Here is a 72,089-nt window from a genome sequence, read left to right as displayed (position 1 = left end):
GATGAAGATATTCCCGTTTCCAATGAAATCGTTAGAGCTATCCAAATATCCACTTGCAGATTCTACAGAAAGTGTGTTTCCAAACTGCTGTAACAAAGGAAAGGTTGAAATCTGTTTGTTGAGGACACACAAGACAACAAAGTTTCTGAGAATGCTTCTGTCTAGATTTTAGATGACGATATTCCCGTTTCCAAGGAAATCTTCACAGTTATTCAAATATCCACTTGCAGATTCTACAAAAAGAGTGTTTCCAAACTGCTCTATCAAAAGAAAGGTTCAACTCCGTTAGTTGAGGACACACATCACAAAGAGGTTTCTGAGAATGCTTCTGTCTCGTTTTTATGGGAAGATATTTCAGTTTTCACCGTAGGCCGGAATGCGCTCGAAATGTCCACTTGCAGATACTACAGAAAGAGTGTTCCAAACCTTCTCTAAGAAAGGGAATCTTCAGCTTTGTGAGTTGAATGCAGATATCACAAAGTAGTTTCTGAGAGTGCTTCTGTCTAGATTTTAGATGAAGATACTCCCGTTTCCAACGAAATCGTTAGAGCTATCCAAATATCTACTTGCAGATTCTACAAAAAGACTGGTTCCAAACTACTCTATGAAAAGAAAGGTTGAACTCTGTTAGATGAGGACCCACATCACAAAGAAGTTTCTGAGAATGCTTCTGTCTAGATTTTATATGAAGATGTTCCCGTTTCCAACGAAATCTTCACATTAAACAAAATGTCCACTTGCAGGTTCTACAAAAAGAGTGTTTCCAAACTGCTGTATCAAAGGAAAGGTTGAACTCTGTTAGTTGAGGACACACATCACAAAGAAGTTTCTGAGAATGCTTCTTTCTAGATTTTATATGAAGATATTCCCGTTTCCAACGAAATCTTCACAGTTATTCAAATATCCACTTGCAGATTCTACAAAAAGAGTGTTTCCAAACTGCTGTATCAATAGAAAGGATCAGCTCTGGTAGTTGAGGACACACATCCTAAATAAGTTTCTGAAAATCCTTCTGTCTGTTTTTTATGGGAAGATATTTCAGTTTTCACCGTAGGCCTTAATGCGCTCGAAATGTCCACTTCCAGATACTACAGAAAGAGTGTTTCAAACCTGCTCTATGAAAGGGAAAGTTCCGCTCTGTGACTTGAATGCAGATATCAGAAAGTAGTTTCTGACAGTGCTTCTGTCTAGAATTTAGATGTAGATATTCCCGTTTCCAACGAAATCTTCACAGTTATCCAAATATCCACTTGCAGATTCTACAAAAAGAGTGTTTGCAAACTGCTGTATCAAAAGAAAGGATGAACTGTGTTAGCTGAGGACACTCATCAAGAAGTTGTTTCTGAGACTGCTTCGGTCTAGATTTCATATGAAGATATTCCCGTTTCCAACGAAATCATTAGCTCTATCAAAATATCCACTTACAGATTCTACAAAAAGAGTGTTTCCAAACTCCTCTATCAAAAGAAAGGTTCAACTCCTTTATTTGAGGACACACATCACAAAGAAGTTTCTGAGAATGCTTCTGTCTAGATTTTATATGAAGATATTCCCTTTTCCAATGAAATCTTCAGAGTCATCCAAATATCCACTTGCAGCTTCTACAAAAAGAGTTTTTCTAAACTGCTGTATCCAAAGAAAGTTTCATCTCTGTTAGTTGAGGACACACATCCCAAATAAGTTTCTGAGAATGCTTCTGTCTCGTTTTTATGGGAAGATATTTCCCTTTTCACCTTAGGCCTGAAAGCGCTCGAAATCTCCACTTGCAGATACTACAGAAAGAGTGTTCCAAACCTGCTCTAAGAAAGGGAAAGTTCAGCTCTGTGAGTTCAATGCAGATATCACAAAGTAGTTTCTGAGAGAGCTTCTGTCTAGATTTTAGATGAAGATATTCCCGTTTCCAATGAAATCGTTAGAGCTATCCAAATATCCACTTGCAGATTCTACAAAAAGTGTGTTTCCAAACTGCTGTAACAAAGGAAAGGTTGAAATCTGTTAGTTGAGGACACACACCACAAAAAAGTTTCTGAGAATGCTTCTGTCTAGATTTTATATGACGATATTCCCGTTTCCAATGAAATCTTCACAGTTATTCAAATATCCACTTGCAGATTATACAAAAAGAGTGTTTCCAAACTGCTCTATCAAAAGAAAGGTTCAACTCCGTTAGTTGAGGACACACATCACAAAGAAGTTTCTGAGAATGCTTCTGTCTCGTTTTTATGGGAAGATATTTCAGTTTTCACCGTAGGCCCGAATGCGCTCGTTATGTCCACTTGCAGATACTACAGAAAGAGTGTTCCAAACCTTCTCTAAGAAAGGGAATCTTCAGCTTTGTGAGTTGAATGCAGATATCACAAAGTAGTTTCTGAGAGTGCTTCTGCCTAGATTTTAGATGAAGATATTCCCGTTTCCAACGAAATCGTTAGAGCTATCCAAATATCTACTTGCAGATTCTACAAAAAGAGTGGTTCCAAACTACTCTATGAAAAGAAAGGTTGAACTCTGTTAGATGAGGACACACATAACAAAGAAGTTTCTGAGAATGCTTCTGTCTAGATTTTATATGAAGATGTTCCCGTTTCCAACGAAATCTTCACATTAAACAAAATATCCACTTGCAGGTTCTACAAAAAGAGTGGTTCCAAACTGCTGTATCAAAGGAAAGGTTGAACTCTGTTAGTTGAGGACACACATCACAAAAAAGTTTCTGAGAATGCTTCTGTCTAGATTTTATATGAAGATATTCCCGTTTCCAACGAAATCTTCACAGTTATTCAAGTATCCACTTGCAGATTCCACAATAAGAGTGTTTCCAAACTGCTGTATCAATAGAAAGGATCAGCTCTGGTAGTTGAGGACACACATCCTAAAGAAGTTTCTGAAAATCCTTCTGTCTCTTTTTTATGGGAAGATATTTCAGTTTTCACCGTAGGCCTTAATGCGCTCGAAATGTCCACTTCCAGATACTACAGAAAGAGTGTTTCAAACCTGCTCTATGAAAGGGAATGTTCCGCTCTGTGACTTGAATGCAGATATCAGAAAGTAGTTTCTGACAGTGCTTCTGTCTAGAATTTAGATGAAGATATTCCCGTTTCCAACGAAATCGATAGAGCTATCCAAATATCCACTTACAGATTCTACAAAAGAAGTGATTCCAAACTGCTCTATCAACAGAAAGGTTTAAGTCTGTTAGTTGAGGACACACATCACAAAGAAGTTTGTGAGAATGCTTCTGTCTAGATTTTATATGAAGATATTCCCGTTTCTAACGATATCTTCACAGTTATCCAAATATCCACTTGCAGATTCTTCAAAAAGTGTGTTTCCAAACTGCTCTATCAAAAGATAGGTTCAACTCTGTCAGTTGAGGACACTCATCGCAAAGAAGTTTCTGAGAATGCTTCTGTCTAGATTTCATATGAAGATACTCCCCTTTCCAACGAAATTATTACAGCTATCCAAATATCCACGGACAGATTCTACAGAAAGGGTGTTTCCAAACTGCTGTATCAAAAGAAAGGTTGAACTCCGTTAGTTGAGGACACACATCACGAAGAAGTTGCTGAGAATGCTTCTGTCTGGAATTTAGATGAAGATATTCCCGTTTCCAACGAAATCTTCACAGTTATCCAAATATCTACCAGCAGATTCTACAAAAAGTGTGTTTCCAAACTACTGTAACAAAAGAAAGGTTGAACTCTGTTAGTTGAGGACACACATCACAAAGAAGTTTCTGAGAATGCTTCTGTCTAGATTTTATATGAAGATATTCACTTTTCCATCGAAATCTTCACAGTTATCCAAATATCCACTTGCGGATTCTACAAAAAGAGTGTTTCTAAACTGCTGTATCAAAAGAAAGGTCCAACTCTGTTAGTTGAGGACACACATCCAGTATAAGTTTCAGAGAATGCTTCTGTCTCGTTTTTATGGGAAGATATTTCCCTTTTCACCGTAGGCCTGAAAGCGCTCGAAATGTCCACTTGCAGATACTACAGAAAGCGTGTTCCAAACCTGCTCTAAGAAAGAGAATCTTCAGCTTTCTGAGTTGAATGCAGATATCACAAAGTAGTTTCTGAGAGTGCTTCTGTCTAGATTTTAGATGAAGATATTCCCGTTTCCAACGAAATCGTATGAGCTATCCAAATATCCACTTGCAGATTGTACAAAAAGGTGGTTCCAAACTACTCTATCAAAAGAAATGTTGAACTCTGTTCGATGAGGACTCACATCACAAAGAAGTTTCTGATAATGCTTCTGCCTAGATTTTATATGATGATGTTCCCGTTTCCAACGAAATCTTCACATTAAACAAAATATCCACTTGCAGGTTCTACAAAAAGAGTGTTTCCAAACTGCTGTATCAACGTAAAGTTTGAACTCTGTTAGTTGAGGACACACATCACAAAAAAGTTTCTGAGAATGCTTCTGTCTAGATTTTATAAGAAGATACTCCCGTTTCCAACGAAATCTTCACAGTTATTCAAGTATCCACTTGCAGATTCCACAAAAAGAGTGTTTCCTAACTGCTGTATCAAGAGAAAGGATCAACTCTGCTAGTTGAGGACCCATATCCTAAATAAGTTTCTGAGAATGCTTCTGTCTCTTTCTTATAGGAAGATATTTCAGTTTTCACCGAAGGGCTGAATGCGTTCGAAATGTCCACTTCCAGATACTACAGAAAGAGTGTTTCAAACCTGCTCTTTGAAAGGGAATGTTCAGCTCTGTGACTTGAATGCAGATGTCACAAAGTAGTTTCTGACAGTGCTTCTGTCTTGAATTTAGATGAAGATATTCCCTTTTCCAACGAAATCGTTAGAGCTATAAAAATATCCACTTGCAGATTCTACAAAAAGGGTGTTTCCAAACTGCCCTATCAAAAGAAACGTTGAACCCTGTTAGTTGAGGATACACATCACAAAGTAGTTTCTGAGAATGCTTGTGTCTAGATTTTATATGAAGATATTCCTATTTCCAACTAAATCTTCACAGTTATCCAAATATCCACTTGCAGATTTTACAAAAAGACTGTTTCCAAACTGCTGTTTCAAAGAAAAGTCGAACTGTGTTAGTTGAGGACACTCATCACAAAGAAGTTTCTGAGAATGCTTCTGTCTAGATTTCATATGAAGATATTCCCGTTTCCACCGAAATCATTAGAGCTATCCAAATACCCACTTACAGATTCTACAAAAAGAGTGTTACCAATCTGCTCTATCAAATGAAAGGTTCAACTTCGTTAGTTGAGGACACACATCATAAAGAAGTTTCTGAGAATGCTTCTGTCTGGATTTTATATGAAGATATTCCGTTTCCAACGAAATCTTCACAGTTATCCAAATATCAACTTGCAGATTCTACAAAAAGTGTGTTTCCAAACTACTGTATCAAAAGAAAGGATCAACTCTGTTAGTTGAGGACACACATCACAAAGAAGTTTCTGAGAATGCTTCTGTCTAGATTTTATATGAAGATATTCCCGTTTCCAACGAAATCTTCACAGTTATCCAAATATCCACTTGCAGATTCTACAAAAAGAGTGTTTGCAAACTGCTGTATCAAAAGAAAGGATGAACTGTGTTAGCTGAGGACACTCATCAAGAAGAAGTTTCTGAGCATGCTTCGGTCTAGATTTCATATGAAGATATCCCCGTTTCCAACGAAATCATTAGCTCTATCAAAATATCCACTTACAGATTCTACAAAAAGAGTGTTTCCAAACTCCTCTATCAAAAGAAAAGTTCAACTCCTTTAGTTGAGGACACACATCACAAAGAAGTTTCTGAGAATGCTTCTGTCTAGATTTTATATGAAGATATTCCCTTTTCCAATGAAATCTTCAGAGTCATCCAAATATCCACTTGCAGCTTCTACAAAAAGAGTTTTTCTAAACTGCTGTATCCAAAGAAAGTTTCATCTCTGTTAGTTGAGGACACACATCCCAAATAAGTTTCTGAGAATGCTTCTGTCTCGTTTTTATGGGAAGATATTTCCCTTTTCACCTTAGGCCTGAGAGCGCTCGAAATCTCCACTTGCAGATACTACAGAAAGAGTGTTCCAAACCTGCTCTAAGAAAGGGAATGTTCAGCTCAGTGAGTTCAATGCAGATATCACAAAGTAGTTTCTGAGAGAGCTTCTGTCTAGATTTTAGATGAAGATATTCCCGTTTCCAATGAAATCGTTAGAGCTATCCAAATATCCACTTGCAGATTCTACAAAAAGTGTGTTTCCAAACTGCTGTAACAAAGGAAAGGTTGAAATCTGTTAGTTGAGGACACACACCACAAAAAAGTTTCTGAGAACGCTTCTGTCTAGATTCTATATGACGATATTCCCGTTTCCAATGAAATCTTCACAGTTATTCAAATATCCACTTGCAGATTCTACAAAAAGAGTGTTTCCAAACTGCTCTATCAAAAGAAAGGTTCAACTCCGTTAGTTGAGGACACACGTCACAAAGAAGTTTCTGAGAATGCTTCTGTCTCGTTTTTATGGGAAGATATTTCAGTTTTCACCGTAGGCCGGAATGCGCTCGAAATGTCCACTTGCAGATACTACAGAAAGAGTGTTCCAAACCTTCTCTAAGAAAGGGAATCTTCAGCTTTGTGAGTTGAATGCAGATATCACAAAGTAGTTTCTGAGAGTGCTTCTGTCTAGATTTTAGATGAAGATATTCCCGTTTCCAACGAAATCGTTAGAGCTATCCAAATATCTACTTGCAGATTCTACAAAAAGAGTGGTTCCAAACTACTCTATGAAAAGAAAGGTTGAACTCTGTTAGATGAGGACACACATCACAAAGAAGTTTCTGAGAATGCTTCTGTCTAGATTTTATATGAAGATGTTCCCGTTTCCAACGAAATCTTCACATTAAACAAAATATCCACTTGCAGGTTCTACAAAAAGAGTGTTTCCAAACTGCTGTATCAAAGGAAAGGTTGTACTCTGTTAGTTGAGGACACACATCACAAAAAAGTTTCTGAGAATGCTTCTGTCTAGATTTTATATGAAGATATTCCCGTTTCCAACGAAATCTTCACAGTTATTCAAGTATCCACTTGCAGATTCCACAATAAGAGTGTTTCCAAACTGCTGTATCAATAGAAAGGATCAGCTCTGGTAGTTGAGGACACACATCCTAAAGAAGTTTCTGAAAATCCTTCTGTCTCTTTTTTATGGGAAGATATTTCAGTTTTCACCGTAGGCCTTAATGCGCTCGAAATGTCCACTTCCAGATACTACAGAAAGAGTGTTTCAAACCTGCTCTATGAAAGGGAATGTTCCGCTCTGTGACTTGAATGCAGATATCAGAAAGTAGTTTCTGACAGTGCTTCTGTCTAGAATTTACATGAAGATATTCCCGTTTCCAACGAAATCGATAGAGCTATCCAAATATCCACTTACAGATTCTACAAAAGAAGTGATTCCAAACTGCTCTATCAACAGAAAGGTTTAAGTCTGTTAGTTGAGGACACACATCACAAAGAAGTTTGTGAGAATGCTTCTGTCTAGATTTTATATGAAGATATTCCCGTTTCTAACGATATCTTCACAGTTATCCAAATATCCACTTGCAGATTCTTCAAAAAGTGTGTTTCCAAACTGCTGTATCAAAAGATAGGTTCAACTCTGTCAGTTGAGGACACTCATCGCAAAGAAGTTTCTGAGAATGCTTCTGTCTAGATTTCATATGAAGATACTCCCCTTTCCAACGAAATTATTACAGCTATCCAAATATCCACGGACAGATTCTACAGAAAGGGTGTTTCCAAACTGCTGTATCAAAAGAAAGGTTGAACTCCGTTAGTTGAGGACACACATCACGAAGAAGTTGCTGAGAATGCTTCTGTCTGGAATTTAGATGAAGATATTCCCGTTTCCAACGAAATCTTCACAGTTATCCAAATATCTACCAGCAGATTCTACAAAAAGTGTGTTTCCAAACTACTGTAACAAAAGAAAGGTTGAACTCTGTTAGTTGAGGACACACATCACAAAGAAGTTTCTGAGAATGCTTCTGTCTAGATTTTATATGAAGATATTCACTTTTCCATCGAAATCTTCACAGTTATCCAAATATCCACTTGCGGATTCTACAAAAAGAGTGTTTCTAAACTGCTGTATCAAAAGAAAGGTCCAACTCTGTTAGTTGAGGACACACATCCAGTATAAGTTTCAGAGAATGCTTCTGTCTCGTTTTTATGGGAAGATATTTCCCTTTTCACCGTAGGCCTGAAAGCGCTCGAAATGTCCACTTGCAGATACTACAGAAAGCGTGTTCCAAACCTGCTCTAAGAAAGAGAATCTTCAGCTTTCTGAGTTGAATGCAGATATCACAAAGTAGTTTCTGAGAGTGCTTCTGTCTAGATTTTAGATGAAGATATTCCCGTTTCCAACGAAATCGTATGAGCTATCCAAATATCCACTTGCAGATTGTACAAAAAGGTGGTTCCAAACTACTCTATCAAAAGAAATGTTGAACTCTGTTCGATGAGGACTCACATCACAAAGAAGTTTCTGATAATGCTTCTGCCTAGATTTTATATGATGATGTTCCCGTTTCCAACGAAATCTTCACATTAAACAAAATATCCACTTGCAGGTTCTACAAAAAGAGTGTTTCCAAACTGCTGTATCAACGTAAAGTTTGAACTCTGTTAGTTGAGGACACACATCACAAAAAAGTTTCTGAGAATGCTTCTGTCTAGATTTTATAAGAAGATACTCCCGTTTCCAACGAAATCTTCACAGTTATTCAAGTATCCACTTGCAGATTCCACGAAAAGAGTGTTTCCTAACTGCTGTATCAAGAGAAAGGATCAACTCTGCTAGTTGAGGACCCATATCTTAAATAAGTTTCTGAGAATGCTTCTGTCTCTTTCTTATAGGAAGATATTTCAGTTTTCACCGAAGGGCTGAATGCGTTCGAAATGTCCACTTCCAGATACTACAGAAAGAGTGTTTCAAACCTGCTCTTTGAAAGGGAATGTTCAGCTCTGTGACTTGAATGCAGATGTCACAAAGTAGTTTCTGACAGTGCTTCTGTCTTGAATTTAGATGAAGATATTCCCTTTTCCAACGAAATCGTTAGAGCTATAAAAATATCCACTTGCAGATTCTACAAAAAGGGTGTTTCCAAACTGCCCTATCAAAAGAAACGTTGAACCCTGTTAGTTGAGGATACACATCACAAAGTAGTTTCTGAGAATGCTTGTGTCTAGATTTTATATGAAGATATTCCTATTTCCAACTAAATCTTCACAGTTATCCAAATATCCACTTGCAGATTTTACAAAAAGACTGTTTCCAAACTGCTGTTTCAAAGAAAAGTCGAACTGTGTTAGTTGAGGACACTCATCACAAAGAAGTTTCTGAGAATGCTTCTGTCTAGATTTCATATGAAGATATTCCCGTTTCCACCGAAATCATTAGAGCTATCCAAATACCCACTTACAGATTCTACAAAAAGAGTGTTACCAATCTGCTCTATCAAATGAAAGGTTCAACTTCGTTAGTTGAGGACACACATCATAAAGAAGTTTCTGAGAATGCTTCTGTCTGGATTTTATATGAAGATATTCCGTTTCCAACGAAATCTTCACAGTTATCCAAATATCAACTTGCAGATTCTACAAAAAGTGTGTTTCCAAACTACTGTATCAAAAGAAAGGATCAACTCTGTTAGTTGAGGACACACATCACAAAGAAGTTTCTGAGAATGCTTCTGTCTAGATTTTATATGAAGATATTCCCGTTTCCAACGAAATCTTCACAGTTATCCAAATATCCACTTGCAGATTCTACAAAAAGAGTGTTTGCAAACTGCTGTATCAAAAGAAAGGATGAACTGTGTTAGCTGAGGACACTCATCAAGAAGAAGTTTCTGAGCATGCTTCGGTCTAGATTTCATATGAAGATATCCCCGTTTCCAACGAAATCATTAGCTCTATCAAAATATCCACTTACAGATTCTACAAAAAGAGTGTTTCCAAACTCCTCTATCAAAAGAAAAGTTCAACTCCTTTAGTTGAGGACACACATCACAAAGAAGTTTCTGAGAATGCTTCTGTCTAGATTTTATATGAAGATATTCCCTTTTCCAATGAAATCTTCAGAGTCATCCAAATATCCACTTGCAGCTTCTACAAAAAGAGTTTTTCTAAACTGCTGTATCCAAAGAAAGTTTCATCTCTGTTAGTTGAGGACACACATCCCAAATAAGTTTCTGAGAATGCTTCTGTCTCGTTTTTATGGGAAGATATTTCCCTTTTCACCTTAGGCCTGAGAGCGCTCGAAATCTCCACTTGCAGATACTACAGAAAGAGTGTTCCAAACCTGCTCTAAGAAAGGGAATGTTCAGCTCAGTGAGTTCAATGCAGATATCACAAAGTAGTTTCTGAGAGAGCTTCTGTCTAGATTTTAGATGAAGATATTCCCGTTTCCAATGAAATCGTTAGAGCTATCCAAATATCCACTTGCAGATTCTACAAAAAGTGTGTTTCCAAACTGCTGTAACAAAGGAAAGGTTGAAATCTGTTAGTTGAGGACACACACCACAAAAAAGTTTCTGAGAACGCTTCTGTCTAGATTCTATATGACGATATTCCCGTTTCCAATGAAATCTTCACAGTTATTCAAATATCCACTTGCAGATTATACAAAAAGAGTGTTTCCAAACTGCTCTATCAAAAGAAAGGTTCAACTCCGTTAGCTGAGGACACACGTCACAAAGAAGTTTCTGAGAATGCTTCTGTCTCGTTTTTATGGGAAGATATTTCAGTTTTCACCGTAGGCCGGAATGCGCTCGAAATGTCCACTTGCAGATACTACAGAAAGAGTGTTCCAAACCTTCTCTAAGAAAGGGAATCTTCAGCTTTGTGAGTTGAATGCAGATATCACAAAGTAGTTTCTGAGAGTGCTTCTGTCTAGATTTTAGATGAAGATATTCCCGTTTCCAACGAAATCGTTAGAGCTATCCAAATATCAACTTGCAGATTCTACAAAAAGAGTGGTTCCAAACTACTCTATGAAAAGAAAGGTTGAACTCTGTTAGATGAGGACACACATCACAAAGAAGTTTCTGAGAATGCTTCTGTCTAGATTTTATATGAAGATGTTCCCGTTTCCAACGAAATCTTCACATTAAACAAAATATCCACTTGCAGGTTCTACAAAAAGAGTGTTTCCAAACTGCTGTATCAAAGGAAAGGTTGTACTCTGTTAGTTGAGGACACACATCACAAAAAAGTTTCTGAGAATGCTTCTGTCTAGATTTTATATGAAGATATTCCCGTTTCCAACGAAATCTTCACAGTTATTCAAGTATCCACTTGCAGATTCCACAATAAGAGTGTTTCCAAACTGCTGTATCAATAGAAAGGATCAGCTCTGGTAGTTGAGGACACACATCCTAAAGAAGTTTCTGAAAATCCTTCTGTCTCTTTTTTATGGGAAGATATTTCAGTTTTCACCGTAGGCCTTAATGCGCTCGAAATGTCCACTTCCAGATACTACAGAAAGAGTGTTTCAAACCTGCTCTATGAAAGGGAATGTTCCGCTCTGTGACTTGAATGCAGATATCAGAAAGTAGTTTCTGACAGTGCTTCTGTCTAGAATTTAGATGAAGATATTCCCGTTTCCAACGAAATCGATAGAGCTATCCAAATATCCACTTACAGATTCTACAAAAGAAGTGATTCCAAACTGCTCTATCAACAGAAAGGTTTAAGTCTGTTAGTTGAGGACACACATCACAAAGAAGTTTGTGAGAATGCTTCTGTCTAGATTTTATATGAAGATATTCCCGTTTCTAACGATATCTTCACAGTTATCCAAATATCCACTTGCAGATTCTTCAAAAAGTGTGTTTCCAAACTGCTGTATCAAAAGATAGGTTCAACTCTGTCAGTTGAGGACACTCATCGCAAAGAAGTTTCTGAGAATGCTTCTGTCTAGATTTCATATGAAGATACTCCCCTTTCCAACGAAATTATTACAGCTATCCAAATATCCACGGACAGATTCTACAGAAAGGGTGTTTCCAAACTGCTGTATCAAAAGAAAGGTTGAACTCCGTTAGTTGAGGACACACATCACGAAGAAGTTGCTGAGAATGCTTCTGTCTGGAATTTAGATGAAGATATTCCCGTTTCCAACGAAATCTTCACAGTTATCCAAATATCTACCAGCAGATTCTACAAAAAGTGTGTTTCCAAACTACTGTAACAAAAGAAAGGTTGAACTCTGTTAGTTGAGGACACACATCACAAAGAAGTTTCTGAGAATGCTTCTGTCTAGATTTTATATGAAGATATTCACTTTTCCATCGAAATCTTCACAGTTATCCAAATATCCACTTGCGGATTCTACAAAAAGAGTGTTTCTAAACTGCTGTATCAAAAGAAAGGTCCAACTCTGTTAGTTGAGGACACACATCCAGTATAAGTTTCAGAGAATGCTTCTGTCTCGTTTTTATGGGAAGATATTTCCCTTTTCACCGTAGGCCTGAAAGCGCTCGAAATGTCCACTTGCAGATACTACAGAAAGCGTGTTCCAAACCTGCTCTAAGAAAGAGAATCTTCAGCTTTCTGAGTTGAATGCAGATATCACAAAGTAGTTTCTGAGAGTGCTTCTGTCTAGATTTTAGATGAAGATATTCCCGTTTCCAACGAAATCGTATGAGCTATCCAAATATCCACTTGCAGATTGTACAAAAAGGTGGTTCCAAACTACTCTATCAAAAGAAATGTTGAACTCTGTTCGATGAGGACTCACATCACAAAGAAGTTTCTGATAATGCTTCTGCCTAGATTTTATATGATGATGTTCCCGTTTCCAACGAAATCTTCACATTAAACAAAATATCCACTTGCAGGTTCTACAAAAAGAGTGTTTCCAAACTGCTGTATCAACGTAAAGTTTGAACTCTGTTAGTTGAGGACACACATCACAAAAAAGTTTCTGAGAATGCTTCTGTCTAGATTTTATAAGAAGATACTCCCGTTTCCAACGAAATCTTCACAGTTATTCAAGTATCCACTTGCAGATTCCACAAAAAGAGTGTTTCCTAACTGCTGTATCAAGAGAAAGGATCAACTCTGCTAGTTGAGGACCCATATCCTAAATAAGTTTCTGAGAATGCTTCTGTCTCTTTCTTATAGGAAGATATTTCAGTTTTCACCGAAGGGCTGAATGCGTTCGAAATGTCCACTTCCAGATACTACAGAAAGAGTGTTTCAAACCTGCTCTTTGAAAGGGAATGTTCAGCTCTGTGACTTGAATGCAGATGTCACAAAGTAGTTTCTGACAGTGCTTCTGTCTTGAATTTAGATGAAGATATTCCCTTTTCCAACGAAATCGTTAGAGCTATAAAAATATCCACTTGCAGATTCTACAAAAAGGGTGTTTCCAAACTGCCCTATCAAAAGAAACGTTGAACCCTGTTAGTTGAGGATACACATCACAAAGTAGTTTCTGAGAATGCTTGTGTCTAGATTTTATATGAAGATATTCCTATTTCCAACTAAATCTTCACAGTTATCCAAATATCCACTTGCAGATTTTACAAAAAGACTGTTTCCAAACTGCTGTTTCAAAGAAAAGTCGAACTGTGTTAGTTGAGGACACTCATCACAAAGAAGTTTCTGAGAATGCTTCTGTCTAGATTTCATATGAAGATATTCCCGTTTCCACCGAAATCATTAGAGCTATCCAAATACCCACTTACAGATTCTACAAAAAGAGTGTTACCAATCTGCTCTATCAAATGAAAGGTTCAACTTCGTTAGTTGAGGACACACATCATAAAGAAGTTTCTGAGAATGCTTCTGTCTGGATTTTATATGAAGATATTCCGTTTCCAACGAAATCTTCACAGTTATCCAAATATCAACTTGCAGATTCTACAAAAAGTGTGTTTCCAAACTACTGTATCAAAAGAAAGGATCAACTCTGTTAGTTGAGGACACACATCACAAAGAAGTTTCTGAGAATGCTTCTGTCTAGATTTTATATGAAGATATTCCCGTTTCCAACGAAATCTTCACAGTTATCCAAATATCCACTTGCAGATTCTACAAAAAGAGTGTTTGCAAACTGCTGTATCAAAAGAAAGGATGAACTGTGTTAGCTGAGGACACTCATCAAGAAGAAGTTTCTGAGCATGCTTCGGTCTAGATTTCATATGAAGATATCCCCGTTTCCAACGAAATCATTAGCTCTATCAAAATATCCACTTACAGATTCTACAAAAAGAGTGTTTCCAAACTCCTCTATCAAAAGAAAAGTTCAACTCCTTTAGTTGAGGACACACATCACAAAGAAGTTTCTGAGAATGCTTCTGTCTAGATTTTATATGAAGATATTCCCTTTTCCAATGAAATCTTCAGAGTCATCCAAATATCCACTTGCAGCTTCTACAAAAAGAGTTTTTCTAAACTGCTGTATCCAAAGAAAGTTTCATCTCTGTTAGTTGAGGACACACATCCCAAATAAGTTTCTGAGAATGCTTCTGTCTCGTTTTTATGGGAAGATATTTCCCTTTTCACCTTAGGCCTGAGAGCGCTCGAAATCTCCACTTGCAGATACTACAGAAAGAGTGTTCCAAACCTGCTCTAAGAAAGGGAATGTTCAGCTCAGTGAGTTCAATGCAGATATCACAAAGTAGTTTCTGAGAGAGCTTCTGTCTAGATTTTAGATGAAGATATTCCCGTTTCCAATGAAATCGTTAGAGCTATCCAAATATCCACTTGCAGATTCTACAAAAAGTGTGTTTCCAAACTGCCGTAACAAAGGAAAGGTTGAAATCTGTTAGTTGAGGACACACACCACAAAAAAGTTTCTGAGAACGCTTCTGTCTAGATTCTATATGACGATATTCCCGTTTCCAATGAAATCTTCACAGTTATTCAAATATCCACTTGCAGATTATACAAAAAGAGTGTTTCCAAACTGCTCTATCAAAAGAAAGGTTCAACTCCGTTAGTTGAGGACACACGTCACAAAGAAGTTTCTGAGAATGCTTCTGTCTCGTTTTTATGGGAAGATATTTCAGTTTTCACCGTAGGCCGGAATGCGCTCGAAATGTCCACTTGCAGATACTACAGAAAGAGTGTTCCAAACCTTCTCTAAGAAAGGGAATCTTCAGCTTTGTGAGTTGAATGCAGATATCACAAAGTAGTTTCTGAGAGTGCTTCTGTCTAGATTTTAGATGAAGATATTCCCGTTTCCAACGAAATCGTTAGAGCTATCCAAATATCTACTTGCAGATTCTACAAAAAGAGTGGTTCCAAACTACTCTATGAAAAGAAAGGTTGAACTCTGTTAGATGAGGACACACATCACAAAGAAGTTTCTGAGAATGCTTCTGTCTAGATTTTATATGAAGATGTTCCCGTTTCCAACGAAATCTTCACATTAAACAAAATATCCACTTGCAGGTTCTACAAAAAGAGTGTTTCCAAACTGCTGTATCAAAGGAAAGGTTGTACTCTGTTAGTTGAGGACACACATCACAAAAAAGTTTCTGAGAATGCTTCTGTCTAGATTTTATATGAAGATATTCCCGTTTCCAACGAAATCTTCACAGTTATTCAAGTATCCACTTGCAGATTCCACAATAAGAGTGTTTCCAAACTGCTGTATCAATAGAAAGGATCAGCTCTGGTAGTTGAGGACACACATCCTAAAGAAGTTTCTGAAAATCCTTCTGTCTCTTTTTTATGGGAAGATATTTCAGTTTTCACCGTAGGCCTTAATGCGCTCGAAATGTCCACTTCCAGATACTACAGAAAGAGTGTTTCAAACCTGCTCTATGAAAGGGAATGTTCCGCTCTGTGACTTGAATGCAGATATCAGAAAGTAGTTTCTGACAGTGCTTCTGTCTAGAATTTAGATGAAGATATTCCCGTTTCCAACGAAATCGATAGAGCTATCCAAATATCCACTTACAGATTCTACAAAAGAAGTGATTCCAAACTGCTCTATCAACAGAAAGGTTTAAGTCTGTTAGTTGAGGACACACATCACAAAGAAGTTTGTGAGAATGCTTCTGTCTAGATTTTATATGAAGATATTCCCGTTTCTAACGATATCTTCACAGTTATCCAAATATCCACTTGCAGATTCTTCAAAAAGTGTGTTTCCAAACTGCTGTATCAAAAGATAGGTTCAACTCTGTCAGTTGAGGACACTCATCGCAAAGAAGTTTCTGAGAATGCTTCTGTCTAGATTTCATATGAAGATACTCCCCTTTCCAACGAAATTATTACAGCTATCCAAATATCCACGGACAGATTCTACAGAAAGGGTGTTTCCAAACTGCTGTATCAAAAGAAAGGTTGAACTCCGTTAGTTGAGGACACACATCACGAAGAAGTTGCTGAGAATGCTTCTGTCTGGAATTTAGATGAAGATATTCCCGTTTCCAACGAAATCTTCACAGTTATCCAAATATCTACCAGCAGATTCTACAAAAAGTGTGTTTCCAAACTACTGTAACAAAAGAAAGGTTGAACTCTGTTAGTTGAGGACACACATCACAAAGAAGTTTCTGAGAATGCTTCTGTCTAGATTTTATATGAAGATATTCACTTTTCCATCGAAATCTTCACAGTTATCCAAATATCCACTTGCGGATTCTACAAAAAGAGTGTTTCTAAACTGCTGTATCAAAAGAAAGGTCCAACTCTGTTAGTTGAGGACACACATCCAGTATAAGTTTCAGAGAATGCTTCTGTCTCGTTTTTATGGGAAGATATTTCCCTTTTCACCGTAGGCCTGAAAGCGCTCGAAATGTCCACTTGCAGATACTACAGAAAGCGTGTTCCAAACCTGCTCTAAGAAAGAGAATCTTCAGCTTTCTGAGTTGAATGCAGATATCACAAAGTAGTTTCTGAGAGTGCTTCTGTCTAGATTTTAGATGAAGATATTCCCGTTTCCAACGAAATCGTATGAGCTATCCAAATATCCACTTGCAGATTGTACAAAAAGGTGGTTCCAAACTACTCTATCAAAAGAAATGTTGAACTCTGTTCGATGAGGACTCACATCACAAAGAAGTTTCTGATAATGCTTCTGCCTAGATTTTATATGATGATGTTCCCGTTTCCAACGAAATCTTCACATTAAACAAAATATCCACTTGCAGGTTCTACAAAAAGAGTGTTTCCAAACTGCTGTATCAACGTAAAGTTTGAACTCTGTTAGTTGAGGACACACATCACAAAAAAGTTTCTGAGAATGCTTCTGTCTAGATTTTATAAGAAGATACTCCCGTTTCCAACGAAATCTTCACAGTTATTCAAGTATCCACTTGCAGATTCCACAAAAAGAGTGTTTCCTAACTGCTGTATCAAGAGAAAGGATCAACTCTGCTAGTTGAGGACCCATATCCTAAATAAGTTTCTGAGAATGCTTCTGTCTCTTTCTTATAGGAAGATATTTCAGTTTTCACCGAAGGGCTGAATGCGTTCGAAATGTCCACTTCCAGATACTACAGAAAGAGTGTTTCAAACCTGCTCTTTGAAAGGGAATGTTCAGCTCTGTGACTTGAATGCAGATGTCACAAAGTAGTTTCTGACAGTGCTTCTGTCTTGAATTTAGATGAAGATATTCCCTTTTCCAACGAAATCGTTAGAGCTATAAAAATATCCACTTGCAGATTCTACAAAAAGGGTGTTTCCAAACTGCCCTATCAAAAGAAACGTTGAACCCTGTTAGTTGAGGATACACATCACAAAGTAGTTTCTGAGAATGCTTGTGTCTAGATTTTATATGAAGATATTCCTATTTCCAACTAAATCTTCACAGTTATCCAAATATCCACTTGCAGATTTTACAAAAAGACTGTTTCCAAACTGCTGTTTCAAAGAAAAGTCGAACTGTGTTAGTTGAGGACACTCATCACAAAGAAGTTTCTGAGAATGCTTCTGTCTAGATTTCATATGAAGATATTCCCGTTTCCACCGAAATCATTAGAGCTATCCAAATACCCACTTACAGATTCTACAAAAAGAGTGTTACCAATCTGCTCTATCAAATGAAAGGTTCAACTTCGTTAGTTGAGGACACACATCATAAAGAAGTTTCTGAGAATGCTTCTGTCTGGATTTTATATGAAGATATTCCGTTTCCAACGAAATCTTCACAGTTATCCAAATATCAACTTGCAGATTCTACAAAAAGTGTGTTTCCAAACTACTGTATCAAAAGAAAGGATCAACTCTGTTAGTTGAGGACACACATCACAAAGAAGTTTCTGAGAATGCTTCTGTCTAGATTTTATATGAAGATATTCCCGTTTCCAACGAAATCTTCACAGTTATCCAAATATCCACTTGCAGATTCTACAAAAAGAGTGTTTGCAAACTGCTGTATCAAAAGAAAGGATGAACTGTGTTAGCTGAGGACACTCATCAAGAAGAAGTTTCTGAGCATGCTTCGGTCTAGATTTCATATGAAGATATCCCCGTTTCCAACGAAATCATTAGCTCTATCAAAATATCCACTTACAGATTCTACAAAAAGAGTGTTTCCAAACTCCTCTATCAAAAGAAAAGTTCAACTCCTTTAGTTGAGGACACACATCACAAAGAAGTTTCTGAGAATGCTTCTGTCTAGATTTTATATGAAGATATTCCCTTTTCCAATGAAATCTTCAGAGTCATCCAAATATCCACTTGCAGCTTCTACAAAAAGAGTTTTTCTAAACTGCTGTATCCAAAGAAAGTTTCATCTCTGTTAGTTGAGGACACACATCCCAAATAAGTTTCTGAGAATGCTTCTGTCTCGTTTTTATGGGAAGATATTTCCCTTTTCACCTTAGGCCTGAGAGCGCTCGAAATCTCCACTTGCAGATACTACAGAAAGAGTGTTCCAAACCTGCTCTAAGAAAGGGAATGTTCAGCTCAGTGAGTTCAATGCAGATATCACAAAGTAGTTTCTGAGAGAGCTTCTGTCTAGATTTTAGATGAAGATATTCCCGTTTCCAATGAAATCGTTAGAGCTATCCAAATATCCACTTGCAGATTCTACAAAAAGTGTGTTTCCAAACTGCTGTAACAAAGGAAAGGTTGAAATCTGTTAGTTGAGGACACACACCACAAAAAAGTTTCTGAGAACGCTTCTGTCTAGATTCTATATGACGATATTCCCGTTTCCAATGAAATCTTCACAGTTATTCAAATATCCACTTGCAGATTCTACAAAAAGAGTGTTTCCAAACTGCTCTATCAAAAGAAAGGTTCAACTCCGTTAGTTGAGGACACACGTCACAAAGAAGTTTCTGAGAATGCTTCTGTCTCGTTTTTATGGGAAGATATTTCAGTTTTCACCGTAGGCCGGAATGCGCTCGAAATGTCCACTTGCAGATACTACAGAAAGAGTGTTCCAAACCTTCTCTAAGAAAGGGAATCTTCAGCTTTGTGAGTTGAATGCAGATATCACAAAGTAGTTTCTGAGAGTGCTTCTGTCTAGATTTTAGATGAAGATATTCCCGTTTCCAACGAAATCGTTAGAGCTATCCAAATATCTACTTGCAGATTCTACAAAAAGAGTGGTTCCAAACTACTCTATGAAAAGAAAGGTTGAACTCTGTTAGATGAGGACACACATCACAAAGAAGTTTCTGAGAATGCTTCTGTCTAGATTTTATATGAAGATGTTCCCGTTTCCAACGAAATCTTCACATTAAACAAAATATCCACTTGCAGGTTCTACAAAAAGAGTGTTTCCAAACTGCTGTATCAAAGGAAAGGTTGTACTCTGTTAGTTGAGGACACACATCACAAAAAAGTTTCTGAGAATGCTTCTGTCTAGATTTTATATGAAGATATTCCCGTTTCCAACGAAATCTTCACAGTTATTCAAGTATCCACTTGCAGATTCCACAATAAGAGTGTTTCCAAACTGCTGTATCAATAGAAAGGATCAGCTCTGGTAGTTGAGGACACACATCCTAAAGAAGTTTCTGAAAATCCTTCTGTCTCTTTTTTATGGGAAGATATTTCAGTTTTCACCGTAGGCCTTAATGCGCTCGAAATGTCCACTTCCAGATACTACAGAAAGAGTGTTTCAAACCTGCTCTATGAAAGGGAATGTTCCGCTCTGTGACTTGAATGCAGATATCAGAAAGTAGTTTCTGACAGTGCTTCTGTCTAGAATTTAGATGAAGATATTCCCGTTTCCAACGAAATCGATAGAGCTATCCAAATATCCACTTACAGATTCTACAAAAGAAGTGATTCCAAACTGCTCTATCAACAGAAAGGTTTAAGTCTGTTAGTTGAGGACACACATCACAAAGAAGTTTGTGAGAATGCTTCTGTCTAGATTTTATATGAAGATATTCCCGTTTCTAACGATATCTTCACAGTTATCCAAATATCCACTTGCAGATTCTTCAAAAAGTGTGTTTCCAAACTGCTGTATCAAAAGATAGGTTCAACTCTGTCAGTTGAGGACACTCATCGCAAAGAAGTTTCTGAGAATGCTTCTGTCTAGATTTCATATGAAGATACTCCCCTTTCCAACGAAATTATTACAGCTATCCAAATATCCACGGACAGATTCTACAGAAAGGGTGTTTCCAAACTGCTGTATCAAAAGAAAGGTTGAACTCCGTTAGTTGAGGACACACATCACGAAGAAGTTGCTGAGAATGCTTCTGTCTGGAATTTAGATGAAGATATTCCCGTTTCCAACGAAATCTTCACAGTTATCCAAATATCTACCAGCAGATTCTACAAAAAGTGTGTTTCCAAACTACTGTAACAAAAGAAAGGTTGAACTCTGTTAGTTGAGGACACACATCACAAAGAAGTTTCTGAGAATGCTTCTGTCTAGATTTTATATGAAGATATTCACTTTTCCATCGAAATCTTCACAGTTATCCAAATATCCACTTGCGGATTCTACAAAAAGAGTGTTTCTAAACTGCTGTATCAAAAGAAAGGTCCAACTCTGTTAGTTGAGGACACACATCCAGTATAAGTTTCAGAGAATGCTTCTGTCTCGTTTTTATGGGAAGATATTTCCCTTTTCACCGTAGGCCTGAAAGCGCTCGAAATGTCCACTTGCAGATACTACAGAAAGCGTGTTCCAAACCTGCTCTAAGAAAGAGAATCTTCAGCTTTCTGAGTTGAATGCAGATATCACAAAGTAGTTTCTGAGAGTGCTTCTGTCTAGATTTTAGATGAAGATATTCCCGTTTCCAACGAAATCGTATGAGCTATCCAAATATCCACTTGCAGATTGTACAAAAAGGTGGTTCCAAACTACTCTATCAAAAGAAATGTTGAACTCTGTTCGATGAGGACTCACATCACAAAGAAGTTTCTGATAATGCTTCTGCCTAGATTTTATATGATGATGTTCCCGTTTCCAACGAAATCTTCACATTAAACAAAATATCCACTTGCAGGTTCTACAAAAAGAGTGTTTCCAAACTGCTGTATCAACGTAAAGTTTGAACTCTGTTAGTTGAGGACACACATCACAAAAAAGTTTCTGAGAATGCTTCTGTCTAGATTTTATAAGAAGATACTCCCGTTTCCAACGAAATCTTCACAGTTATTCAAGTATCCACTTGCAGATTCCACAAAAAGAGTGTTTCCTAACTGCTGTATCAAGAGAAAGGATCAACTCTGCTAGTTGAGGACCCATATCCTAAATAAGTTTCTGAGAATGCTTCTGTCTCTTTCTTATAGGAAGATATTTCAGTTTTCACCGAAGGGCTGAATGCGTTCGAAATGTCCACTTCCAGATACTACAGAAAGAGTGTTTCAAACCTGCTCTTTGAAAGGGAATGTTCAGCTCTGTGACTTGAATGCAGATGTCACAAAGTAGTTTCTGACAGTGCTTCTGTCTTGAATTTAGATGAAGATATTCCCTTTTCCAACGAAATCGTTAGAGCTATAAAAATATCCACTTGCAGATTCTACAAAAAGGGTGTTTCCAAACTGCCCTATCAAAAGAAACGTTGAACCCTGTTAGTTGAGGATACACATCACAAAGTAGTTTCTGAGAATGCTTGTGTCTAGATTTTATATGAAGATATTCCTATTTCCAACTAAATCTTCACAGTTATCCAAATATCCACTTGCAGATTTTACAAAAAGACTGTTTCCAAACTGCTGTTTCAAAGAAAAGTCGAACTGTGTTAGTTGAGGACACTCATCACAAAGAAGTTTCTGAGAATGCTTCTGTCTAGATTTCATATGAAGATATTCCCGTTTCCACCGAAATCATTAGAGCTATCCAAATACCCACTTACAGATTCTACAAAAAGAGTGTTACCAATCTGCTCTATCAAATGAAAGGTTCAACTTCGTTAGTTGAGGACACACATCATAAAGAAGTTTCTGAGAATGCTTCTGTCTGGATTTTATATGAAGATATTCCGTTTCCAACGAAATCTTCACAGTTATCCAAATATCAACTTGCAGATTCTACAAAAAGTGTGTTTCCAAACTACTGTATCAAAAGAAAGGATCAACTCTGTTAGTTGAGGACACACATCACAAAGAAGTTTCTGAGAATGCTTCTGTCTAGATTTTATATGAAGATATTCCCGTTTCCAACGAAATCTTCACAGTTATCCAAATATCCACTTGCAGATTCTACAAAAAGAGTGTTTGCAAACTGCTGTATCAAAAGAAAGGATGAACTGTGTTAGCTGAGGACACTCATCAAGAAGAAGTTTCTGAGCATGCTTCGGTCTAGATTTCATATGAAGATATCCCCGTTTCCAACGAAATCATTAGCTCTATCAAAATATCCACTTACAGATTCTACAAAAAGAGTGTTTCCAAACTCCTCTATCAAAAGAAAAGTTCAACTCCTTTAGTTGAGGACACACATCACAAAGAAGTTTCTGAGAATGCTTCTGTCTAGATTTTATATGAAGATATTCCCTTTTCCAATGAAATCTTCAGAGTCATCCAAATATCCACTTGCAGCTTCTACAAAAAGAGTTTTTCTAAACTGCTGTATCCAAAGAAAGTTTCATCTCTGTTAGTTGAGGACACACATCCCAAATAAGTTTCTGAGAATGCTTCTGTCTCGTTTTTATGGGAAGATATTTCCCTTTTCACCTTAGGCCTGAGAGCGCTCGAAATCTCCACTTGCAGATACTACAGAAAGAGTGTTCCAAACCTGCTCTAAGAAAGGGAATGTTCAGCTCAGTGAGTTCAATGCAGATATCACAAAGTAGTTTCTGAGAGAGCTTCTGTCTAGATTTTAGATGAAGATATTCCCGTTTCCAATGAAATCGTTAGAGCTATCCAAATATCCACTTGCAGATTCTACAAAAAGTGTGTTTCCAAACTGCCGTAACAAAGGAAAGGTTGAAATCTGTTAGTTGAGGACACACACCACAAAAAAGTTTCTGAGAACGCTTCTGTCTAGATTCTATATGACGATATTCCCGTTTCCAATGAAATCTTCACAGTTATTCAAATATCCACTTGCAGATTCTACAAAAAGAGTGTTTCCAAACTGCTCTATCAAAAGAAAGGTTCAACTCCGTTAGTTGAGGACACACATCACAAAGAAGTTTCTGAGAATGCTTCTGTCTCGTTTTTATGGGAAGATATTTCAGTTTTCACCGTAGGCCGGAATGCGCTCGAAATGTCCACTTGCAGATACTACAGAAAGAGTGTTCCAAACCTTCTCTAAGAAAGGGAATCTTCAGCTTTGTGAGTTGAATGCAGATATCACAAAGTAGTTTCTGAGAGTGCTTCTGTCTAGATTTTAGATGAAGATATTCCCGTTTCCAACGAAATCGTTAGAGCTATCCAAATATCTACTTGCAGATTCTACAAAAAGAGTGGTTCCAAACTACTCTATGAAAAGAAAGGTTGAACTCTGTTAGATGAGGACACACATCACAAAGAAGTTTCTGAGAATGCTTCTGTCTAGATTTTATATGAAGATGTTCCCGTTTCCAACGAAATCTTCACATTAAACAAAATATCCACTTGCAGGTTCTACAAAAAGAGTGTTTCCAAACTGCTGTATCAAAGGAAAGGTTGTACTCTGTTAGTTGAGGACACACATCACAAAAAAGTTTCTGAGAATGCTTCTGTCTAGATTTTATATGAAGATATTCCCGTTTCCAACGAAATCTTCACAGTTATTCAAGTATCCACTTGCAGATTCCACAATAAGAGTGTTTCCAAACTGCTGTATCAATAGAAAGGATCAGCTCTGGTAGTTGAGGACACACATCCTAAAGAAGTTTCTGAAAATCCTTCTGTCTCTTTTTTATGGGAAGATATTTCAGTTTTCACCGTAGGCCTTAATGCGCTCGAAATGTCCACTTCCAGATACTACAGAAAGAGTGTTTCAAACCTGCTCTATGAAAGGGAATGTTCCGCTCTGTGACTTGAATGCAGATATCAGAAAGTAGTTTCTGACAGTGCTTCTGTCTAGAATTTAGATGAAGATATTCCCGTTTCCAACGAAATCGATAGAGCTATCCAAATATCCACTTACAGATTCTACAAAAGAAGTGATTCCAAACTGCTCTATCAACAGAAAGGTTTAAGTCTGTTAGTTGAGGACACACATCACAAAGAAGTTTGTGAGAATGCTTCTGTCTAGATTTTATATGAAGATATTCCCGTTTCTAACGATATCTTCACAGTTATCCAAATATCCACTTGCAGATTCTTCAAAAAGTGTGTTTCCAAACTGCTGTATCAAAAGATAGGTTCAACTCTGTCAGTTGAGGACACTCATCGCAAAGAAGTTTCTGAGAATGCTTCTGTCTAGATTTCATATGAAGATACTCCCCTTTCCAACGAAATTATTACAGCTATCCAAATATCCACGGACAGATTCTACAGAAAGGGTGTTTCCAAACTGCTGTATCAAAAGAAAGGTTGAACTCCGTTAGTTGAGGACACACATCACGAAGAAGTTGCTGAGAATGCTTCTGTCTGGAATTTAGATGAAGATATTCCCGTTTCCAACGAAATCTTCACAGTTATCCAAATATCTACCAGCAGATTCTACAAAAAGTGTGTTTCCAAACTACTGTAACAAAAGAAAGGTTGAACTCTGTTAGTTGAGGACACACATCACAAAGAAGTTTCTGAGAATGCTTCTGTCTAGATTTTATATGAAGATATTCACTTTTCCATCGAAATCTTCACAGTTATCCAAATATCCACTTGCGGATTCTACAAAAAGAGTGTTTCTAAACTGCTGTATCAAAAGAAAGGTCCAACTCTGTTAGTTGAGGACACACATCCAGTATAAGTTTCAGAGAATGCTTCTGTCTCGTTTTTATGGGAAGATATTTCCCTTTTCACCGTAGGCCTGAAAGCGCTCGAAATGTCCACTTGCAGATACTACAGAAAGCGTGTTCCAAACCTGCTCTAAGAAAGAGAATCTTCAGCTTTCTGAGTTGAATGCAGATATCACAAAGTAGTTTCTGAGAGTGCTTCTGTCTAGATTTTAGATGAAGATATTCCCGTTTCCAACGAAATCGTATGAGCTATCCAAATATCCACTTGCAGATTGTACAAAAAGGTGGTTCCAAACTACTCTATCAAAAGAAATGTTGAACTCTGTTCGATGAGGACTCACATCACAAAGAAGTTTCTGATAATGCTTCTGCCTAGATTTTATATGATGATGTTCCCGTTTCCAACGAAATCTTCACATTAAACAAAATATCCACTTGCAGGTTCTACAAAAAGAGTGTTTCCAAACTGCTGTATCAACGTAAAGTTTGAACTCTGTTAGTTGAGGACACACATCACAAAAAAGTTTCTGAGAATGCTTCTGTCTAGATTTTATAAGAAGATACTCCCGTTTCCAACGAAATCTTCACAGTTATTCAAGTATCCACTTGCAGATTCCACAAAAAGAGTGTTTCCTAACTGCTGTATCAAGAGAAAGGATCAACTCTGCTAGTTGAGGACCCATATCCTAAATAAGTTTCTGAGAATGCTTCTGTCTCTTTCTTATAGGAAGATATTTCAGTTTTCACCAAAGGGCTGAATGCGTTCGAAATGTCCACTTCCAGATACTACAGAAAGAGTGTTTCAAACCTGCTCTTTGAAAGGGAATGTTCAGCTCTGTGACTTGAATGCAGATGTCACAAAGTAGTTTCTGACAGTGCTTCTGTCTTGAATTTAGATGAAGATATTCCCTTTTCCAACGAAATCGTTAGAGCTATAAAAATATCCACTTGCAGATTCTACAAAAAGGGTGTTTCCAAACTGCCCTATCAAAAGAAACGTTGAACCCTGTTAGTTGAGGATACACATCACAAAGTAGTTTCTGAGAATGCTTGTGTCTAGATTTTATATGAAGATATTCCTATTTCCAACTAAATCTTCACAGTTATCCAAATATCCACTTGCAGATTTTACAAAAAGACTGTTTCCAAACTGCTGTTTCAAAGAAAAGTCGAACTGTGTTAGTTGAGGACACTCATCACAAAGAAGTTTCTGAGAATGCTTCTGTCTAGATTTCATATGAAGATATTCCCGTTTCCACCGAAATCATTAGAGCTATCCAAATATCCACTTACAGATTCTACAAAAAGAGTGTTACCAATCTGCTCTATCAAATGAAAGGTTCAACTTCGTTAGTTGAGGACACACATCATAAAGAAGTTTCTGAGAATGCTTCTGTCTGGATTTTATATGAAGATATTCCGTTTCCAACGAAATCTTCACAGTTATCCAAATATCAACTTGCAGATTCTACAAAAAGTGTGTTTCCAAACTACTGTATCAAAAGAAAGGATCAACTCTGTTAGTTGAGGACACACATCACAAAGAAGTTTCTGAGAATGCTTCTGTCTAGATTTTATATGAAGATATTCCCGTTTCCAACGAAATCTTCACAGTTATCCAAATATCCACTTGCAGATTCTACAAAAAGAGTGTTTGCAAACTGCTGTATCAAAAGAAAGGATGAACTGTGTTAGCTGAGGACACTCATCAAGAAGAAGTTTCTGAGCATGCTTCGGTCTAGATTTCATATGAAGATATCCCCGTTTCCAACGAAATCATTAGCTCTATCAAAATATCCACTTACAGATTCTACAAAAAGAGTGTTTCCAAACTCCTCTATCAAAAGAAAAGTTCAACTCCTTTAGTTGAGGACACACATCACAAAGAAGTTTCTGAGAATGCTTCTGTCTAGATTTTATATGAAGATATTCCCTTTTCCAATGAAATCTTCAGAGTCATCCAAATATCCACTTGCAGCTTCTACAAAAAGAGTTTTTCTAAACTGCTGTATCCAAAGAAAGTTTCATCTCTGTTAGTTGAGGACACACATCCCAAATAAGTTTCTGAGAATGCTTCTGTCTCGTTTTTATGGGAAGATATTTCCCTTTTCACCTTAGGCCTGAGAGCGCTCGAAATCTCCACTTGCAGATACTACAGAAAGAGTGTTCCAAACCTGCTCTAAGAAAGGGAATGTTCAGCTCAGTGAGTTCAATGCAGATATCACAAAGTAGTTTCTGAGAGAGCTTCTGTCTAGATTTTAGATGAAGATATTCCCGTTTCCAATGAAATCGTTAGAGCTATCCAAATATCCACTTGCAGATTCTACAAAAAGTGTGTTTCCAAACTGCCGTAACAAAGGAAAGGTTGAAATCTGTTAGTTGAGGACACACACCACAAAAAAGTTTCTGAGAACGCTTCTGTCTAGATTCTATATGACGATATTCCCGTTTCCAATGAAATCTTCACAGTTATTCAAATATCCACTTGCAGATTATACAAAAAGAGTGTTTCCAAACTGCTCTATCAAAAGAAAGGTTCAACTCCGTTAGTTGAGGACACACGTCACAAAGAAGTTTCTGAGAATGCTTCTGTCTCGTTTTTATGGGAAGATATTTCAGTTTTCACCGTAGGCCGGAATGCGCTCGAAATGTCCACTTGCAGATACTACAGAAAGAGTGTTCCAAACCTTCTCTAAGAAAGGGAATCTTCAGCTTTGTGAGTTGAATGCAGATATCACAAAGTAGTTTCTGAGAGTGCTTCTGTCTAGATTTTAGATGAAGATATTCCCGTTTCCAACGAAATCGTTAGAGCTATCCAAATATCTACTTGCAGATTCTACAAAAAGAGTGGTTCCAAACTACTCTATGAAAAGAAAGGTTGAACTCTGTTAGATGAGGACACACATCACAAAGAAGTTTCTGAGAATGCTTCTGTCTAGATTTTATATGAAGATGTTCCCGTTTCCAACGAAATCTTCACATTAAACAAAATATCCACTTGCAGGTTCTACAAAAAGAGTGTTTCCAAACTGCTGTATCAAAGGAAAGGTTGTACTCTGTTAGTTGAGGACACACATCACAAAAAAGTTTCTGAGAATGCTTCTGTCTAGATTTTATATGAAGATATTCCCGTTTCCAACGAAATCTTCACAGTTATTCAAGTATCCACTTGCAGATTCCACAATAAGAGTGTTTCCAAACTGCTGTATCAATAGAAAGGATCAGCTCTGGTAGTTGAGGACACACATCCTAAAGAAGTTTCTGAAAATCCTTCTGTCTCTTTTTTATGGGAAGATATTTCAGTTTTCACCGTAGGCCTTAATGCGCTCGAAATGTCCACTTCCAGATACTACAGAAAGAGTGTTTCAAACCTGCTCTATGAAAGGGAATGTTCCGCTCTGTGACTTGAATGCAGATATCAGAAAGTAGTTTCTGACAGTGCTTCTGTCTAGAATTTAGATGAAGATATTCCCGTTTCCAACGAAATCGATAGAGCTATCCAAATATCCACTTACAGATTCTACAAAAGAAGTGATTCCAAACTGCTCTATCAACAGAAAGGTTTAAGTCTGTTAGTTGAGGACACACATCACAAAGAAGTTTGTGAGAATGCTTCTGTCTAGATTTTATATGAAGATATTCCCGTTTCTAACGATATCTTCACAGTTATCCAAATATCCACTTGCAGATTCTTCAAAAAGTGTGTTTCCAAACTGCTGTATCAAAAGATAGGTTCAACTCTGTCAGTTGAGGACACTCATCACAAAGAAGTTTCTGAGAATGCTTCTGTCTAGATTTCATATGAAGATACTCCCCTTTCCAACGAAATTATTACAGCTATCCAAATATCCACGGACAGATTCTACAGAAAGGGTGTTTCCAAACTGCTGTATCAAAAGAAAGGTTGAACTCCGTTAGTTGAGGACACACATCACGAAGAAGTTGCTGAGAATGCTTCTGTCTGGAATTTAGATGAAGATATTCCCGTTTCCAACGAAATCTTCACAGTTATCCAAATATCTACCAGCAGATTCTACAAAAAGTGTGTTTCCAAACTACTGTAACAAAAGAAAGGTTGAACTCTGTTAGTTGAGGACACACATCACAAAGAAGTTTCTGAGAATGCTTCTGTCTAGATTTTATATGAAGATATTCACTTTTCCATCGAAATCTTCACAGTTATCCAAATATCCACTTGCGGATTCTACAAAAAGAGTGTTTCTAAACTGCTGTATCAAAAGAAAGGTCCAACTCTGTTAGTTGAGGACACACATCCAGTATAAGTTTCAGAGAATGCTTCTGTCTCGTTTTTATGGGAAGATATTTCCCTTTTCACCGTAGGCCTGAAAGCGCTCGAAATGTCCACTTGCAGATACTACAGAAAGCGTGTTCCAAACCTGCTCTAAGAAAGAGAATCTTCAGCTTTCTGAGTTGAATGCAGATATCACAAAGTAGTTTCTGAGAGTGCTTCTGTCTAGATTTTAGATGAAGATATTCCCGTTTCCAACGAAATCGTATGAGCTATCCAAATATCCACTTGCAGATTGTACAAAAAGGTGGTTCCAAACTACTCTATCAAAAGAAATGTTGAACTCTGTTCGATGAGGACTCACATCACAAAGAAGTTTCTGATAATGCTTCTGCCTAGATTTTATATGATGATGTTCCCGTTTCCAACGAAATCTTCACATTAAACAAAATATCCACTTGCAGGTTCTACAAAAAGAGTGTTTCCAAACTGCTGTATCAACGTAAAGTTTGAACTCTGTTAGTTGAGGACACACATCACAAAAAAGTTTCTGAGAATGCTTCTGTCTAGATTTTATAAGAAGATACTCCCGTTTCCAACGAAATCTTCACAGTTATTCAAGTATCCACTTGCAGATTCCACAAAAAGAGTGTTTCCTAACTGCTGTATCAAGAGAAAGGATCAACTCTGCTAGTTGAGGACCCATATCCTAAATAAGTTTCTGAGAATGCTTCTGTCTCTTTCTTATAGGAAGATATTTCAGTTTTCACCGAAGGGCTGAATGCGTTCGAAATGTCCACTTCCAGATACTACAGAAAGAGTGTTTCAAACCTGCTCTTTGAAAGGGAATGTTCAGCTCTGTGACTTGAATGCAGATGTCACAAAGTAGTTTCTGACAGTGCTTCTGTCTTGAATTTAGATGAAGATATTCCCTTTTCCAACGAAATCGTTAGAGCTATAAAAATATCCACTTGCAGATTCTACAAAAAGGGTGTTTCCAAACTGCCCTATCAAAAGAAACGTTGAACCCTGTTAGTTGAGGATACACATCACAAAGTAGTTTCTGAGAATGCTTGTGTCTAGATTTTATATGAAGATATTCCTATTTCCAACTAAATCTTCACAGTTATCCAAATATCCACTTGCAGATTTTACAAAAAGACTGTTTCCAAACTGCTGTTTCAAAGAAAAGTCGAACTGTGTTAGTTGAGGACACTCATCACAAAGAAGTTTCTGAGAATGCTTCTGTCTAGATTTCATATGAAGATATTCCCGTTTCCACCGAAATCATTAGAGCTATCCAAATATCCACTTACAGATTCTACAAAAAGAGTGTTACCAATCTGCTCTATCAAATGAAAGGTTCAACTTCGTTAGTTGAGGACACACATCATAAAGAAGTTTCTGAGAATGCTTCTGTCTGGATTTTATATGAAGATATTCCGTTTCCAACGAAATCTTCACAGTTATCCAAATATCAACTTGCAGATTCTACAAAAAGTGTGTTTCCAAACTACTGTATCAAAAGAAAGGATCAACTCTGTTAGTTGAGGACACACATCACAAAGAAGTTTCTGAGAATGCTTCTGTCTAGATTTTATATGAAGATATTCCCGTTTCCAACGAAATCTTCACAGTTATCCAAATATCCACTTGCAGATTCTACAAAAAGAGTGTTTGCAAACTGCTGTATCAAAAGAAAGGATGAACTGTGTTAGCTGAGGACACTCATCAAGAAGAAGTTTCTGAGCATGCTTCGGTCTAGATTTCATATGAAGATATCCCCGTTTCCAACGAAATCATTAGCTCTATCAAAATATCCACTTACAGATTCTACAAAAAGAGTGTTTCCAAACTCCTCTATCAAAAGAAAAGTTCAACTCCTTTAGTTGAGGACACACATCACAAAGAAGTTTCTGAGAATGCTTCTGTCTAGATTTTATATGAAGATATTCCCTTTTCCAATGAAATCTTCAGAGTCATCCAAATATCCACTTGCAGCTTCTACAAAAAGAGTTTTTCTAAACTGCTGTATCCAAAGAAAGTTTCATCTCTGTTAGTTGAGGACACACATCCCAAATAAGTTTCTGAGAATGCTTCTGTCTCGTTTTTATGGGAAGATATTTCCCTTTTCACCTTAGGCCTGAGAGCGCTCGAAATCTCCACTTGCAGATACTACAGAAAGAGTGTTCCAAACCTGCTCTAAGAAAGGGAATGTTCAGCTCAGTGAGTTCAATGCAGATATCACAAAGTAGTTTCTGAGAGAGCTTCTGTCTAGATTTTAGATGAAGATATTCCCGTTTCCAATGAAATCGTTAGAGCTATCCAAATATCCACTTGCAGATTCTACAAAAAGTGTGTTTCCAAACTGCTGTAACAAAGGAAAGGTTGAAATCTGTTAGTTGAGGACACACACCACAAAAAAGTTTCTGAGAACGCTTCTGTCTAGATTCTATATGACGATATTCCCGTTTCCAATGAAATCTTCACAGTTATTCAAATATCCACTTGCAGATTCTACAAAAAGAGTGTTTCCAAACTGCTCTATCAAAAGAAAGGTTCAACTCCGTTAGTTGAGGACACACATCACAAAGAAGTTTCTGAGAATGCTTCTGTCTCGTTTTTATGGGAAGATATTTCAGTTTTCACCGTAGGCCGGAATGCGCTCGAAATGTCCACTTGCAGATACTACAGAAAGAGTGTTCCAAACCTTCTCTAAGAAAGGGAATCTTCAGCTTTGTGAGTTGAATGCAGATATCACAAAGTAGTTTCTGAGAGTGCTTCTGTCTAGATTTTAGATGAAGATATTCCCGTTTCCAACGAAATCGTTAGAGCTATCCAAATATCTACTTGCAGATTCTACAAAAAGAGTGGTTCCAAACTACTCTATGAAAAGAAAGGTTGAACTCTGTTAGATGAGGACACACATCACAAAGAAGTTTCTGAGAATGCTTCTGTCTAGATTTTATATGAAGATGTTCCCGTTTCCAACGAAATCTTCACATTAAACAAAATATCCACTTGCAGGTTCTACAAAAAGAGTGTTTCCAAACTGCTGTATCAAAGGAAAGGTTGTACTCTGTTAGTTGAGGACACACATCACAAAAAAGTTTCTGAGAATGCTTCTGTCTAGATTTTATATGAAGATATTCCCGTTTCCAACGAAATCTTCACAGTTATTCAAGTATCCACTTGCAGATTCCACAATAAGAGTGTTTCCAAACTGCTGTATCAATAGAAAGGATCAGCTCTGGTAGTTGAGGACACACATCCTAAAGAAGTTTCTGAAAATCCTTCTGTCTCTTTTTTATGGGAAGATATTTCAGTTTTCACCGTAGGCCTTAATGCGCTCGAAATGTCCACTTCCAGATACTACAGAAAGAGTGTTTCAAACCTGCTCTATGAAAGGGAATGTTCCGCTCTGTGACTTGAATGCAGATATCAGAAAGTAGTTTCTGACAGTGCTTCTGTCTAGAATTTAGATGAAGATATTCCCGTTTCCAACGAAATCGATAGAGCTATCCAAATATCCACTTACAGATTCTACAAAAGAAGTGATTCCAAACTGCTCTATCAACAGAAAGGTTTAAGTCTGTTAGTTGAGGACACACATCACAAAGAAGTTTGTGAGAATGCTTCTGTCTAGATTTTATATGAAGATATTCCCGTTTCTAACGATATCTTCACAGTTATCCAAATATCCACTTGCAGATTCTTCAAAAAGTGTGTTTCCAAACTGCTGTATCAAAAGATAGGTTCAACTCTGTCAGTTGAGGACACTCATCGCAAAGAAGTTTCTGAGAATGCTTCTGTCTAGATTTCATATGAAGATACTCCCCTTTCCAACGAAATTATTACAGCTATCCAAATATCCACGGACAGATTCTACAGAAAGGGTGTTTCCAAACTGCTGTATCAAAAGAAAGGTTGAACTCCGTTAGTTGAGGACACACATCACGAAGAAGTTGCTGAGAATGCTTCTGTCTGGAATTTAGATGAAGATATTCCCGTTTCCAACGAAATCTTCACAGTTATCCAAATATCTACCAGCAGATTCTACAAAAAGTGTGTTTCCAAACTACTGTAACAAAAGAAAGGTTGAACTCTGTTAGTTGAGGACACACATCACAAAGAAGTTTCTGAGAATGCTTCTGTCTAGATTTTATATGAAGATATTCACTTTTCCATCGAAATCTTCACAGTTATCCAAATATCCACTTGCGGATTCTACAAAAAGAGTGTTTCTAAACTGCTGTATCAAAAGAAAGGTCCAACTCTGTTAGTTGAGGACACACATCCAGTATAAGTTTCAGAGAATGCTTCTGTCTCGTTTTTATGGGAAGATATTTCCCTTTTCACCGTTGGCCTGAAAGCGCTCGAAATGTCCACTTGCAGATACTACAGAAAGCGTGTTCCAAACCTGCTCTAAGAAAGAGAATCTTCAGCTTTCTGAGTTGAATGCAGATATCACAAAGTAGTTTCTGAGAGTGCTTCTGTCTAGATTTTAGATGAAGATATTCCCGTTTCCAACGAAATCGTATGAGCTATCCAAATATCCACTTGCAGATTGTACAAAAAGGTGGTTCCAAACTACTCTATCAAAAGAAATGTTGAACTCTGTTCGATGAGGACTCACATCACAAAGAAGTTTCTGATAATGCTTCTGCCTAGATTTTATATGATGATGTTCCCGTTTCCAACGAAATCTTCACATTAAACAAAATATCCACTTGCAGGTTCTACAAAAAGAGTGTTTCCAAACTGCTGTATCAACGTAAAGTTTGAACTCTGTTAGTTGAGGACACACATCACAAAAAAGTTTCTGAGAATGCTTCTGTCTAGATTTTATAAGAAGATACTCCCGTTTCCAACGAAATCTTCACAGTTATTCAAGTATCCACTTGCAGATTCCACAAAAAGAGTGTTTCCTAACTGCTGTATCAAGAGAAAGGATCAACTCTGCTAGTTGAGGACCCATATCCTAAATAAGTTTCTGAGAATGCTTCTGTCTCTTTCTTATAGGAAGATATTTCAGTTTTCACCGAAGGGCTGAATGCGTTCGAAATGTCCACTTCCAGATACTACAGAAAGAGTGTTTCAAACCTGCTCTTTGAAAGGGAATGTTCAGCTCTGTGACTTGAATGCAGATGTCACAAAGTAGTTTCTGACAGTGCTTCTGTCTTGAATTTAGATGAAGATATTCCCTTTTCCAACGAAATCGTTAGAGCTATAAAAATATCCACTTGCAGATTCTACAAAAAGGGTGTTTCCAAACTGCCCTATCAAAAGAAACGTTGAACCCTGTTAGTTGAGGATACACATCACAAAGTAGTTTCTGAGAATGCTTGTGTCTAGATTTTATATGAAGATATTCCTATTTCCAACTAAATCTTCACAGTTATCCAAATATCCACTTGCAGATTTTACAAAAAGACTGTTTCCAAACTGCTGTTTCAAAGAAAAGTCGAACTGTGTTAGTTGAGGACACTCATCACAAAGAAGTTTCTGAGAATGCTTCTGTCTCGATTTCATATGAAGATATTCCCGTTTCCACTGAAATCATTAGAGCTATCCAAATATCCACTTACAGATTCTACAAAAAGAGTGTTACCAATCTGCTCTATCAAATGAAAGGTTCAACTTCGTTAGTTGAGGACACACATCATAAAGAAGTTTCTGAGAATGCTTCTGTCTGGATTTTATATGAAGATATTCCGTTTCCAACGAAATCTTCACAGTTATCCAAATATCAACTTGCAGATTCTACAAAAAGTGTGTTTCCAAACTACTGTATCAAAAGAAAGGATCAACTCTGTTAGTTGAGGACACACATCACAAAGAAGTTTCTGAGAATGCTTCTGTCTAGATTTTATATGAAGATATTCCCGTTTCCAACGAAATCTTCACAGTTATCCAAATATCCACTTGCAGATTCTACAAAAAGAGTGTTTGCAAACTGCTGTATCAAAAGAAAGGATGAACTGTGTTAGCTGAGGACACTCATCAAGAAGAAGTTTCTGAGCATGCTTCGGTCTAGATTTCATATGAAGATATCCCCGTTTCCAACGAAATCATTAGCTCTATCAAAATATCCACTTACAGATTCTACAAAAAGAGTGTTTCCAAACTCCTCTATCAAAAGAAAAGTTCAACTCCTTTAGTTGAGGACACACATCACAAAGAAGTTTCTGAGAATGCTTCTGTCTAGATTTTATATGAAGATATTCCCTTTTCCAATGAAATCTTCAGAGTCATCCAAATATCCACTTGCAGCTTCTACAAAAAGAGTTTTTCTAAACTGCTGTATCCAAAGAAAGTTTCATCTCTGTTAGTTGAGGACACACATCCCAAATAAGTTTCTGAGAATGCTTCTGTCTCGTTTTTATGGGAAGATATTTCCCTTTTCACCTTAGGCCTGAGAGCGCTCGAAATCTCCACTTGCAGATACTACAGAAAGAGTGTTCCAAACCTGCTCTAAGAAAGGGAATGTTCAGCTCAGTGAGTTCAATGCAGATATCACAAAGTAGTTTCTGAGAGAGCTTCTGTCTAGATTTTAGATGAAGATATTCCCGTTTCCAATGAAATCGTTAGAGCTATCCAAATATCCACTTGCAGATTCTACAAAAAGTGTGTTTCCAAACTGCCGTAACAAAGGAAAGGTTGAAATCTGTTAGTTGAGGACACACACCACAAAAAAGTTTCTGAGAACGCTTCTGTCTAGATTCTATATGACGATATTCCCGTTTCCAATGAAATCTTCACAGTTATTCAAATATCCACTTGCAGATTATACAAAAAGAGTGTTTCCAAACTGCTCTATCAAAAGAAAGGTTCAACTCCGTTAGTTGAGGACACACGTCACAAAGAAGTTTCTGAGAATGCTTCTGTCTCGTTTTTATGGGAAGATATTTCAGTTTTCACCGTAGGCCGGAATGCGCTCGAAATGTCCACTTGCAGATACTACAGAAAGAGTGTTCCAAACCTTCTCTAAGAAAGGGAATCTTCAGCTTTGTGAGTTGAATGCAGATATCACAAAGTAGTTTCTGAGAGTGCTTCTGTCTAGATTTTAGATGAAGATATTCCCGTTTCCAACGAAATCGTTAGAGCTATCCAAATATCAACTTGCAGATTCTACAAAAAGAGTGGTTCCAAACTACTCTATGAAAAGAAAGGTTGAACTCTGTTAGATGAGGACACACATCACAAAGAAGTTTCTGAGAATGCTTCTGTCTAGATTTTATATGAAGATGTTCCCGTTTCCAACGAAATCTTCACATTAAACAAAATATCCACTTGCAGGTTCTACAAAAAGAGTGTTTCCAAACTGCTGTATCAAAGGAAAGGTTGTACTCTGTTAGTTGAGGACACACATCACAAAAAAGTTTCTGAGAATGCTTCTGTCTAGATTTTATATGAAGATATTCCCGTTTCCAACGAAATCTTCACAGTTATTCAAGTATCCACTTGCAGATTCCACAATAAGAGTGTTTCCAAACTGCTGTATCAATAGAAAGGATCAGCTCTGGTAGTTGAGGACACACATCCTAAAGAAGTTTCTGAAAATCCTTCTGTCTCTTTTTTATGGGAAGATATTTCAGTTTTCACCGTAGGCCTTAATGCGCTCGAAATGTCCACTTCCAGATACTACAGAAAGAGTGTTTCAAACCTGCTCTATGAAAGGGAATGTTCCGCTCTGTGACTTGAATGCAGATATCAGAAAGTAGTTTCTGACAGTGCTTCTGTCTAGAATTTAGATGAAGATATTCCCGTTTCCAACGAAATCGATAGAGCTATCCAAATATCCACTTACAGATTCTACAAAAGAAGTGATTCCAAACTGCTCTATCAACAGAAAGGTTTAAGTCTGTTAGTTGAGGACACACATCACAAAGAAGTTTGTGAGAATGCTTCTGTCTAGATTTTATATGAAGATATTCCCGTTTCTAACGATATCTTCACAGTTATCCAAATATCCACTTGCAGATTCTTCAAAAAGTGTGTTTCCAAACTGCTGTATCAAAAGATAGGTTCAACTCTGTCAGTTGAGGACACTCATCGCAAAGAAGTTTCTGAGAATGCTTCTGTCTAGATTTCATATGAAGATACTCCCCTTTCCAACGAAATTATTACAGCTATCCAAATATCCACGGACAGATTCTACAGAAAGGGTGTTTCCAAACTGCTGTATCAAAAGAAAGGTTGAACTCCGTTAGTTGAGGACACACATCACGAAGAAGTTGCTGAGAATGCTTCTGTCTGGAATTTAGATGAAGATATTCCCGTTTCCAACGAAATCTTCACAGTTATCCAAATATCTACCAGCAGATTCTACAAAAAGTGTGTTTCCAAACTACTGTAACAAAAGAAAGGTTGAACTCTGTTAGTTGAGGACACACATCACAAAGAAGTTTCTGAGAATGCTTCTGTCTAGATTTTATATGAAGATATTCACTTTTCCATCGAAATCTTCACAGTTATCCAAATATCCACTTGCGGATTCTACAAAAAGAGTGTTTCTAAACTGCTGTATCAAAAGAAAGGTCCAACTCTGTTAGTTGAGGACACACATCCAGTATAAGTTTCAGAGAATGCTTCTGTCTCGTTTTTATGGGAAGATATTTCCCTTTTCACCGTAGGCCTGAAAGCGCTCGAAATGTCCACTTGCAGATACTACAGAAAGCGTGTTCCAAACCTGCTCTAAGAAAGAGAATCTTCAGCTTTCTGAGTTGAATGCAGATATCACAAAGTAGTTTCTGAGAGTGCTTCTGTCTAGATTTTAGATGAAGATATTCCCGTTTCCAACGAAATCGTATGAGCTATCCAAATATCCACTTGCAGATTGTACAAAAAGGTGGTTCCAAACTACTCTATCAAAAGAAATGTTGAACTCTGTTCGATGAGGACTCACATCACAAAGAAGTTTCTGATAATGCTTCTGCCTAGATTTTATATGATGATGTTCCCGTTTCCAACGAAATCTTCACATTAAACAAAATATCCACTTGCAGGTTCTACAAAAAGAGTGTTTCCAAACTGCTGTATCAACGTAAAGTTTGAACTCTGTTAGTTGAGGACACACATCACAAAAAAGTTTCTGAGAATGCTTCTGTCTAGATTTTATAAGAAGATACTCCCGTTTCCAACGAAATCTTCACAGTTATTCAAGTATCCACTTGCAGATTCCACAAAAAGAGTGTTTCCTAACTGCTGTATCAAGAGAAAGGATCAACTCTGCTAGTTGAGGACCCATATCCTAAATAAGTTTCTGAGAATGCTTCTGTCTCTTTCTTATAGGAAGATATTTCAGTTTTCACCGAAGGGCTGAATGCGTTCGAAATGTCCACTTCCAGATACTACAGAAAGAGTGTTTCAAACCTGCTCTTTGAAAGGGAATGTTCAGCTCTGTGACTTGAATGCAGATGTCACAAAGTAGTTTCTGACAGTGCTTCTGTCTTGAATTTAGATGAAGATATTCCCTTTTCCAACGAAATCGTTAGAGCTATAAAAATATCCACTTGCAGATTCTACAAAAAGGGTGTTTCCAAACTGCCCTATCAAAAGAAACGTTGAACCCTGTTAGTTGAGGATACACATCACAAAGTAGTTTCTGAGAATGCTTGTGTCTAGATTTTATATGAAGATATTCCTATTTCCAACTAAATCTTCACAGTTATCCAAATATCCACTTGCAGATTTTACAAAAAGACTGTTTCCAAACTGCTGTTTCAAAGAAAAGTCGAACTGTGTTAGTTGAGGACACTCATCACAAAGAAGTTTCTGAGAATGCTTCTGTCTAGATTTCATATGAAGATATTCCCGTTTCCACCGAAATCATTAGAGCTATCCAAATACCCACTTACAGATTCTACAAAAAGAGTGTTACCAATCTGCTCTATCAAATGAAAGGTTCAACTTCGTTAGTTGAGGACACACATCATAAAGAAGTTTCTGAGAATGCTTCTGTCTGGATTTTATATGAAGATATTCCGTTTCCAACGAAATCTTCACAGTTATCCAAATATCAACTTGCAGATTCTACAAAAAGTGTGTTTCCAAACTACTGTATCAAAAGAAAGGATCAACTCTGTTAGTTGAGGACACACATCACAAAGAAGTTTCTGAGAATGCTTCTGTCTAGATTTTATATGAAGATATTCCCGTTTCCAACGAAATCTTCACAGTTATCCAAATATCCACTTGCAGATTCTACAAAAAGAGTGTTTGCAAACTGCTGTATCAAAAGAAAGGATGAACTGTGTTAGCTGAGGACACTCATCAAGAAGAAGTTTCTGAGCATGCTTCGGTCTAGATTTCATATGAAGATATCCCCGTTTCCAACGAAATCATTAGCTCTATCAAAATATCCACTTACAGATTCTACAAAAAGAGTGTTTCCAAACTCCTCTATCAAAAGAAAAGTTCAACTCCTTTAGTTGAGGACACACATCACAAAGAAGTTTCTGAGAATGCTTCTGTCTAGATTTTATATGAAGATATTCCCTTTTCCAATGAAATCTTCAGAGTCATCCAAATATCCACTTGCAGCTTCTACAAAAAGAGTTTTTCTAAACTGCTGTATCCAAAGAAAGTTTCATCTCTGTTAGTTGAGGACACACATCCCAAATAAGTTTCTGAGAATGCTTCTGTCTCGTTTTTATGGGAAGATATTTCCCTTTTCACCTTAGGCCTGAAAGCGCTCGAAATCTCCACTTGCAGATACTACAGAAAGAGGGTTCCAAACCTGCTCTAAGAAAGGGAATGTTCAGCTCAGTGAGTTCAATGCAGATATCACAAAGTAGTTTCTGAGAGAGCTTCTGTCTAGATTTTAGATGAAGATATTCCCGTTTCCAATGAAATCGTTAGAGCTATCCAAATATCCACTTGCAGATTCTACAAAAAGTGTGTTTCCAAACTGCTGTAACAAAGGAAAGGTTGAAATCTGTTAGTTGAGGACACACACCACAAAAAAGTTTCTGAGAACGCTTCTGTCTAGATTCTATATGACGATATTCCCGTTTCCAATGAAATCTTCACAGTTATTCAAATATCCACTTGCAGATTATACAAAAAGAGTGTTTCCAAACTGCTCTATCAAAAGAAAGGTTCAACTCCGTTAGTTGAGGACACACGTCACAAAGAAGTTTCTGAGAATGCTTCTGTCTCGTTTTTATGGGAAGATATTTCAGTTTTCACCGTAGGCCGGAATGCGCTCGAAATGTCCACTTGCAGATACTACAGAAAGAGTGTTCCAAACCTTCTCTAAGAAAGGGAATCTTCAGCTTTGTGAGTTGAATGCAGATATCACAAAGTAGTTTCTGAGAGTGCTTCTGTCTAGATTTTAGATGAAGATATTCCCGTTTCCAACGAAATCGTTAGAGCTATCCAAATATCAACTTGCAGATTCTACAAAAAGAGTGGTTCCAAACTACTCTATGAAAAGAAAGGTTGAACTCTGTTAGATGAGGACACACATCACAAAGAAGTTTCTGAGAATGCTTCTGTCTAGATTTTATATGAAGATGTTCCCGTTTCCAACGAAATCTTCACATTAAACAAAATATCCACTTGCAGGTTCTACAAAAAGAGTGTTTCCAAACTGCTGTATCAAAGGAAAGGTTGTACTCTGTTAGTTGAGGACACACATCACAAAAAAGTTTCTGAGAATGCTTCTGTCTAGATTTTATATGAAGATATTCCCGTTTCCAACGAAATCTTCACAGTTATTCAAGTATCCACTTGCAGATTCCACAATAAGAGTGTTTCCAAACTGCTGTATCAATAGAAAGGATCAGCTCTGGTAGTTGAGGACACACATCCTAAAGAAGTTTCTGAAAATCCTTCTGTCTCTTTTTTATGGGAAGATATTTCAGTTTTCACCGTAGGCCTTAATGCGCTCGAAATGTCCACTTCCAGATACTACAGAAAGAGTGTTTCAAACCTGCTCTATGAAAGGGAATGTTCCGCTCTGTGACTTGAATGCAGATATCAGAAAGTAGTTTCTGACAGTGCTTCTGTCTAGAATTTAGATGAAGATATTCCCGTTTCCAACGAAATCGATAGAGCTATCCAAATATCCACTTACAGATTCTACAAAAGAAGTGATTCCAAACTGCTCTATCAACAGAAAGGTTTAAGTCTGTTAGTTGAGGACACACATCACAAAGAAGTTTGTGAGAATGCTTCTGTCTAGATTTTATATGAAGATATTCCCGTTTCTAACGATATCTTCACAGTTATCCAAATATCCACTTGCAGATTCTTCAAAAAGTGTGTTTCCAAACTGCTGTATCAAAAGATAGGTTCAACTCTGTCAGTTGAGGACACTCATCGCAAAGAAGTTTCTGAGAATGCTTCTGTCTAGATTTCATATGAAGATACTCCCCTTTCCAACGAAATTATTACAGCTATCCAAATATCCACGGACAGATTCTACAGAAAGGGTGTTTCCAAACTGCTGTATCAAAAGAAAGGTTGAACTCCGTTAGTTGAGGACACACATCACGAAGAAGTTGCTGAGAATGCTTCTGTCTGGAATTTAGATGAAGATATTCCCGTTTCCAACGAAATCTTCACAGTTATCCAAATATCTACCAGCAGATTCTACAAAAAGTGTGTTTCCAAACTACTGTAACAAAAGAAAGGTTGAACTCTGTTAGTTGAGGACACACATCACAAAGAAGTTTCTGAGAATGCTTCTGTCTAGATTTTATATGAAGATATTCACTTTTCCATCGAAATCTTCACAGTTATCCAAATATCCACTTGCGGATTCTACAAAAAGAGTGTTTCTAAACTGCTGTATCAAAAGAAAGGTCCAACTCTGTTAGTTGAGGACACACATCCAGTATAAGTTTCAGAGAATGCTTCTGTCTCGTTTTTATGGGAAGATATTTCCCTTTTCACCGTAGGCCTGAAAGCGCTCGAAATGTCCACTTGCAGATACTACAGAAAGCGTGTTCCAAACCTGCTCTAAGAAAGAGAATCTTCAGCTTTCTGAGTTGAATGCAGATATCACAAAGTAGTTTCTGAGAGTGCTTCTGTCTAGATTTTAGATGAAGATATTCCCGTTTCCAACGAAATCGTATGAGCTATCCAAATATCCACTTGCAGATTGTACAAAAAGGTGGTTCCAAACTACTCTATCAAAAGAAATGTTGAACTCTGTTCGATGAGGACTCACATCACAAAGAAGTTTCTGATAATGCTTCTGCCTAGATTTTATATGATGATGTTCCCGTTTCCAATGAAATCTTCACATTAAACAAAATATCCACTTGCAGGTTCTACAAAAAGAGTGTTTCCAAACTGCTGTATCAACGTAAAGTTTGAACTCTGTTAGTTGAGGACACACATCACAAAAAAGTTTCTGAGAATGCTTCTGTCTAGATTTTATAAGAAGATACTCCCGTTTCCAACGAAATCTTCACAGTTATTCAAGTATCCACTTGCAGATTCCACAAAAAGAGTGTTTCCTAACTGCTGTATCAAGAGAAAGGATCAACTCTGCTAGTTGAGGACCCATATCCTAAATAAGTTTCTGAGAATGCTTCTGTCTCTTTCTTATAGGAAGATATTTCAGTTTTCACCGAAGGGCTGAATGCGTTCGAAATGTCCACTTCCAGATACTACAGAAAGAGTGTTTCAAACCTGCTCTTTGAAAGGGAATGTTCAGCTCTGTGACTTGAATGCAGATGTCACAAAGTAGTTTCTGACAGTGCTTCTGTCTTGAATTTAGATGAAGATATTCCCTTTTCCAACGAAATCGTTAGAGCTATAAAAATATCCACTTGCAGATTCTACAAAAAGGGTGTTTCCAAACTGCCCTATCAAAAGAAACGTTGAACCCTGTTAGTTGAGGATACACATCACAAAGTAGTTTCTGAGAATGCTTGTGTCTAGATTTTATATGAAGATATTCCTATTTCCAACTAAATCTTCACAGTTATCCAAATATCCACTTGCAGATTTTACAAAAAGACTGTTTCCAAACTGCTGTTTCAAAGAAAAGTCGAACTGTGTTAGTTGAGGACACTCATCACAAAGAAGTTTCTGAGAATGCTTCTGTCTAGATTTCATATGAAGATATTCCCGTTTCCACCGAAATCATTAGAGCTATCCAAATATCCACTTACAGATTCTACAAAAAGAGTGTTACCAATCTGCTCTATCAAATGAAAGGTTCAACTTCGTTAGTTGAGGACACACATCATAAAGAAGTTTCTGAGAATGCTTCTGTCTGGATTTTATATGAAGATATTCCGTTTCCAACGAAATCTTCACAGTTATCCAAATATCAACTTGCAGATTCTACAAAAAGTGTGTTTCCAAACTACTGTATCAAAAGAAAGGATCAACTCTGTTAGTTGAGGACACACATCACAAAGAAGTTTCTGAGAATGCTTCTGTCTAGATTTTATATGAAGATATTCCCGTTTCCAACGAAATCTTCACAGTTATCCAAATATCCACTTGCAGATTCTACAAAAAGAGTGTTTGCAAACTGCTGTATCAAAAGAAAGGATGAACTGTGTTAGCTGAGGACACTCATCAAGAAGAAGTTTCTGAGCATGCTTCGGTCTAGATTTCATATGAAGATATCCCCGTTTCCAACGAAATCATTAGCTCTATCAAAATATCCACTTACAGATTCTACAAAAAGAGTGTTTCCAAACTCCTCTATCAAAAGAAAAGTTCAACTCCTTTAGTTGAGGACACACATCACAAAGAAGTTTCTGAGAATGCTTCTGTCTAGATTTTATATGAAGATATTCCCTTTTCCAATGAAATCTTCAGAGTCATCCAAATATCCACTTGCAGCTTCTACAAAAAGAGTTTTTCTAAACTGCTGTATCCAAAGAAAGTTTCATCTCTGTTAGTTGAGGACACACATCCCAAATAAGTTTCTGAGAATGCTTCTGTCTCGTTTTTATGGGAAGATATTTCCCTTTTCACCTTAGGCCTGAAAGCGCTCGAAATCTCCACTTGCAGATACTACAGAAAGAGTGTTCCAAACCTGCTCTAAGAAAGGGAATGTTCAGCTCAGTGAGTTCAATGCAGATATCACAAAGTAGTTTCTGAGAGAGCTTCTGTCTAGATTTTAGATGAAGATATTCCCGTTTCCAATGAAATCGTTAGAGCTATCCAAATATCCACTTGCAGATTCTACAAAAAGTGTGTTTCCAAACTGCTGTAACAAAGGAAAGGTTGAAATCTGTTAGTTGAGGACACACACCACAAAAAAGTTTCTGAGAACGCTTCTGTCTAGATTCTATATGACGATATTCCCGTTTCCAATGAAATCTTCACAGTTATTCAAATATCCACTTGCAGATTATACAAAAAGAGTGTTTCCAAACTGCTCTATCAAAAGAAAGGTTCAACTCCGTTAGTTGAGGACACACGTCACAAAGAAGTTTCTGAGAATGCTTCTGTCTCGTTTTTATGGGAAGATATTTCAGTTTTCACCGTAGGCCGGAATGCGCTCGAAATGTCCACTTGCAGATACTACAGAAAGAGTGTTCCAAACCTTCTCTAAGAAAGGGAATCTTCAGCTTTGTGAGTTGAATGCAGATATCACAAAGTAGTTTCTGAGAGTGCTTCTGTCTAGATTTTAGATGAAGATATTCCCGTTTCCAACGAAATCGTTAGAGCTATCCAAATATCAACTTGCAGATTCTACAAAAAGAGTGGTTCCAAACTACTCTATGAAAAGAAAGGTTGAACTCTGTTAGATGAGGACACACATCACAAAGAAGTTTCTGAGAATGCTTCTGTCTAGATTTTATATGAAGATGTTCCCGTTTCCAACGAAATCTTCACATTAAACAAAATATCCACTTGCAGGTTCTACAAAAAGAGTGTTTCCAAACTGCTGTATCAAAGGAAAGGTTGTACTCTGTTAGTTGAGGACACACATCACAAAAAAGTTTCTGAGAATGCTTCTGTCTAGATTTTATATGAAGATATTCCCGTTTCCAACGAAATCTTCACAGTTATTCAAGTATCCACTTGCAGATTCCACAATAAGAGTGTTTCCAAACTGCTGTATCAATAGAAAGGATCAGCTCTGGTAGTTGAGGACACACATCCTAAAGAAGTTTCTGAAAATCCTTCTGTCTCTTTTTTATGGGAAGATATTTCAGTTTTCACCGTAGGCCTTAATGCGCTCGAAATGTCCACTTCCAGATACTACAGAAAGAGTGTTTCAAACCTGCTCTATGAAAGGGAATGTTCCGCTCTGTGACTTGAATGCAGATATCAGAAAGTAGTTTCTGACAGTGCTTCTGTCTAGAATTTACATGAAGATATTCCCGTTTCCAACGAAATCGATAGAGCTATCCAAATATCCACTTACAGATTCTACAAAAGAAGTGATTCCAAACTGCTCTATCAACAGAAAGGTTTAAGTCTGTTAGTTGAGGACACACATCACAAAGAAGTTTGTGAGAATGCTTCTGTCTAGATTTTATATGAAGATATTCCCGTTTCTAACGATATCTTCACAGTTATCCAAATATCCACTTGCAGATTCTTCAAAAAGTGTGTTTCCAAACTGCTGTATCAAAAGATAGGTTCAACTCTGTCAGTTGAGGACACTCATCGCAAAGAAGTTTCTGAGAATGCTTCTGTCTAGATTTCATATGAAGATACTCCCCTTTCCAACGAAATTATTACAGCTATCCAAATATCCACGGACAGATTCTACAGAAAGGGTGTTTCCAAACTGCTGTATCAAAAGAAAGGTTGAACTCCGTTAGTTGAGGACACACATCACGAAGAAGTTGCTGAGAATGCTTCTGTCTGGAATTTAGATGAAGATATTCCCGTTTCCAACGAAATCTTCACAGTTATCCAAATATCTACCAGCAGATTCTACAAAAAGTGTGTTTCCAAACTACTGTAACAAAAGAAAGGTTGAACTCTGTTAGTTGAGGACACACATCACAAAGAAGTTTCTGAGAATGCTTCTGTCTAGATTTTATATGAAGATATTCACTTTTCCATCGAAATCTTCACAGTTATCCAAATATCCACTTGCGGATTCTACAAAAAGAGTGTTTCTAAACTGCTGTATCAAAAGAAAGGTCCAACTCTGTTAGTTGAGGACACACATCCAGTATAAGTTTCAGAGAATGCTTCTGTCTCGTTTTTATGGGAAGATATTTCCCTTTTCACCGTAGGCCTGAAAGCGCTCGAAATGTCCACTTGCAGATACTACAGAAAGCGTGTTCCAAACCTGCTCTAAGAAAGAGAATCTTCAGCTTTCTGAGTTGAATGCAGATATCACAAAGTAGTTTCTGAGAGTGCTTCTGTCTAGATTTTAGATGAAGATATTCCCGTTTCCAACGAAATGGTATGAGCTATCCAAATATCCACTTGCAGATTGTACAAAAAGGTGGTTCCAAACTACTCTATCAAAAGAAATGTTGAACTCTGTTCGATGAGGACTCACATCACAAAGAAGTTTCTGATAATGCTTCTGCCTAGATTTTATATGATGATGTTCCCGTTTCCAATGAAATCTTCACATTAAACAAAATATCCACTTGCAGGTTCTACAAAAAGAGTGTTTCCAAACTGCTGTATCAACGTAAAGTTTGAACTCTGTTAGTTGAGGACACACATCACAAAAAAGTTTCTGAGAATGCTTCTGTCTAGATTTTATAAGAAGATACTCCCGTTTCCAACGAAATCTTCACAGTTATTCAAGTATCCACTTGCAGATTCCACAAAAAGAGTGTTTCCTAACTGCTGTATCAAGAGAAAGGATCAACTCTGCTAGTTGAGGACCCATATCCTAAATAAGTTTCTGAGAATGCTTCTGTCTCTTTCTTATAGGAAGATATTTCAGTTTTCACCGAAGGGCTGAATGCGTTCGAAATGTCCACTTCCAGATACTACAGAAAGAGTGTTTCAAACCTGCTCTTTGAAAGGGAATGTTCAGCTCTGTGACTTGAATGCAGATGTCACAAAGTAGTTTCTGACAGTGCTTCTGTCTTGAATTTAGATGAAGATATTCCCTTTTCCAACGAAATCGTTAGAGCTATAAAAATATCCACTTGCAGATTCTACAAAAAGGGTGTTTCCAAACTGCCCTATCAAAAGAAACGTTGAACCCTGTTAGTTGAGGATACACATCACAAAGTAGTTTCTGAGAATGCTTGTGTCTAGATTTTATATGAAGATATTCCTATTTCCAACTAAATCTTCACAGTTATCCAAATATCCACTTGCAGATTTTACAAAAAGACTGTTTCCAAACTGCTGTTTCAAAGAAAAGTCGAACTGTGTTACTTGAGGACACTCATCACAAAGAAGTTTCTGAGAATGCTTCTGTCTAGATTTCATATGAAGATATTCCCGTTTCCACCGAAATCATTAGAGCTATCCAAATATCCACTTACAGATTCTACAAAAAGAGTGTTACCAATCTGCTCTATCAAATGAAAGGTTCAACTTCGTTAGTTGAGGACACACATCATAAAGAAGTTTCTGAGAATGCTTCTGTCTGGATTTTATATGAAGATATTCCGTTTCCAACGAAATCTTCACAGTTATCCAAATATCAACTTGCAGATTCTACAAAAAGTGTGTTTCCAAACTACTGTATCAAAAGAAAGGATCAACTCTGTTAGTTGAGGACACACATCACAAAGAAGTTTCTGAGAATGCTTCTGTCTAGATTTTATATGAAGATATTCCCGTTTCCAACGAAATCTTCACAGTTATCCAAATATCCACTTGCAGATTCTACAAAAAGAGTGTTTGCAAACTGCTGTATCAAAGAAAGGATGAACTGTGTTAGCTGAGGACACTCATCAAGAAGAAGTTTCTGAGCATGCTTCGGTCTAGATTTCATATGAAGATATCCCCGTTTCCAACGAAATCATTAGCTCTATCAAAATATCCACTTACAGATTCTACAAAAAGAGTGTTTCCAAACTCCTCTATCAAAAGAAAAGTTCAACTCCTTTAGTTGAGGACACACATCACAAAGAAGTTTCTGAGAATGCTTCTGTCTAGATTTTATATGAAGATATTCCCTTTTCCAATGAAATCTTCAGAGTCATCCAAATATCCACTTGCAGCTTCTACAAAAAGAGTTTTTCTAAACTGCTGTATCCAAAGAAAGTTTCATCTCTGTTAGTTGAGGACACACATCCCAAATAAGTTTCTGAGAATGCTTCTGTCTCGTTTTTATGGGAAGATATTTCCCTTTTCACCTTAGGCCTGAAAGCGCTCGAAATCTCCACTTGCAGATACTACAGAAAGAGTGTTCCAAACCTGCTCTAAGAAAGGGAATGTTCAGCTCAGTGAGTTCAATGCAGATATCACAAAGTAGTTTCTGAGAGAGCTTCTGTCTAGATTTTAGATGAAGATATTCCCGTTTCCAATGAAATCGTTAGAGCTATCCAAATATCCACTTGCAGATTCTACAAAAAGTGTGTTTCCAAACTGCTGTAACAAAGGAAAGGTTGAAATCTGTTAGTTGAGGACACACACCACAAAAAAGTTTCTGAGAACGCTTCTGTCTAGATTCTATATGACGATATTCCCGTTTCCAATGAAATCTTCACAGTTATTCAAATATCCACTTGCAGATTATACAAAAAGAGTGTTTCCAAACTGCTCTATCAAAAGAAAGGTTCAACTCCGTTAGTTGAGGACACACGTCACAAAGAAGTTTCTGAGAATGCTTCTGTCTCGTTTTTATTGGAAGATATTTCAGTTTTCACCGTAGGCCGGAATGCGCTCGAAATGTCCACTTGCAGATACTACAGAAAGAGTGTTCCAAACCTTCTCTAAGAAAGGGAATCTTCAGCTTTGTGAGTTGAATGCAGATATCACAAAGTAGTTTCTGAGAGTGCTTCTGTCTAGATTTTAGATGAAGATATTCCCGTTTCCAACGAAATCGTTAGAGCTATCCAAATATCAACTTGCAGATTCTACAAAAAGAGTGGTTCCAAACTACTCTATGAAAAGAAAGGTTGAACTCTGTTAGATGAGGACACACATCACAAAGAAGTTTCTGAGAATGCTTCTGTCTAGATTTTATATGAAGATGTTCCCGTTTCCAACGAAATCTTCACATTAAACAAAATATCCACTTGCAGGTTCTACAAAAAGAGTGTTTCCAAACTGCTGTATCAAAGGAAAGGTTGTACTCTGTTAGTTGAGGACACACATCACAAAAAAGTTTCTGAGAATGCTTCTGTCTAGATTTTATATGAAGATATTCCCGTTTCCAACGAAATCTTCACAGTTATTCAAGTATCCACTTGCAGATTCCACAATAAGAGTGTTTCCAAACTGCTGTATCAATAGAAAGGATCAGCTCTGGTAGTTGAGGACACACATCCTAAAGAAGTTTCTGAAAATCCTTCTGTCTCTTTTTTATGGGAAGATATTTCAGTTTTCACCGTAGGCCTTAATGCGCTCGAAATGTCCACTTCCAGATACTACAGAAAGAGTGTTTCAAACCTGCTCTATGAAAGGGAATGTTCCGCTCTGTGACTTGAATGCAGATATCAGAAAGTAGTTTCTGACAGTGCTTCTGTCTAGAATTTACATGAAGATATTCCCGTTTCCAACGAAATCGATAGAGCTATCCAAATATCCACTTACAGATTCTACAAAAGAAGTGATTCCAAACTGCTCTATCAACAGAAAGGTTTAAGTCTGTTAGTTGAGGACACACATCACAAAGAAGTTTGTGAGAATGCTTCTGTCTAGATTTTATATGAAGATATTCCCGTTTCTAACGATATCTTCACAGTTATCCAAATATCCACTTGCAGATTCTTCAAAAAGTGTGTTTCCAAACTGCTGTATCAAAAGATAGGTTCAACTCTGTCAGTTGAGGACACTCATCGCAAAGAAGTTTCTGAGAATGCTTCTGTCTAGATTTCATATGAAGATACTCCCCTTTCCAACGAAATTATTACAGCTATCCAAATATCCACGGACAGATTCTACAGAAAGGGTGTTTCCAAACTGCTGTATCAAAAGAAAGGTTGAACTCCGTTAGTTGAGGACACACATCACGAAGAAGTTGCTGAGAATGCTTCTGTCTGGAATTTAGATGAAGATATTCCCGTTTCCAACGAAATCTTCACAGTTATCCAAATATCTACCAGCAGATTCTACAAAAAGTGTGTTTCCAAACTACTGTAACAAAAGAAAGGTTGAACTCTGTTAGTTGAGGACACACATCACAAAGAAGTTTCTGAGAATGCTTCTGTCTAGATTTTATATGAAGATATTCACTTTTCCATCGAAATCTTCACAGTTATCCAAATATCCACTTGCGGATTCTACAAAAAGAGTGTTTCTAAACTGCTGTATCAAAAGAAAGGTCCAACTCTGTTAGTTGAGGACACACATCCAGTATAAGTTTCAGAGAATGCTTCTGTCTCGTTTTTATGGGAAGATATTTCCCTTTTCACCGTAGGCCTGAAAGCGCTCGAAATGTCCACTTGCAGATACTACAGAAAGCGTGTTCCAAACCTGCTCTAAGAAAGAGAATCTTCAGCTTTCTGAGTTGAATGCAGATATCACAAAGTAGTTTCTGAGAGTGCTTCTGTCTAGATTTTAGATGAAGATATTCCCGTTTCCAACGAAATCGTATGAGCTATCCAAATATCCACTTGCAGATTGTACAAAAAGGTGGTTCCAAACTACTCTATCAAAAGAAATGTTGAACTCTGTTCGATGAGGACTCACATCACAAAGAAGTTTCTGATAATGCTTCTGCCTAGATTTTATATGATGATGTTCCCGTTTCCAACGAAATCTTCACATTAAACAAAATATCCACTTGCAGGTTCTACAAAAAGAGTGTTTCCAAACTGCTGTATCAACGTAAAGTTTGAACTCTGTTAGTTGAGGACACACATCACAAAAAAGTTTCTGAGAATGCTTCTGTCTAGATTTTATAAGAAGATACTCCCGTTTCCAACGAAATCTTCACAGTTATTCAAGTATCCACTTGCAGATTCCACAAAAAGAGTGTTTCCTAACTGCTGTATCAAGAGAAAGGATCAACTCTGCTAGTTGAGGACCCATATCTTAAATAAGTTTCTGAGAATGCTTCTGTCTCTTTCTTATAGGAAGATATTTCAGTTTTCACCGAAGGGCTGAATGCGTTCGAAATGTCCACTTCCAGATACTACAGAAAGAGTGTTTCAAACCTGCTCTTTGAAAGGGAATGTTCAGCTCTGTGACTTGAATGCAGATGTCACAAAGTAGTTTCTGACAGTGCTTCTGTCTTGAATTTAGATGAAGATATTCCCTTTTCCAACGAAATCGTTAGAGCTATAAAAATATCCACTTGCAGATTCTACAAAAAGGGTGTTTCCAAACTGCCCTATCAAAAGAAACGTTGAACCCTGTTAGTTGAGGATACACATCACAAAGTAGTTTCTGAGAATGCTTGTGTCTAGATTTTATATGAAGATATTCCTATTTCCAACTAAATCTTCACAGTTATCCAAATATCCACTTGCAGATTTTACAAAAAGACTGTTTCCAAACTGCTGTTTCAAAGAAAAGTCGAACTGTGTTAGTTGAGGACACTCATCACAAAGAAGTTTCTGAGAATGCTTCTGTCTAGATTTCATATGAAGATATTCCCGTTTCCACCGAAATCATTAGAGCTATCCAAATACCCACTTACAGATTCTACAAAAAGAGTGTTACCAATCTGCTCTATCAAATGAAAGGTTCAACTTCGTTAGTTGAGGACACACATCATAAAGAAGTTTCTGAGAATGCTTCTGTCTGGATTTTATATGAAGATATTCCGTTTCCAACGAAATCTTCACAGTTATCCAAATATCAACTTGCAGATTCTACAAAAAGTGTGTTTCCAAACTACTGTATCAAAAGAAAGGATCAACTCTGTTAGTTGAGGACACACATCACAAAGAAGTTTCTGAGAATGCTTCTGTCTAGATTTTATATGAAGATATTCCCGTTTCCAACGAAATCTTCACAGTTATCCAAATATCCACTTGCAGATTCTACAAAAAGAGTGTTTGCAAACTGCTGTATCAAAAGAAAGGATGAACTGTGTTAGCTGAGGACACTCATCAAGAAGAAGTTTCTGAGCATGCTTCGGTCTAGATTTCATATGAAGATATCCCCGTTTCCAACGAAATCATTAGCTCTATCAAAATATCCACTTACAGATTCTACAAAAAGAGTGTTTCCAAACTCCTCTATCAAAAGAAAAGTTCAACTCCTTTAGTTGAGGACACACATCACAAAGAAGTTTCTGAGAATGCTTCTGTCTAGATTTTATATGAAGATATTCCCTTTTCCAATGAAATCTTCAGAGTCATCCAAATATCCACTTGCAGCTTCTACAAAAAGAGTTTTTCTAAACTGCTGTATCCAAAGAAAGTTTCATCTCTGTTAGTTGAGGACACACATCCCAAATAAGTTTCTGAGAATGCTTCTGTCTCGTTTTTATGGGAAGATATTTCCCTTTTCACCTTAGGCCTGAGAGCGCTCGAAATCTCCACTTGCAGATACTACAGAAAGAGTGTTCCAAACCTGCTCTAAGAAAGGGAATGTTCAGCTCAGTGAGTTCAATGCAGATATCACAAAGTAGTTTCTGAGAGAGCTTCTGTCTAGATTTTAGATGAAGATATTCCCGTTTCCAATGAAATCGTTAGAGCTATCCAAATATCCACTTGCAGATTCTACAAAAAGTGTGTTTCCAAACTGCTGTAACAAAGGAAAGGTTGAAATCTGTTAGTTGAGGACACACACCACAAAAAAGTTTCTGAGAACGCTTCTGTCTAGATTCTATATGACGATATTCCCGTTTCCAATGAAATCTTCACAGTTATTCAAATATCCACTTGCAGATTCTACAAAAAGAGTGTTTCCAAACTGCTCTATCAAAAGAAAGGTTCAACTCCGTTAGTTGAGGACACACGTCACAAAGAAGTTTCTGAGAATGCTTCTGTCTCGTTTTTATGGGAAGATATTTCAGTTTTCACCGTAGGCCGGAATGCGCTCGAAATGTCCACTTGCAGATACTACAGAAAGAGTGTTCCAAACCTTCTCTAAGAAAGGGAATCTTCAGCTTTGTGAGTTGAATGCAGATATCACAAAGTAGTTTCTGAGAGTGCTTCTGTCTAGATTTTAGATGAAGATATTCCCGTTTCCAACGAAATCGTTAGAGCTATCCAAATATCAACTTGCAGATTCTACAAAAAGAGTGGTTCCAAACTACTCTATGAAAAGAAAGGTTGAACTCTGTTAGATGAGGACACACATCACAAAGAAGTTTCTGAGAATGCTTCTGTCTAGATTTTATATGAAGATGTTCCCGTTTCCAACGAAATCTTCACATTAAACAAAATATCCACTTGCAGGTTCTACAAAAAGAGTGTTTCCAAACTGCTGTATCAAAGGAAAGGTTGTACTCTGTTAGTTGAGGACACACATCACAAAAAAGTTTCTGAGAATGCTTCTGTCTAGATTTTATATGAAGATATTCCCGTTTCCAACGAAATCTTCACAGTTATTCAAGTATCCACTTGCAGATTCCACAATAAGAGTGTTTCCAAACTGCTGTATCAATAGAAAGGATCAGCTCTGGTAGTTGAGGACACACATCCTAAAGAAGTTTCTGAAAATCCTTCTGTCTCTTTTTTATGGGAAGATATTTCAGTTTTCACCGTAGGCCTTAATGCGCTCGAAATGTCCACTTCCAGATACTACAGAAAGAGTGTTTCAAACCTGCTCTATGAAAGGGAATGTTCCGCTCTGTGACTTGAATGCAGATATCAGAAAGTAGTTTCTGACAGTGCTTCTGTCTAGAATTTAGATGAAGATATTCCCGTTTCCAACGAAATCGATAGAGCTATCCAAATATCCACTTACAGATTCTACAAAAGAAGTGATTCCAAACTGCTCTATCAACAGAAAGGTTTAAGTCTGTTAGTTGAGGACACACATCACAAAGAAGTTTGTGAGAATGCTTCTGTCTAGATTTTATATGAAGATATTCCCGTTTCTAACGATATCTTCACAGTTATCCAAATATCCACTTGCAGATTCTTCAAAAAGTGTGTTTCCAAACTGCTGTATCAAAAGATAGGTTCAACTCTGTCAGTTGAGGACACTCATCGCAAAGAAGTTTCTGAGAATGCTTCTGTCTAGATTTCATATGAAGATACTCCCCTTTCCAACGAAATTATTACAGCTATCCAAATATCCACGGACAGATTCTACAGAAAGGGTGTTTCCAAACTGCTGTATCAAAAGAAAGGTTGAACTCCGTTAGTTGAGGACACACATCACGAAGAAGTTGCTGAGAATGCTTCTGTCTGGAATTTAGATGAAGATATTCCCGTTTCCAACGAAATCTTCACAGTTATCCAAATATCTACCAGCAGATTCTACAAAAAGTGTGTTTCCAAACTACTGTAACAAAAGAAAGGTTGAACTCTGTTAGTTGAGGACACACATCACAAAGAAGTTTCTGAGAATGCTTCTGTCTAGATTTTATATGAAGATATTCACTTTTCCATCGAAATCTTCACAGTTATCCAAATATCCACTTGCGGATTCTACAAAAAGAGTGTTTCTAAACTGCTGTATCAAAAGAAAGGTCCAACTCTGTTAGTTGAGGACACACATCCAGTATAAGTTTCAGAGAATGCTTCTGTCTCGTTTTTATGGGAAGATATTTCCCTTTTCACCGTAGGCCTGAAAGCGCTCGAAATGTCCACTTGCAGATACTACAGAAAGCGTGTTCCAAACCTGCTCTAAGAAAGAGAATCTTCAGCTTTCTGAGTTGAATGCAGATATCACAAAGTAGTTTCTGAGAGTGCTTCTGTCTAGATTTTAGATGAAGATATTCCCGTTTCCAACGAAATCGTATGAGCTATCCAAATATCCACTTGCAGATTGTACAAAAAGGTGGTTCCAAACTACTCTATCAAAAGAAATGTTGAACTCTGTTCGATGAGGACTCACATCACAAAGAAGTTTCTGATAATGCTTCTGCCTAGATTTTATATGATGATGTTCCCGTTTCCAACGAAATCTTCACATTAAACAAAATATCCACTTGCAGGTTCTACAAAAAGAGTGTTTCCAAACTGCTGTATCAACGTAAAGTTTGAACTCTGTTAGTTGAGGACACACACCACAAAAAAGTTTCTGAGAACGCTTCTGTCTAGATTCTATATGACGATATTCCCGTTTCCAATGAAATCTTCACAGTTATTCAAATATCCACTTGCAGATTATACAAAAAGAGTGTTTCCAAACTGCTCTATCAAAAGAAAGGTTCAACTCCGTTAGTTGAGGACACACGTCACAAAGAAGTTTCTGAGAATGCTTCTGTCTCGTTTTTATTGGAAGATATTTCAGTTTTCACCGTAGGCCGGAATGCGCTCGAAATGTCCACTTGCAGATACTACAGAAAGAGTGTTCCAAACCTTCTCTAAGAAAGGGAATCTTCAGCTTTGTGAGTTGAATGCAGATATCACAAAGTAGTTTCTGAGAGTGCTTCTGTCTAGATTTTAGATGAAGATATTCCCGTTTCCAACGAAATCGTTAGAGCTATCCAAATATCAACTTGCAGATTCTACAAAAAGAGTGGTTCCAAACTACTCTATGAAAAGAAAGGTTGAACTCTGTTAGATGAGGACACACATCACAAAGAAGTTTCTGAGAATGCTTCTGTCTAGATTTTATATGAAGATGTTCCCGTTTCCAACGAAATCTTCACATTAAACAAAATATCCACTTGCAGGTTCTACAAAAAGAGTGTTTCCAAACTGCTGTATCAAAGGAAAGGTTGTACTCTGTTAGTTGAGGACACACATCACAAAAAAGTTTCTGAGAATGCTTCTGTCTAGATTTTATATGAAGATATTCCCGTTTCCAACGAAATCTTCACAGTTATTCAAGTATCCACTTGCAGATTCCACAATAAGAGTGTTTCCAAACTGCTGTATCAATAGAAAGGATCAGCTCTGGTAGTTGAGGACACACATCCTAAAGAAGTTTCTGAAAATCCTTCTGTCTCTTTTTTATGGGAAGATATTTCAGTTTTCACCGTAGGCCTTAATGCGCTCGAAATGTCCACTTCCAGATACTACAGAAAGAGTGTTTCAAACCTGCTCTATGAAAGGGAATGTTCCGCTCTGTGACTTGAATGCAGATATCAGAAAGTAGTTTCTGACAGTGCTTCTGTCTAGAATTTACATGAAGATATTCCCGTTTCCAACGAAATCGATAGAGCTATCCAAATATCCACTTACAGATTCTACAAAAGAAGTGATTCCAAACTGCTCTATCAACAGAAAGGTTTAAGTCTGTTAGTTGAGGACACACATCACAAAGAAGTTTGTGAGAATGCTTCTGTCTAGATTTTATATGAAGATATTCCCGTTTCTAACGATATCTTCACAGTTATCCAAATATCCACTTGCAGATTCTTCAAAAAGTGTGTTTCCAAACTGCTGTATCAAAAGATAGGTTCAACTCTGTCAGTTGAGGACACTCATCGCAAAGAAGTTTCTGAGAATGCTTCTGTCTAGATTTCATATGAAGATACTCCCCTTTCCAACGAAATTATTACAGCTATCCAAATATCCACGGACAGATTCTACAGAAAGGGTGTTTCCAAACTGCTGTATCAAAAGAAAGGTTGAACTCCGTTAGTTGAGGACACACATCACGAAGAAGTTGCTGAGAATGCTTCTGTCTGGAATTTAGATGAAGATATTCCCGTTTCCAACGAAATCTTCACAGTTATCCAAATATCTACCAGCAGATTCTACAAAAAGTGTGTTTCCAAACTACTGTAACAAAAGAAAGGTTGAACTCTGTTAGTTGAGGACACACATCACAAAGAAGTTTCTGAGAATGCTTCTGTCTAGATTTTATATGAAGATATTCACTTTTCCATCGAAATCTTCACAGTTATCCAAATATCCACTTGCGGATTCTACAAAAAGAGTGTTTCTAAACTGCTGTATCAAAAGAAAGGTCCAACTCTGTTAGTTGAGGACACACATCCAGTATAAGTTTCAGAGAATGCTTCTGTCTCGTTTTTATGGGAAGATATTTCCCTTTTCACCGTAGGCCTGAAAGCGCTCGAAATGTCCACTTGCAGATACTACAGAAAGCGTGTTCCAAACCTGCTCTAAGAAAGAGAATCTTCAGCTTTCTGAGTTGAATGCAGATATCACAAAGTAGTTTCTGAGAGTGCTTCTGTCTAGATTTTAGATGAAGATATTCCCGTTTCCAACGAAATCGTATGAGCTATCCAAATATCCACTTGCAGATTGTACAAAAAGGTGGTTCCAAACTACTCTATCAAAAGAAATGTTGAACTCTGTTCGATGAGGACTCACATCACAAAGAAGTTTCTGATAATGCTTCTGCCTAGATTTTATATGATGATGTTCCCGTTTCCAACGAAATCTTCACATTAAACAAAATATCCACTTGCAGGTTCTACAAAAAGAGTGTTTCCAAACTGCTGTATCAACGTAAAGTTTGAACTCTGTTAGTTGAGGACACACATCACAAAAAAGTTTCTGAGAATGCTTCTGTCTAGATTTTATAAGAAGATACTCCCGTTTCCAACGAAATCTTCACAGTTATTCAAGTATCCACTTGCAGATTCCACAAAAAGAGTGTTTCCTAACTGCTGTATCAAGAGAAAGGATCAACTCTGCTAGTTGAGGACCCATATCTTAAATAAGTTTCTGAGAATGCTTCTGTCTCTTTCTTATAGGAAGATATTTCAGTTTTCACCGAAGGGCTGAATGCGTTCGAAATGTCCACTTCCAGATACTACAGAAAGAGTGTTTCAAACCTGCTCTTTGAAAGGGAATGTTCAGCTCTGTGACTTGAATGCAGATGTCACAAAGTAGTTTCTGACAGTGCTTCTGTCTTGAATTTAGATGAAGATATTCCCTTTTCCAACGAAATCGTTAGAGCTATAAAAATATCCACTTGCAGATTCTACAAAAAGGGTGTTTCCAAACTGCCCTATCAAAAGAAACGTTGAACCCTGTTAGTTGAGGATACACATCACAAAGTAGTTTCTGAGAATGCTTGTGTCTAGATTTTATATGAAGATATTCCTATTTCCAACTAAATCTTCACAGTTATCCAAATATCCACTTGCAGATTTTACAAAAAGACTGTTTCCAAACTGCTGTTTCAAAGAAAAGTCGAACTGTGTTAGTTGAGGACACTCATCACAAAGAAGTTTCTGAGAATGCTTCTGTCTAGATTTCATATGAAGATATTCCCGTTTCCACCGAAATCATTAGAGCTATCCAAATACCCACTTACAGATTCTACAAAAAGAGTGTTACCAATCTGCTCTATCAAATGAAAGGTTCAACTTCGTTAGTTGAGGACACACATCATAAAGAAGTTTCTGAGAATGCTTCTGTCTGGATTTTATATGAAGATATTCCGTTTCCAACGAAATCTTCACAGTTATCCAAATATCAACTTGCAGATTCTACAAAAAGTGTGTTTCCAAACTACTGTATCAAAAGAAAGGATCAACTCTGTTAGTTGAGGACACACATCACAAAGAAGTTTCTGAGAATGCTTCTGTCTAGATTTTATATGAAGATATTCCCGTTTCCAACGAAATCTTCACAGTTATCCAAATATCCACTTGCAGATTCTACAAAAAGAGTGTTTGCAAACTGCTGTATCAAAAGAAAGGATGAACTGTGTTAGCTGAGGACACTCATCAAGAAGAAGTTTCTGAGCATGCTTCGGTCTAGATTTCATATGAAGATATCCCCGTTTCCAACGAAATCATTAGCTCTATCAAAATATCCACTTACAGATTCTACAAAAAGAGTGTTTCCAAACTCCTCTATCAAAAGAAAAGTTCAACTCCTTTAGTTGAGGACACACATCACAAAGAAGTTTCTGAGAATGCTTCTGTCTAGATTTTATATGAAGATATTCCCTTTTCCAATGAAATCTTCAGAGTCATCCAAATATCCACTTGCAGCTTCTACAAAAAGAGTTTTTCTAAACTGCTGTATCCAAAGAAAGTTTCATCTCTGTTAGTTGAGGACACACATCCCAAATAAGTTTCTGAGAATGCTTCTGTCTCGTTTTTATGGGAAGATATTTCCCTTTTCACCTTAGGCCTGAGAGCGCTCGAAATCTCCACTTGCAGATACTACAGAAAGAGTGTTCCAAACCTGCTCTAAGAAAGGGAATGTTCAGCTCAGTGAGTTCAATGCAGATATCACAAAGTAGTTTCTGAGAGAGCTTCTGTCTAGATTTTAGATGAAGATATTCCCGTTTCCAATGAAATCGTTAGAGCTATCCAAATATCCACTTGCAGATTCTACAAAAAGTGTGTTTCCAAACTGCTGTAACAAAGGAAAGGTTGAAATCTGTTAGTTGAGGACACACACCACAAAAAAGTTTCTGAGAACGCTTCTGTCTAGATTCTATATGACGATATTCCCGTTTCCAATGAAATCTTCACAGTTATTCAAATATCCACTTGCAGATTCTACAAAAAGAGTGTTTCCAAACTGCTCTATCAAAAGAAAGGTTCAACTCCGTTAGTTGAGGACACACGTCACAAAGAAGTTTCTGAGAATGCTTCTGTCTCGTTTTTATGGGAAGATATTTCAGTTTTCACCGTAGGCCGGAATGCGCTCGAAATGTCCACTTGCAGATACTACAGAAAGAGTGTTCCAAACCTTCTCTAAGAAAGGGAATCTTCAGCTTTGTGAGTTGAATGCAGATATCACAAAGTAGTTTCTGAGAGTGCTTCTGTCTAGATTTTAGATGAAGATATTCCCGTTTCCAACGAAATCGTTAGAGCTATCCAAATATCAACTTGCAGATTCTACAAAAAGAGTGGTTCCAAACTACTCTATGAAAAGAAAGGTTGAACTCTGTTAGATGAGGACACACATCACAAAGAAGTTTCTGAGAATGCTTCTGTCTAGATTTTATATGAAGATGTTCCCGTTTCCAACGAAATCTTCACATTAAACAAAATATCCACTTGCAGGTTCTACAAAAAGAGTGTTTCCAAACTGCTGTATCAAAGGAAAGGTTGTACTCTGTTAGTTGAGGACACACATCACAAAAAAGTTTCTGAGAATGCTTCTGTCTAGATTTTATATGAAGATATTCCCGTTTCCAACGAAATCTTCACAGTTATTCAAGTATCCACTTGCAGATTCCACAATAAGAGTGTTTCCAAACTGCTGTATCAATAGAAAGGATCAGCTCTGGTAGTTGAGGACACACATCCTAAAGAAGTTTCTGAAAATCCTTCTGTCTCTTTTTTATGGGAAGATATTTCAGTTTTCACCGTAGGCCTTAATGCGCTCGAAATGTCCACTTCCAGATACTACAGAAAGAGTGTTTCAAACCTGCTCTATGAAAGGGAATGTTCCGCTCTGTGACTTGAATGCAGATATCAGAAAGTAGTTTCTGACAGTGCTTCTGTCTAGAATTTAGATGAAGATATTCCCGTTTCCAACGAAATCGATAGAGCTATCCAAATATCCACTTACAGATTCTACAAAAGAAGTGATTCCAAACTGCTCTATCAACAGAAAGGTTTAAGTCTGTTAGTTGAGGACACACATCACAAAGAAGTTTGTGAGAATGCTTCTGTCTAGATTTTATATGAAGATATTCCCGTTTCTAACGATATCTTCACAGTTATCCAAATATCCACTTGCAGATTCTTCAAAAAGTGTGTTTCCAAACTGCTGTATCAAAAGATAGGTTCAACTCTGTCAGTTGAGGACACTCATCGCAAAGAAGTTTCTGAGAATGCTTCTGTCTAGATTTCATATGAAGATACTCCCCTTTCCAACGAAATTATTACAGCTATCCAAATATCCACGGACAGATTCTACAGAAAGGGTGTTTCCAAACTGCTGTATCAAAAGAAAGGTTGAACTCCGTTAGTTGAGGACACACATCACGAAGAAGTTGCTGAGAATGCTTCTGTCTGGAATTTAGATGAAGATATTCCCGTTTCCAACGAAATCTTCACAGTTATCCAAATATCTACCAGCAGATTCTACAAAAAGTGTGTTTCCAAACTACTGTAACAAAAGAAAGGTTGAACTCTGTTAGTTGAGGACACACATCACAAAGAAGTTTCTGAGAATGCTTCTGTCTAGATTTTATATGAAGATATTCACTTTTCCATCGAAATCTTCACAGTTATCCAAATATCCACTTGCGGATTCTACAAAAAGAGTGTTTCTAAACTGCTGTATCAAAAGAAAGGTCCAACTCTGTTAGTTGAGGACACACATCCAGTATAAGTTTCAGAGAATGCTTCTGTCTCGTTTTTATGGGAAGATATTTCCCTTTTCACCGTAGGCCTGAAAGCGCTCGAAATGTCCACTTGCAGATACTACAGAAAGCGTGTTCCAAACCTGCTCTAAGAAAGAGAATCTTCAGCTTTCTGAGTTGAATGCAGATATCACAAAGTAGTTTCTGAGAGTGCTTCTGTCTAGATTTTAGATGAAGATATTCCCGTTTCCAACGAAATCGTATGAGCTATCCAAATATCCACTTGCAGATTGTACAAAAAGGTGGTTCCAAACTACTCTATCAAAAGAAATGTTGAACTCTGTTCGATGAGGACTCACATCACAAAGAAGTTTCTGATAATGCTTCTGCCTAGATTTTATATGATGATGTTCCCGTTTCCAACGAAATCTTCACATTAAACAAAATATCCACTTGCAGGTTCTACAAAAAGAGTGTTTCCAAACTGCTGTATCAACGTAAAGTTTGAACTCTGTTAGTTGAGGACACACATCACAAAAAAGTTTCTGAGAATGCTTCTGTCTAGATTTTATAAGAAGATACTCCCGTTTCCAACGAAATCTTCACAGTTATTCAAGTATCCACTTGCAGATTCCACAAAAAGAGTGTTTCCTAACTGCTGTATCAAGAGAAAGGATCAACTCTGCTAGTTGAGGACCCATATCCTAAATAAGTTTCTGAGAATGCTTCTGTCTCTTTCTTATAGGAAGATATTTCAGTTTTCACCGAAGGGCTGAATGCGTTCGAAATGTCCACTTCCAGATACTACAGAAAGAGTGTTTCAAACCTGCTCTTTGAAAGGGAATGTTCAGCTCTGTGACTTGAATGCAGATGTCACAAAGTAGTTTCTGACAGTGCTTCTGTCTTGAATTTAGATGAAGATATTCCCTTTTCCAACGAAATCGTTAGAGCTATAAAAATATCCACTTGCAGATTCTACAAAAAGGGTGTTTCCAAACTGCCCTATCAAAAGAAACGTTGAACCCTGTTAGTTGAGGATACACATCACAAAGTAGTTTCTGAGAATGCTTGTGTCTAGATTTTATATGAAGATATTCCTATTTCCAACTAAATCTTCACAGTTATCCAAATATCCACTTGCAGATTTTACAAAAAGACTGTTTCCAAACTGCTGTTTCAAAGAAAAGTCGAACTGTGTTAGTTGAGGACACTCATCACAAAGAAGTTTCTGAGAATGCTTCTGTCTAGATTTCATATGAAGATATTCCCGTTTCCACCGAAATCATTAGAGCTATCCAAATATCCACTTACAGATTCTACAAAAAGAGTGTTACCAATCTGCTCTATCAAATGAAAGGTTCAACTTCGTTAGTTGAGGACACACATCATAAAGAAGTTTCTGAGAATGCTTCTGTCTGGATTTTATATGAAGATATTCCGTTTCCAACGAAATCTTCACAGTTATCCAAATATCAACTTGCAGATTCTACAAAAAGTGTGTTTCCAAACTACTGTATCAAAAGAAAGGATCAACTCTGTTAGTTGAGGACACACATCACAAAGAAGTTTCTGAGAATGCTTCTGTCTAGATTTTATATGAAGATATTCCCGTTTCCAACGAAATCTTCACAGTTATCCAAATATCCACTTGCAGATTCTACAAAAAGAGTGTTTGCAAACTGCTGTATCAAAAGAAAGGATGAACTGTGTTAGCTGAGGACACTCATCAAGAAGAAGTTTCTGAGCATGCTTCGGTCTAGATTTCATATGAAGATATCCCCGTTTCCAACGAAATCATTAGCTCTATCAAAATATCCACTTACAGATTCTACAAAAAGAGTGTTTCCAAACTCCTCTATCAAAAGAAAAGTTCAACTCCTTTAGTTGAGGACACACATCACAAAGAAGTTTCTGAGAATGCTTCTGTCTAGATTTTATATGAAGATATTCCCTTTTCCAATGAAATCTTCAGAGTCATCCAAATATCCACTTGCAGCTTCTACAAAAAGAGTTTTTCTAAACTGCTGTATCCAAAGAAAGTTTCATCTCTGTTAGTTGAGGACACACATCCCAAATAAGTTTCTGAGAATGCTTCTGTCTCGTTTTTATGGGAAGATATTTCCCTTTTCACCTTAGGCCTGAGAGCGCTCGAAATCTCCACTTGCAGATACTACAGAAAGAGTGTTCCAAACCTGCTCTAAGAAAGGGAATGTTCAGCTCAGTGAGTTCAATGCAGATATCACAAAGTAGTTTCTGAGAGAGCTTCTGTCTAGATTTTAGATGAAGATATTCCCGTTTCCAATGAAATCGTTAGAGCTATCCAAATATCCACTTGCAGATTCTACAAAAAGTGTGTTTCCAAACTGCCGTAACAAAGGAAAGGTTGAAATCTGTTAGTTGAGGACACACACCACAAAAAAGTTTCTGAGAACGCTTCTGTCTAGATTCTATATGACGATATTCCCGTTTCCAATGAAATCTTCACAGTTATTCAAATATCCACTTGCAGATTATACAAAAAGAGTGTTTCCAAACTGCTCTATCAAAAGAAAGGTTCAACTCCGTTAGTTGAGGACACACGTCACAAAGAAGTTTCTGAGAATGCTTCTGTCTCGTTTTTATGGGAAGATATTTCAGTTTTCACCGTAGGCCGGAATGCGCTCGAAATGTCCACTTGCAGATACTACAGAAAGAGTGTTCCAAACCTTCTCTAAGAAAGGGAATCTTCAGCTTTGTGAGTTGAATGCAGATATCACAAAGTAGTTTCTGAGAGTGCTTCTGTCTAGATTTTAGATGAAGATATTCCCGTTTCCAACGAAATCGTTAGAGCTATCCAAATATCTACTTGCAGATTCTACAAAAAGAGTGGTTCCAAACTACTCTATGAAAAGAAAGGTTGAACTCTGTTAGATGAGGACACACATCACAAAGAAGTTTCTGAGAATGCTTCTGTCTAGATTTTATATGAAGATGTTCCCGTTTCCAACGAAATCTTCACATTAAACAAAATATCCACTTGCAGGTTCTACAAAAAGAGTGTTTCCAAACTGCTGTATCAAAGGAAAGGTTGTACTCTGTTAGTTGAGGACACACATCACAAAAAAGTTTCTGAGAATGCTTCTGTCTAGATTTTATATGAAGATATTCCCGTTTCCAACGAAATCTTCACAGTTATTCAAGTATCCACTTGCAGATTCCACAATAAGAGTGTTTCCAAACTGCTGTATCAATAGAAAGGATCAGCTCTGGTAGTTGAGGACACACATCCTAAAGAAGTTTCTGAAAATCCTTCTGTCTCTTTTTTATGGGAAGATATTTCAGTTTTCACCGTAGGCCTTAATGCGCTCGAAATGTCCACTTCCAGATACTACAGAAAGAGTGTTTCAAACCTGCTCTATGAAAGGGAATGTTCCGCTCTGTGACTTGAATGCAGATATCAGAAAGTAGTTTCTGACAGTGCTTCTGTCTAGAATTTAGATGAAGATATTCCCGTTTCCAACGAAATCGATAGAGCTATCCAAATATCCACTTACAGATTCTACAAAAGAAGTGATTCCAAACTGCTCTATCAACAGAAAGGTTTAAGTCTGTTAGTTGAGGACACACATCACAAAGAAGTTTGTGAGAATGCTTCTGTCTAGATTTTATATGAAGATATTCCCGTTTCTAACGATATCTTCACAGTTATCCAAATATCCACTTGCAGATTCTTCAAAAAGTGTGTTTCCAAACTGCTGTATCAAAAGATAGGTTCAACTCTGTCAGTTGAGGACACTCATCGCAAAGAAGTTTCTGAGAATGCTTCTGTCTAGATTTCATATGAAGATACTCCCCTTTCCAACGAAATTATTACAGCTATCCAAATATCCACGGACAGATTCTACAGAAAGGGTGTTTCCAAACTGCTGTATCAAAAGAAAGGTTGAACTCCGTTAGTTGAGGACACACATCACGAAGAAGTTGCTGAGAATGCTTCTGTCTGGAATTTAGATGAAGATATTCCCGTTTCCAACGAAATCTTCACAGTTATCCAAATATCTACCAGCAGATTCTACAAAAAGTGTGTTTCCAAACTACTGTAACAAAAGAAAGGTTGAACTCTGTTAGTTGAGGACACACATCACAAAGAAGTTTCTGAGAATGCTTCTGTCTAGATTTTATATGAAGATATTCACTTTTCCATCGAAATCTTCACAGTTATCCAAATATCCACTTGCGGATTCTACAAAAAGAGTGTTTCTAAACTGCTGTATCAAAAGAAAGGTCCAACTCTGTTAGTTGAGGACACACATCCAGTATAAGTTTCAGAGAATGCTTCTGTCTCGTTTTTATGGGAAGATATTTCCCTTTTCACCGTAGGCCTGAAAGCGCTCGAAATGTCCACTTGCAGATACTACAGAAAGCGTGTTCCAAACCTGCTCTAAGAAAGAGAATCTTCAGCTTTCTGAGTTGAATGCAGATATCACAAAGTAGTTTCTGAGAGTGCTTCTGTCTAGATTTTAGATGAAGATATTCCCGTTTCCAACGAAATCGTATGAGCTATCCAAATATCCACTTGCAGATTGTACAAAAAGGTGGTTCCAAACTACTCTATCAAAAGAAATGTTGAACTCTGTTCGATGAGGACTCACATCACAAAGAAGTTTCTGATAATGCTTCTGCCTAGATTTTATATGATGATGTTCCCGTTTCCAACGAAATCTTCACATTAAACAAAATATCCACTTGCAGGTTCTACAAAAAGAGTGTTTCCAAACTGCTGTATCAACGTAAAGTTTGAACTCTGTTAGTTGAGGACACACATCACAAAAAAGTTTCTGAGAATGCTTCTGTCTAGATTTTATAAGAAGATACTCCCGTTTCCAACGAAATCTTCACAGTTATTCAAGTATCCACTTGCAGATTCCACAAAAAGAGTGTTTCCTAACTGCTGTATCAAGAGAAAGGATCAACTCTGCTAGTTGAGGACCCATATCCTAAATAAGTTTCTGAGAATGCTTCTGTCTCTTTCTTATAGGAAGATATTTCAGTTTTCACCGAAGGGCTGAATGCGTTCGAAATGTCCACTTCCAGATACTACAGAAAGAGTGTTTCAAACCTGCTCTTTGAAAGGGAATGTTCAGCTCTGTGACTTGAATGCAGATGTCACAAAGTAGTTTCTGACAGTGCTTCTGTCTTGAATTTAGATGAAGATATTCCCTTTTCCAACGAAATCGTTAGAGCTATAAAAATATCCACTTGCAGATTCTACAAAAAGGGTGTTTCCAAACTGCCCTATCAAAAGAAACGTTGAACCCTGTTAGTTGAGGATACACATCACAAAGTAGTTTCTGAGAATGCTTGTGTCTAGATTTTATATGAAGATATTCCTATTTCCAACTAAATCTTCACAGTTATCCAAATATCCACTTGCAGATTTTACAAAAAGACTGTTTCCAAACTGCTGTTTCAAAGAAAAGTCGAACTGTGTTAGTTGAGGACACTCATCACAAAGAAGTTTCTGAGAATGCTTCTGTCTAGATTTCATATGAAGATATTCCCGTTTCCACCGAAATCATTAGAGCTATCCAAATACCCACTTACAGATTCTACAAAAAGAGTGTTACCAATCTGCTCTATCAAATGAAAGGTTCAACTTCGTTAGTTGAGGACACACATCATAAAGAAGTTTCTGAGAATGCTTCTGTCTGGATTTTATATGAAGATATTCCGTTTCCAACGAAATCTTCACAGTTATCCAAATATCAACTTGCAGATTCTACAAAAAGTGTGTTTCCAAACTACTGTATCAAAAGAAAGGATCAACTCTGTTAGTTGAGGACACACATCACAAAGAAGTTTCTGAGAATGCTTCTGTCTAGATTTTATATGAAGATATTCCCGTTTCCAACGAAATCTTCACAGTTATCCAAATATCCACTTGCAGATTCTACAAAAAGAGTGTTTGCAAACTGCTGTATCAAAAGAAAGGATGAACTGTGTTAGCTGAGGACACTCATCAAGAAGAAGTTTCTGAGCATGCTTCGGTCTAGATTTCATATGAAGATATCCCCGTTTCCAACGAAATCATTAGCTCTATCAAAATATCCACTTACAGATTCTACAAAAAGAGTGTTTCCAAACTCCTCTATCAAAAGAAAAGTTCAACTCCTTTAGTTGAGGACACACATCACAAAGAAGTTTCTGAGAATGCTTCTGTCTAGATTTTATATGAAGATATTCCCTTTTCCAATGAAATCTTCAGAGTCATCCAAATATCCACTTGCAGCTTCTACAAAAAGAGTTTTTCTAAACTGCTGTATCCAAAGAAAGTTTCATCTCTGTTAGTTGAGGACACACATCCCAAATAAGTTTCTGAGAATGCTTCTGTCTCGTTTTTATGGGAAGATATTTCCCTTTTCACCTTAGGCCTGAGAGCGCTCGAAATCTCCACTTGCAGATACTACAGAAAGAGTGTTCCAAACCTGCTCTAAGAAAGGGAATGTTCAGCTCAGTGAGTTCAATGCAGATATCACAAAGTAGTTTCTGAGAGAGCTTCTGTCTAGATTTTAGATGAAGATATTCCCGTTTCCAATGAAATCGTTAGAGCTATCCAAATATCCACTTGCAGATTCTACAAAAAGTGTGTTTCCAAACTGCTGTAACAAAGGAAAGGTTGAAATCTGTTAGTTGAGGACACACACCACAAAAAAGTTTCTGAGAACGCTTCTGTCTAGATTCTATATGACGATATTCCCGTTTCCAATGAAATCTTCACAGTTATTCAAATATCCACTTGCAGATTCTACAAAAAGAGTGTTTCCAAACTGCTCTATCAAAAGAAAGGTTCAACTCCGTTAGTTGAGGACACACATCACAAAGAAGTTTCTGAGAATGCTTCTGTCTCGTTTTTATGGGAAGATATTTCAGTTTTCACCGTAGGCCGGAATGCGCTCGAAATGTCCACTTGCAGATACTACAGAAAGAGTGTTCCAAACCTTCTCTAAGAAAGGGAATCTTCAGCTTTGTGAGTTGAATGCAGATATCACAAAGTAGTTTCTGAGAGTGCTTCTGTCTAGATTTTAGATGAAGATATTCCCGTTTCCAACGAAATCGTTAGAGCTATCCAAATATCTACTTGCAGATTCTACAAAAAGAGTGGTTCCAAACTACTCTATGAAAAGAAAGGTTGAACTCTGTTAGATGAGGACACACATCACAAAGAAGTTTCTGAGAATGCTTCTGTCTAGATTTTATATGAAGATGTTCCCGTTTCCAACGAAATCTTCACATTAAACAAAATATCCACTTGCAGGTTCTACAAAAAGAGTGTTTCCAAACTGCTGTATCAAAGGAAAGGTTGTACTCTGTTAGTTGAGGACACACATCACAAAAAAGTTTCTGAGAATGCTTCTGTCTAGATTTTATATGAAGATATTCCCGTTTCCAACGAAATCTTCACAGTTATTCAAGTATCCACTTGCAGATTCCACAATAAGAGTGTTTCCAAACTGCTGTATCAATAGAAAGGATCAGCTCTGGTAGTTGAGGACACACATCCTAAAGAAGTTTCTGAAAATCCTTCTGTCTCTTTTTTATGGGAAGATATTTCAGTTTTCACCGTAGGCCTTAATGCGCTCGAAATGTCCACTTCCAGATACTACAGAAAGAGTGTTTCAAACCTGCTCTATGAAAGGGAATGTTCCGCTCTGTGACTTGAATGCAGATATCAGAAAGTAGTTTCTGACAGTGCTTCTGTCTAGAATTTAGATGAAGATATTCCCGTTTCCAACGAAATCGATAGAGCTATCCAAATATCCACTTACAGATTCTACAAAAGAAGTGATTCCAAACTGCTCTATCAACAGAAAGGTTTAAGTCTGTTAGTTGAGGACACACATCACAAAGAAGTTTGTGAGAATGCTTCTGTCTAGATTTTATATGAAGATATTCCCGTTTCTAACGATATCTTCACAGTTATCCAAATATCCACTTGCAGATTCTTCAAAAAGTGTGTTTCCAAACTGCTGTATCAAAAGATAGGTTCAACTCTGTCAGTTGAGGACACTCATCGCAAAGAAGTTTCTGAGAATGCTTCTGTCTAGATTTCATATGAAGATACTCCCCTTTCCAACGAAATTATTACAGCTATCCAAATATCCACGGACAGATTCTACAGAAAGGGTGTTTCCAAACTGCTGTATCAAAAGAAAGGTTGAACTCCGTTAGTTGAGGACACACATCACGAAGAAGTTGCTGAGAATGCTTCTGTCTGGAATTTAGATGAAGATATTCCCGTTTCCAACGAAATCTTCACAGTTATCCAAATATCTACCAGCAGATTCTACAAAAAGTGTGTTTCCAAACTACTGTAACAAAAGAAAGGTTGAACTCTGTTAGTTGAGGACACACATCACAAAGAAGTTTCTGAGAATGCTTCTGTCTAGATTTTATATGAAGATATTCACTTTTCCATCGAAATCTTCACAGTTATCCAAATATCCACTTGCGGATTCTACAAAAAGAGTGTTTCTAAACTGCTGTATCAAAAGAAAGGTCCAACTCTGTTAGTTGAGGACACACATCCAGTATAAGTTTCAGAGAATGCTTCTGTCTCGTTTTTATGGGAAGATATTTCCCTTTTCACCGTAGGCCTGAAAGCGCTCGAAATGTCCACTTGCAGATACTACAGAAAGCGTGTTCCAAACCTGCTCTAAGAAAGAGAATCTTCAGCTTTCTGAGTTGAATGCAGATATCACAAAGTAGTTTCTGAGAGTGCTTCTGTCTAGATTTTAGATGAAGATATTCCCGTTTCCAACGAAATCGTATGAGCTATCCAAATATCCACTTGCAGATTGTACAAAAAGGTGGTTCCAAACTACTCTATCAAAAGAAATGTTGAACTCTGTTCGATGAGGACTCACATCACAAAGAAGTTTCTGATAATGCTTCTGCCTAGATTTTATATGATGATGTTCCCGTTTCCAACGAAATCTTCACATTAAACAAAATATCCACTTGCAGGTTCTACAAAAAGAGTGTTTCCAAACTGCTGTATCAACGTAAAGTTTGAACTCTGTTAGTTGAGGACACACATCACAAAAAAGTTTCTGAGAATGCTTCTGTCTAGATTTTATAAGAAGATACTCCCGTTTCCAACGAAATCTTCACAGTTATTCAAGTATCCACTTGCAGATTCCACAAAAAGAGTGTTTCCTAACTGCTGTATCAAGAGAAAGGATCAACTCTGCTAGTTGAGGACCCATATCCTAAATAAGTTTCTGAGAATGCTTCTGTCTCTTTCTTATAGGAAGATATTTCAGTTTTCACCGAAGGGCTGAATGCGTTCGAAATGTCCACTTCCAGATACTACAGAAAGAGTGTTTCAAACCTGCTCTTTGAAAGGGAATGTTCAGCTCTGTGACTTGAATGCAGATGTCACAAAGTAGTTTCTGACAGTGCTTCTGTCTTGAATTTAGATGAAGATATTCCCTTTTCCAACGAAATCGTTAGAGCTATAAAAATATCCACTTGCAGATTCTACAAAAAGGGTGTTTCCAAACTGCCCTATCAAAAGAAACGTTGAACCCTGTTAGTTGAGGATACACATCACAAAGTAGTTTCTGAGAATGCTTGTGTCTAGATTTTATATGAAGATATTCCTATTTCCAACTAAATCTTCACAGTTATCCAAATATCCACTTGCAGATTTTACAAAAAGACTGTTTCCAAACTGCTGTTTCAAAGAAAAGTCGAACTGTGTTAGTTGAGGACACTCATCACAAAGAAGTTTCTGAGAATGCTTCTGTCTAGATTTCATATGAAGATATTCCCGTTTCCACCGAAATCATTAGAGCTATCCAAATATCCACTTACAGATTCTACAAAAAGAGTGTTACCAATCTGCTCTATCAAATGAAAGGTTCAACTTCGTTAGTTGAGGACACACATCATAAAGAAGTTTCTGAGAATGCTTCTGTCTGGATTTTATATGAAGATATTCCGTTTCCAACGAAATCTTCACAGTTATCCAAATATCAACTTGCAGATTCTACAAAAAGTGTGTTTCCAAACTACTGTATCAAAAGAAAGGATCAACTCTGTTAGTTGAGGACACACATCACAAAGAAGTTTCTGAGAATGCTTCTGTCTAGATTTTATATGAAGATATTCCCGTTTCCAACGAAATCTTCACAGTTATCCAAATATCCACTTGCAGATTCTACAAAAAGAGTGTTTGCAAACTGCTGTATCAAAAGAAAGGATGAACTGTGTTAGCTGAGGACACTCATCAAGAAGAAGTTTCTG

The sequence above is a fragment of the Gorilla gorilla genome, chromosome 23 (assembly GCF_029281585.2).
Source record: "Gorilla gorilla gorilla isolate KB3781 chromosome 23, NHGRI_mGorGor1-v2.1_pri, whole genome shotgun sequence".
NCBI classification, from domain to species: Eukaryota; Metazoa; Chordata; class Mammalia; order Primates; family Hominidae; genus Gorilla; species Gorilla gorilla.
This window is presented reverse-complemented; position numbering follows the sequence as displayed.